General features: G+C 40.5%; 1 protein-coding gene and 2 pseudogenes across 1 annotated transcript; all 3 read right to left on the minus strand.

The window, feature by feature from the left end:
- LOC102283754 (DLA class II histocompatibility antigen, DR-1 beta chain-like) overlaps nt 1–5,372 on the minus strand; it is a 6,234-nt pseudogene extending 862 nt beyond the window's left edge.
- Nucleotides 5,373–19,917: 14,545 nt separating this feature from the next.
- LOC102271676 (DLA class II histocompatibility antigen, DR-1 beta chain-like) lies at nt 19,918–34,599 on the minus strand. The gene is given in 7 exon segments (XM_070360924.1): nt 19,918–21,343; nt 21,655–21,678; nt 22,119–22,229; nt 24,048–24,329; nt 26,371–26,640; nt 34,510–34,581; nt 34,584–34,599. Coding segments are annotated over 7 exon segments (789 nt in total). The 3' UTR covers nt 19,918–21,329.
- Nucleotides 34,600–48,588: 13,989 nt separating this feature from the next.
- On the minus strand, nt 48,589–70,592 carry LOC102271398 (DLA class II histocompatibility antigen, DR-1 beta chain-like; annotated as a pseudogene).
- Between the last annotated feature and the right edge of the window lie 1,497 nt (nt 70,593–72,089).

Below are 72,089 nucleotides of genomic sequence, written 5' to 3' on the forward strand. Positions count from 1 at the left end.
ACAGGTCATAACCTCTTATGTTTCAACTATAAGTAATCAAGGACTATTGATTTCTGGATTTCCAGAAATCCAGAAATCAATAGAGGAAATAAAGGTTTTATACAGTGTCATTGAGACAGAGAACTGAGCAAAGCCATCTTCCTTCTTTTCAAAAAAAAAAAGCCTGTGGGTGGGGCCTCAGCTGCAAACAGGCTCCTTACCTTTCTGATTCCTGAAGTGGGTGAACAGCCCCACCACAAGGAAGAGCAGACCCAGAGCAAAGCCCCAGTTCCACTCATCATCTTACTCTGAGCAGAGTCAGACTGTGCCCCTAAGAAAAGAAGCTAGTTTTAGTGATTTTTATCTGAAATCCAACTTCTCTAGTTGAGACTCTGAGACTGAGAGCTTCAGGAATGAGGGAGGGCAGCTGGAAGAACTAAAATAACTGACCACTGCTAGAGACAAAATTTAAAAATCACACTGAGTAGCTACAAGGTTCAGATACTGACTCACTTCAATATCACAGCCCAGACATAAGGCCCCATGACTTCAATGCCATGATGGATGAGAAGTCAGGGATTGAATGAAGTTAAGTATCTTCTCTTAGATGACAGTAAGGTTGGACTCCTCTCAAGTCAGGAAATGTTCCTACATTAGAGAGGATGTGCCCTTCAAACAACAATGAACTCAGAGCAACAGTATCAGAAGTACAAGCCCAATCTAAGGCAGGGGACGGGTGCCCAGGGCCATGCAGTTACCATGACTTGAGATTTCACAGAGCTTCAGATTGGGAACACCTCTTTTCTCCTTGTCAGGCAGAATTGTCTCCCCTAAGGGTACAGGGATTTGGAGAAACTATCGCAGGATAAACTATTAGAGGATTTCTATCACAGGATATCACACGGCTCCCCCAGTAACCTCAGCTGAAGGACAGGAGCACATGAGCAAATGAACACATGATGTAGGGAGAGAAGACACCTGACACTCAGGGGTAAACAAGCCCCATCCATGGTGGGTGAGGAAACTTACGAGACCAGAAGGCTTCTCACTCCATTCCACTGCGATAGGGCTTCTCCAGCTGGGGTGCTCCAGTTGGCAGGTGTAGACCTCTCCACTCTGAGGAACTGTTTCAAGCATCACCACGGTCTGGAAGGTCCAGTCTCCATTCTGGATCAGGTCTGTGGAGATCACCCCAGCCTCCTCTTCCTGGCCTTTCCAGAACCACCTGACTTCAACATGGCCCAGATAGAAACCATTCACAGAGCAGACCAGGAGGTTGTGGTGCTGCAGGGGCTGGGTCTTTGCAGGATATACAGTCACTGTAGGCTCCACTAGGAGAGAAAAGGCAGAGGGAATAAGTGAGGAAGGCAGAGTAAATCTCCCTGGCTGCCTTTCTGCCCCCAGTCTCTAGTCCCATGCTCCAGTCTTGGCAGACCTTTCTGAAAACTGGCCATGTGACCCAACAGGAATTAGAACCATGAGCCTAGACTTTAATTCTTAACAACACGAGACTGTTAGATTTCAGAGATGTGGAGGAAATTTATTTTGTTTTGTTTTTTCATAGCCCCAAAGAATTATTCATTATTGAACTGATGTGTTTACCAATCTTTGCAAGGTATTTAGGGTTGACTAAAAAATTAGTCACAACCTGTAAGTAGAGAGCTATTTTATTTGGTGGGAATGATAAGGTATCTGAGCCTGGGAGACGGAATCTCAGTGGCCCTGAGAAAACTGTTCCGAGGAGGTGGGAGAGGGAGTCAGGCTATATACAAGTTTGCAACGAAGAGGACAGGCAGTCTAAACACCAAAAATTTAGTGTTATTCTATGTATGGGAAGATGCAAGAATCTGGGATTATTGAAGTCATTCCTTTCATATGCATCTCCACTATCTGAGGCCAGTATCCTGCATATTTACAGAGATAGTTTTGTTTCTTAAATTCCCTTTGAGCCTTCCCACTCACACTGGAGAGCTGAAATCGCTGATGACTGTGACATCCTTAAGTTCCTTGTGTAGAGAGTGGCACTGCTTGTCAGCATGGCTCAGAAATCCACATTTGAAGGGCCTGAATTGCAGATAGCTGTGACATTTCTTGCCCACTCATGTGGCAGGAAATATTTCATTTAACAATAACTTATTACTTAATGCATGATTTCTGGAGCTAGAGTGCCTTAGTTCAAATACTTGCACTGCTTTGCCCAACTATAAATGGGATAATAATACTAATATGTGTATTAGGGCTGTGTGAGGATTAATGCACCTAAAACAATGGCTGGAACTTAGTTTTCAAAATACTTTAGATATTTGCTATCTTCTTTTACTTGGAGAGAAAACGTGATTCAAAGCAGTGTGGATAATTGGGGAACAGCTTGAGGTAGATGGGAAGATGGAGAAAAAAAATTCCTAACAATGCTACACTCATTAGCATTAGAACACTCGAGAAAGTGATCTAACTCTGGGAAACAGGAATAGACAAAGGTGATTCTGAAGCTTTATGAGTTGAGTCCCAAGAAAAGCCTGAGCTCTGAAGGAGAAGGAAAGGAGCAAATAGTCATTTATTTTTTAAAAAAAAGCCACCTGCAATTACACTCAGTTAATCAATTTCTCTCCTTTGCAAAATTAAGTGAAAGTAAAAGTGTTAGTCACTCAGTTGTGTCCAACTCTTTGCAACCCAACGGACAGCAGATCTGTCCATGGAATTCTCCAGACAAGAATACTGGAGAGGGTAGCCATTCCCTTCTCCAGGGGATCTTCCCAACCCAGAGTTTGAACCTGGGTCCCCTGCATTGCAGGCACATTCTTTGCTGTATAAGCCACCAAGGAGGCCCCATTTGCAAAATAAGCAGTCTTTTTACTGAACTTATCATTTTATTAACAGTCTCTCTTTTTTTAAGCTGACATTTGAGCTAAGGGTAGAGTCTGAGATTCATTAATATGTGTGCTTAGTGCCCAAGATGACCCCCACACCACCAGCGACAGTAAATACAATTATTTTTTTTTTAAGGTGAAAACTGTTGGAAAAGCATTTTTATAATAACACAAAATGGCAAATGTAAGACTGACAGCAAATTTTCAATAACAATTTTGCAGTAATTTTATTAAACATAAATGTTTAAATTTCTAACATGGAAAATAACAAACAGAATCAAAATATAAACTACAAACAAGATAAAATACTGAATCGAATACCAGAAAAGTGTTTATTATAATGCACAGAGAATCCATAAAGCCACTGAGAAAAACACAAAGATCTAAGAGATAATAAACTTTAGATAATTCTTAAAGTTGTAATAGATGTTTGCCAATAAATATGTGAAAATATTCAGGAACCTTAAAAATTAAAGACATAAAATAAAAACAAAATGATATAAAATGTCAACTATTTGGCAATACTGAAAAAGATCTAACAAAGGGAAATGTGAGGTAAAATGTTCCCACTATAAAAAGAAGTAACATTAAACTACTTAAATACAACTAGCATTATAAAAATAGTAACATCAGTATGTTAAGTCAGTCAGTTCAGTCACTCAGTTGTGTCTGACTCTTTGTGACTCCATGGACTGCAGCATGCCAGGCCTCCCCAAGAAAAGAAGAAACTGAAGTCGCTCAGTCATTTCCAACTCTTTGCAACCCTGTGGACTGTAGCCTGCCAGGCTCCTCTGTCCATGGGATTCTCTAGGCAAGAATACTGGAGTGGGTTGCCATTTCCTTCTCCAGGGGATCTTCCCAACCCAGGGATACCCAGGTCTCCTGCATTGCAGGCAGATGCTTTATCCTCTGAGCCACCAGGGAAGCATTCCCAAAGCTTGCTCAAACTCATGTCCATCGAGTTGGTGATGCCATCCAACCATCTCATTCTCTGTTGTTCCCTTATCCTCCTGTCTTCAATCTTTCCCAACATCAGGGTCTTTTCAAATGAGTCAGCTCTTCGCATCAGGTGTCCAAAGGATTGGAGTTTCAGCTTCAACATCAGTTCTTCCAATGAATACTCAGGACTGATTTCCTTTAGGATGGACTGATTGGATCTCCTTCCTGTCCAAGGGATGCTCAAGAGTCTTCTCCAACACCACAGTTCAAAAGCATCAATTCTTTGGAGCTCAGTTTTCTTTACAGTCCAACTCTCACATCCATACATGACTACTAGAAAAACCATAGCTTTGATTAGGCAGCCCTTTTTCTGCAAAGTAATGTCTCTGATTTTTAATTTGCTGTCTAGGTTGGTCAGGGCTTTTCTTCCAAGGAGCAAGCATCTTTTAATTTCATGGCTGCAGTCACCATCTGCAGTGATTTTGGAGCCCCCCCCAAAATAACATCTCTCACTGTTTCCATTGTTTCCCCAATTATTCGCCATGAAGTGATGGGACTGGATGCCATGATCTTAGTTTTCTGAATGTTGAGTTTTAAGCCAACTTTTTCACTCTTCTCTTTCACTTTTATCAAGACGCTCTTTACTTCCTCACTTTCTGCCATAAGTAAAAAAAATTATAATTTTGGAAGGTGATTTCAAAATCATTTCAACCATGTAAAAATAATACATCCTAAGAAAACCAAAAAATGAATAAAGTTAGACCTAAAAGACATTTCAGAAAGATTGGCAGGCAATTCTTTACCCCTGAGCAACCAAGGAAGCTCCTACCTTCTAAGAGCATAAAATTTAATGAAAGTGATGGACAAAACCAACCAAAAGAGGATTAATTTTACACGGGAGTCAGAAATGTCAGAAGAAAAGTGTGGAGTTCTAAAACAAAGAATACTTACGTTAGATTGTCAGAAGTTCCTGAAGAATGACATTTAAGATGTGAGCTAAAAGGTTATGTTGATATGAGCTAGAGGAAGAGGAGGTGTGTGTATGTCTGGGGGCAAAGGGAGGCATATTTTAGGTAAAGGTAATAGCATGTGTAGAAGCTTAAAAGAGATGTACTTCTCTTTGAAACCAGAAAAAATAAAAATAAAAGCAGTTCACTGAAGCACAGAGATTGAGGATGGAGACTGAAAGATTCCACTAGAAAAATCACAGGAACCGAGTGCTTAAAAGCTTGTAGGTGATGTTAGAAATTTGAATTTATGCTAAATGTAATGGGAAGCTTCTGAATAGTTTCAAGGAGATTAAAACCATGATCTCAATGCACTTCTACCTTTTCTGCATTTCCAAATTGAGAAAACCATATTTTTTTAAAACAACAAAACAAAAGTACTTTGTGCCAGAACTTGTTTAGCAAATCTGACCTGCTGGGGTGCATACTATGTCACTTTAGTCGTGTCCAATTCTTTGTGACCCTATGGACCATAACCCCCAGGCTCATCTGTCCATGGGATTCTCCAGGCAAGAATACTGGAGTGGGTTGCCATGCCCTCCTCCCGGGGATCGTCCCACCTCAGGGATGGAACCTTCATCTCTTGTGTCTCTTGCATTGGCAGGTGGGTTCTTTATCACTTGCACCACCTGGGAGAAGTCAAATATGTCTCAGAGCTCTTAGAGGTTACATGTGCTTCTGTAGTTTTAATATACACTTGTTAAATATACATATATGTATAAATATATACACATATTTTATGTTTTGTCTTTATGTTTAACTGAATTGTGAAAATGTCAGGAAGAGTTAAACAACTCTTGTTAAAAGTGCTATAACTAAATGAAGCCCTCTGATAGCATCAAAAGAACGAAAAGTAGAATTACTGCAGAAATTTGAGGCATTTTTCTGAAAATGTGACTTGTAAAGTCAAGTTGCTGAAAGTTAAGAAGTTGTGATGATCAAAGACTCATGAAATTTTGAAAAACATTGCATAAGGCAAGAGATGAAAATGAAGATCTTGAACTTGAGCTCATTGAGTGGATTCAACAAGAAAGTGGTGAATTTATGCAGCTGTCTTGCTTCTGTTTTGTTTGGGTAATGAAACCAAACCAAACCATAAATAACTGTATTAAAAGATGAGTATGAGTCTAGAATTTTTAGAAGCAGCATAGTGTAAGTAAAGTGTATTTTCAATCTCTACACCACTCTCATTTGGACCAGATAATTTTTTGTGACTGTGGGAGTGAGGGCTGTTCTGCACACTGTAGGATGTCTACCATTATCCCTGGCTCTACCAACTAGATGTTAGAATAAACCTCTAGTATGACAGCCAAAAATGGACCCAGGTATTGCCAATGGTTCTGATAGGAAGGGGAGGGAAACAGGTGGGGGAAGGGAGGGAGGGGAGGCCACTGACCACAACTGGTGTAAATGAACCCACCAGAAAAAAATCTGTGGTCAAAAAAAAAGCCACTGTTGATTATGGTTCAGCAGAGAATTACATTTAAAAATCTGACAATATTTTATCTGTTGAAAATCTTGACCCTATGTGAAATTTATATTTTTTTAGGAATCCTATCCTGCTGGAAAACTGCTTTTTCCACAAAATAAATTTGTTAAGAACAAAGGTTTAACAATTTCTTTGCCTTGCCAAGCAATTACCAAGTCATGTAATTTATCCTTCACATCATATTCTCTCTTAATTTCTCTGCCACTGTCCACTACTTATCCATAGTGGCAAATTATTATAGCCACAGGCATTTTATTCCTGTTCAATGTTCCAACTAATTCATTTTCTAATTTGGTCTCCTAGTCCCAATAATGAAAGTGCATCAAATTACCAGTCTTGGACAGATGTAGAACTCTTTGTAGTCAAGTCCTCTCAGAAAGGGGGAAACTAAGAAGAAGATGACATTCTTATTTAGACAGTTTACAAAAAAAAAAAAATTCAAGTCCCCAGATTTTAAGACCCTCACTTACAGATGTATAGAACAGTCTTTTGGACTCTGTGGGAGAGGGAGAGGGTGGAATGATTTGGGAGAATGACATTGAACCATGTATAATATAATATATGAAACGAATCGCCAGTCCATGTTCGATGCAGGATACAGGATGCTTAGGGCTGGTGCACTGGGATGACCCAGAGGGATGGTACGGGGAGGGAGGTGGGAGGGGGTTCAGGATGGGGAACACGTGTACACCCGTGGCGGATTCATGTTGATGTATGGCAAAACCAATACAATATTGTAAAGTAATTAGCCTCCAATTAAAATAAATAAATTTTAAAAAAGACCTCACTTAGAAACAATGGCAGAGAGAAGGACACACTGGATCAGAACAGGTACATTTTACCATGCAGAAATTCCCTAAGTACCTTCTTTACAGATAAGAAAGTTAGATTTTCTTTTTAATGGCTGAAGTTGCTGTTCACTGTAGCACTGTTAGTCCAGCTCAGGTGTCCAACTTAAGGTTGCCAGATTTAGCAAATAAAAATACAGAATGTCCAGTGAAATTTGTATTTCAGATGAACTATCATTGTTTAGCTGGAATTCAGATTTAACTGGGCATCCTGTATTTTATTTGTCAACCCTAGCCCAACTTACTAATAAAATCTCAGAAGGACCATATTGAGTGCTTTTCTGTATTCTTCAACACAAACCCAGGACAGTCTGCACATAGTGTGAACCCTGATGGAATTTTTCAAATAAATGCAAAATGATCGTATATATTGGAACTAGCATTCCTTGCATACTCCTCACACACTAGTACATGTGAACCTCAGAAATTTTAACAGTAATTCAGACTTAACTAAGCCACTATTTGCTAATCACAGTTCAGTTCAGTTCAGTTGCTCAGTCGTGTCCAACTCTTTGCAATCCCATGAACCACAGCACACTAGGCCTCCCTTTCCATCACCAACTCCTGGAGTGTATTCAAACTCATGTCCATTGAGTTGAGAAGCCCAAGCTATAGAATTAGGAAGTGTAATTTGAAACACGAGCTCATCCACTTGGGTTTTTAACCTAAGTTAAAATATCCAGCAGCCTAATGGATTTAACAATAGTATGTTCCTCATAGGATATTGTTAAGTGTGAAATTATTAATAAACAGTGGCTCTTCCTAGTGCTGATCAAGTAAATATTCAATAAATATACTGAAATTTTAATTTGATAACCCTTAAGAATGCAGGCTCAGAAGATATTCTTATTTTTTAACTTCCTGAAGTGAATAATATCTTCATCATCATTTGACTTCCTCTCTGACCTCAACTTATTTCACCCCTCAACCTGCTTGCTCTGCTTCAGCCACTCTAACTTTCTTTCTGTCCCTTAAACACAACAAGTATCTTCCCACATTTGGCCTTTCTCATGTTCCCTTTTCTGGAACACTTGTCCCTTAGCTGCTTCACGTGACTGGCTTCTTCTCATTCACATCTCAACAGAATGTCTCTTTATCAGACAGAGCCCCCTAGACACCTGAACTAAAGTTGGATGAATCCCATTTTCTCTGTCCCATAGCACAGACTGTGTTTGTTAGAGCCCCATTGCTCACTGAAATGTTCTTATATTCGCTTTGTGTTGAATACTTATTGGATTGTTGTCTTTCTCTCCTATCATTAGATAAGTTCTACTGATGATAGAGGATTTTCATATCTTATTCAAATAGAATTGTCTGAGCCAAGAACAGAGTCCAGAATAGAGCAGCTGCTCAGAAAAATATTTTTGGTCAAAATGAGTAAACCCAGGATTCTAGGAATGGATCTTTGCAAGAATCCTGGAAAGCAAGAAAAGGCTCAGGGCCAGCACTCTTTTATTCTAATGGACATTACATCCCTTCTACTCCCTGTGAGAAATTCAGACAAATTTCTTCTTTCTCCACCTACTAGTTGGAATAAACATTCACAGGGAGGAAACGGTCATTTAGAAAGAGGGAGAGTTCACTGTTTAAATAGTTCAATGAATCTATAATGGCTGAGGGTCTGTGCCAGCTTTGGGGATTTTCAAATCTGGTGATGGCATGGTTCGAAAAAGAATTGGAAGGAGTTAAAAGTTGATATAAGCAAACATTACTGATTAAGGGAAACAGAGGACATGATGTCCGATCTTATGAAATGTGGGCCTGAGACTCCAAGAGGCTAATGAGTTCCCGCAACTTGCCTATTGGCTTTCAGCCCAATGGGATGGAAACAACCATCACACTCTCTGTATCCGTTCAGGGCACATGGCTTGCCATGTGAAATGGCTGATATTTGACTATCTATGACCTACACAATCAGAATTTCATATAATTTATTCTATACTCCTTGAATTATTGGATACTTGTATGCTCAGGTCAGAGAAAGGGGAGTTGTAGGAGAAACTGATAGCATAAAAAGGCTCAAAATGGATTCATGCTGGTTACTAACCTGTGCTGGGTTTTCAGAAGATGCCTTCAGTTCTTTAAGGCATCAAAAAACACCCCATATTTATTCCTTTTCTACCTGGTCATTCCAAGTACTAATAAACCCTGCTTCAGCTCCAGGGTACTTTACCCAAGATAAATAAAGAGAAAATTAACTCTGTCAAAGAACATCTAGTACAAGGATTCAAATTTTTATAAACATTGGGGTTTGAGGGAAAAGGAAAGAGGATGATGGGGGAGGTCCCTTGATAATCCTCCCACTGGGAGAGATGGCATCATCACAGATCCTGTTGAGGACATAACATGATCTTTTAGAACAAGTCTCCCTGGTAGCTCAGCTGGTAAAGAAATCCGCCTGCAATACAGGAGACCCTGGTTTGATTTCTGGATGAGGAAGATGCCCTGGAGAAGGGATAGGCTACCCACTCCAGTATTCTTGGGCTTCCTGGTGGCTCAGATGGTAAATAATACATTTGAAATGTGGGAGACTTAGGTTCGATCTCTGGGTTGGGAAGATCCCCTGGAGGAGGGCACAGTAACCCACTCCAGTATTCTTGCCTGGAGGATCCCGATGGATGGAGGAGCCTGCTGGGCTACAGTCCATGGGGTCACAAAGAGTCAGACATAACTGAGCAACTAAGCACAGCACAGCACTCCCTAATTCTTTAGATCTGCCATAAAATCTTCAGGGAAACTTTCCCTTTTTCTTGCACAATTCAATATAATAAAGAGAACTATTGAATGAAAAATTATTTTAACACAATTATTTCTGAATTTTCTCAAATACCTAAAGGGATGGGATGCAAGGCTGGAAATGCAAGACTCCTTCATTGGGAAGGAGTTGAGAAGAAATAGAATATAGATATGGTGGCTGTGTATGTCACTGTCATAGAGACGGCAAGTATTCAGGAACTGTTTGTTGTAGGTTGGAGTCACAATCTCTAAGGGACATGGTCTGGACATAGAGACTAAAGGTACTCTTTCTTCTCCCACACTACAATAGCTCACCACCCAAGGTGTGCACTTACATTGGGTCTCCCTGGCCCAAGCCAAGAGAGGGCTCAGCCCCATCATCACTAACAGAGCTGCCATCCAGGAGCCTTTGGAGAAATACAGACATACCATGCTGGCAAACAGGAAAGGAAAGGGAGAGGAGAGCATGTGAGTGTTATTCAGTGAGGACAAGAACCCTCCCCCGACCTGTATCCCAAGTAACACCAATCAAGAAACTCATTTCTTTGTTCCTGGATTGGGTGATCTCAGTGTTGGACCTAATCAGCATCAGTGATCTATGACATCATCAGTTGCTGGTCATAAATTCAGTATGAATGTGCTTCTCTGAAACTTAGACTTTTCTAAACCTGCCCTGTTTTGGTGTCTGCAGGGCAGGAATAGAGATGCAGATGTAAAGAACAGACATCATCAGTCCTCTGTGATGACCTAGATGGATGGGATGGGGGGCATGGTGGTGGGAGGGTGGGCCATGAGAGAGGGGATATATATATATATAGATATAGCTGATTCACTTCATTGTGCAGCAGAAATTAACAAACATTGTAAAGCAATTATACTCCAATAAAAAAAGGTGGGGGGGACTTCCCTTGTGGTCCAGTGGCTAAGACTCCACGTTTCCAATACACGGGGCCCAGGTTTGATCCCTGGTCAGGGAACTAGATCCCATGTGCTGCAACTGAGAGTTCCCACGCTACAAATGAAAGAACTCACAACAAAGATCCAAGATCCCGGGCAGCTCACTAAATACATGTCGTTTTTAAAAGATTGCTCTTAATTTAGTGTTGTAAATGTTTGATCTGGTTGTGTCTGACACATTTTATCTGGGCCTGTATTGAGAGCCAGTGTGCTCCATGTTTGAGCCTAAAAAACATTCATCTCTCTTGCTTAAAGATATAGACATTTCACCAAAAGTAAGTGAGAGTGTGTTTAGGAGCTGAAGTGCTAGAGAGCAGATGATTGCAATTTAGGAGAACTTTGATCCTTTTTACACTTGTTGTAGATTTGGGGAAATTACAACTGACATGAAGGTACTTTTCTCAATACTGAAAAATGCTATGATTCTGTTGACGCTTTAAGGAACACCATCCCCCGGTAACTGGTGATGTTACAGAATTACAGCCACTGATTAGAGTATAGTCTGTACTTCCTGACACGAAGCGATGTCGTTCATAAACTAAAGGAAATGGAAATTTAGTCAGTAACTTAACTCGAGTGAAAAAAATTCCCAGGTTTTTCTCCTGATACTGTCCAAATTTAGTGGCACCCCCAAAATATACATAGAAAAAGAGGTTTAGTGTAGGTGATCTGTGTGGAATGGAGGATCTTGAAGGTATCTTTGTAGCATTTAATCTAAGAATATGCTAAGGCCAACTGTCCTGATCAAAGTTTGCAAGAGGCTGAAAGATCAAGAAAAGTCAAAGTCAGCTGTTGGCGCACTTTTGCTTTAGAAGAATTAATAGAGAATAGAAACACCATGTTAGTCATTCAACCATGTCCTACTCTATGGTCCCACCATATGGACTATAGCCCACCAGGCTCCTCTGTTTATGGAATTCCCCAGGAAAGATTACTGAAGTGAGTAGCCATTCCCTTCTCCAGGGGATCTTCCTGACCCAGGGATCAAACCCATGTCTCCTGCATTGCAGGCAGATTCTTTACCATCTAGGCCACCAGGGAAGCCTGTTAATGTTTTATGTAAAACCAAAAAAAAAAATATGTTCAATTCCTTATTCCTGACTCCCCATTAGGATTTTTCTTATTTTATTGGGAACACATCCTTTTATTATTCACCTTCTCTGGCTTTATATCAAGAAAATATACAAGAATATGTTGCTAATTAGTAAATAGAATCCTATGAAAAAACTATCAGTTATATATCCTTTGATGTAGTCATATAATAATCCATGGGGTTGCAAAGAGTCAGACAAAACCGAGAAACTAACACTTTAACTTTACACAGCAGAAGTTGAACAGGGCTGCTTCTCCCTCAGCTTTTAGAGCGGAAAAGCCCTCGACTCTGGCCTTCCATCCCCCACCCTCTTCCTCCCCTCTCCATAGCAACAGGTCCTGTGACTCAGGAGATCCCCACGCTCCATTCAGAAGTGCCCCCAGGTGACACTGCTAGGGACACTGGCAGCAGCGAGGCACCAGCGACCCAGGAGGTACAGATGGCCAACACTTCTGACAGAGGCAGTGAACTTGCCAAATCTCAGATACAACTGGAGGTAGGGCAGGTAGAAGAAACCAAACAGCTGCGATATAGCGCCACCTACTGGAACACATAGAAAGAACTCTAATTTCTAAAGGGAGAATCATTAGAATTAAGGTTTTAATTTTTTTTCTAAGTTTTACCTAAAGAAGAAAGGTGTTCCTTCAGATGTACCAGTAAAGGAACAACCCATCAATCACCATGAAGCACCACTGTTACATGGTATCACAAAGAGAAAATGACAGTTCTCCAGGAACCAAACGTAAAGTCAGGCACTATTGTGATCTGATAAGAGTATTCAAAATAGCAAGTTACAAGAAAACCCAGAAAGGCAGTTCAGTGAGCTCAGGAATAAAAGTGATGAGCAGAAGCAATATTTACAAAAGAGGTAGAAACTCTAAAAAAAGAGATAAACCGAAATTCTACAGCTGAAGAAATCAATAAATTAGATGAAGAATGCATTAGAAGCATTGGAAATAGAGCGGAGCACATGGAAGAGAGAATTAGTGAGTTTAAAGACAGAAATCTAGAAATGATACAAGTAGAAGAGGAAAGAGAATCAAGATCTAAAAACAAATGAGGAAATTCTATAAGAACTATCTGACTCTTTTGCAAAGGAAAAATTAGGATAATGGGTATTACAGAAAAAGAAAAGAGGGAGAAGAAAGTAGAGAGTTTGCTCAAAGAAATAATAGCTGAGAAATTCTTAAACTTGGGAAAGGAACTGGATATGCAGGTTCACAAATCTAAGAACAAACCTAACTATCTCAATGCAAAATCACCTCTCCAAGACACATTATATTAAGCCTCCAAAAAATTAATGACTAAGAGAATTTTAAAGGAGGCCAAGGAAAAAGGATGGTATATGCCAAAGGAACCCTCATTAGACTCTCAGCAGATTTCTCAGCAGATACTCCACAGAAAGGTGAAATGACAAACTCAAAATTCTGAAAGGTAAAAACTGTCAGTCAAGAATAGTCTAATCAGCAACATTATCATTCAAGTAAGAAGGAGAAATAAAGGCCTTCCCAGGCGAACAAAAGCTGAACAAGGCCATCAACATAATCCTTATAAGAAACGTTAAAAGTGCCCTTCTACCTGAGACAAAAAAGCAAAAGTACACAAAACTTAAGGAAGTGATATATTGACAGACAGAATCGGAAAATTGCAACTCTTTATCACAACAGATTTTTAAACACTTATTTATAGTATGAAGGGGAAATTGAGAAAAAAAGCAGTAAAAACAGCTATAACTGCCTCAATTTGGTAACAAGTTCACAACATGGAAAGGGGTTTTGAGACAACAGAAACAGAAGCGAGGATGAGGAGAAGGATGGAACCTGTCTGGACAAATGGAGATATGATGATGTCAGCAGAAAAAGGACTATTTTATCTGTAAGACATTTTATATAAACCTCATGGTAACCATATGCTGTAAATCTAGAGCAGAGATATGAAACAAAAAAGAGGAAACAGAAAAACATTATGCAAAATCAACAAACTAAAATGGCAGACAGAAGCACAAGGAAAAGGAAGTACAGAGCAGCCAGGAAAGATCGAATGTTGGTACTCTGCTCAGTCGCTCAGTCGTGTCCTACTCCGTGCGACCCCACGGACTGGAGCCCACCGGGCTCCTCTGTCCGAGGGATTCTCCAGGCAAGAATACTGGAGTGGGTTGCCATTTTTCATTTCTCGATAATCACACTAAATGTCAATGATAGGAATTCGCCAAACACACATGATGGTTGGATGGAGTAATGAACAAGACCCAATGATGTGCTGTCTCTAAGAGATGCACCTCAGCTCTGAAGACAAATGTAGGCTCAAAGTGAAGGGACGGAAGGTGAGGCTCCAAGGAAATGTCAGCCAGAAGACAGTGGTGTAGCCTCACTCATATCAGATAAAATAGACTTCAAGCCAGAAAGATGACAAGAGACAAAGATGGACATTTTAGAATGGTAAGGGGAACAATTCACTAAGAAGGCATAACAGTTAATGATACATGTGCACATAACATTGTTGCTGTTTAGTCACTAAGTCGCATCTGACTCTTTTGTGACCCCATGGTTTGTAGCCCACCAGGCTTCTCTGTCCACGGGCTTTCCTAGGCAAGAGTACTGAAGTTGGCTCCATTTCCTCCTCCAGGGAATCTTCCCGACCCAGGGATTGAACCCACATCTTCTGCATTGGCAACTGGATTCTTTACCACTGAGCTACCAGGGAAGCCCACACAATAACACAGAAGTACCCAAATGCATAAACCAAATGTTAACCTGTCTAAAGGAAGGGATTGACAGCAATACAATAATGGTAGGGGACTTTAACACCCCACTTGTATCAGTGGACAGATCATCTAGACAGAAAGTCAACAAAGAAACAGTGGCTTTAAGTAAAATATTAGGCTAGATGTAAAGACATTCCATCCAAATGCAGAAGAATACACATTCTTCTTACGTGCACATGGAAAATTTTCAAGAATAGACCATATGTTGAGACCAAAAAAAAGTCTCAATAAATTTAAGAAGATTCAAATTATAGCAAATATGGGGCTTTCCAGGTGACACTAGTGGTAAAGAACCCACCTGCCAATTCAGAAGAGGTAAGAGACACTGGTTCTATCCCTGGGTAAGGAAGATGCCCTGGAGGAAAGTATGGCAACCCACTCCAGTATTCTTGCCTGGAGAATCCCATGGACAGAGGAGCCTGGAGAGCTATACAGTCCATAGTCGGGCACAGAGTCGGACATGACTGAAGTGACTAACGATGGTATGAAAATAGAAATCAATTACAAGAAGAAATCTAGAGAAGTCATCAATATGCAGAGACTGAACAACATGCTAAGAATAGCAGATAGGTCAATGAAGAAATCAAAGAAGAAATTTTTAAAATACTTAAAGATAAATGAAAATTTTAAAATGAAATACCAAAATCTTTGGATGCAGTTAAAGAAATACTGAGGGACACTTAAAATAATACAGGCCTAACTCAAGAAACAAGAAAAATCTCAACTAAATAATCTAACATTACACTTAAAGGAACTAGAAAAAGGACTTCCCTGGTGGTCCAGCGGCTAAGACTCTGTGCTCCCAATGCAGGAGGCCAAGGTTCTGTTCTTGGTCATGAATCTAGATCCCACATGCCACAACTAAGACCCTGTGCAGTCAAATAAATAAGTAAATTTTTTTTTAAAAAAAAGGAACTAGAAAAAAGAATAAATGAATCCCAAAGACAGTAGGAAGCAAATAGTAAAGATCTGAGTGGAAATAAATGAAATAGAGACTAAAAAGGCAATAGAAAGGATTAATGAAACTGAGAGCTGGTTCACTGAGAAGATAAATAAAATTGACAAATCTTTTTTTTTTTTTTTTTTTGACAAATCTTTAGCTAGACTTACTAAGAAAAAAGAGAAAAGGATTTTATACATAAAATCCAAAATGAAGGAGGAGAAATAACATCAGGTACCACAGAAATACAAAGGATTATAATAGAATACTGTGAAGACTGTACACCAACAAATTGGACAACCTCGAAAATAAATTCCTAGACTCATACGACCTTCCAAGATTGAATCACGGAGAAATAGAAAATCTGATAGACCAACTACTAGTATAGAGATTGAAAGAGTAATTAAAAACATCTCAGAAAACAAATATCTAAGAGCAGATGGCTACAGAGGTGAACTCTACCAAACATTCAATGATTTAATACCTATTCTTCTCAAATTATTCCAAAACATTGAAGAGGAAGGAATGCCTCCAACTCATTATATGACCCAACACTACCCTGAGAGAAAAACCAGGTTTGGTACACACAAAACACACACACACAAAAAAAATTATAGGCCAATTTCTGTGATGAGCATACAAGTAAAAATCCTTCACAAAATATTAACAAACCAAATACAACAATACATTGGAAGGATCATACACCATGACGTGGGATTTATTGCAGGGATGCAAGGATGTTTCAATGTCTGCAGATCAATCAACGCGATACACCACATTAAAAACTGAAGGATAAGAGGGTTCCCTTTTCTCCACTGTTGGTGGGAATGCAAAGTAGTACAGCCACTATGGAGAACAGTGTGGAGATTCCTTAAAAAACTGGAAATAGAACTGCCTTATGACCCAGCAATCCCACTGCTGGGCATACACACTGAGGAAACCAGAAGGGAAAGAGACACGTGTACAATGTTCATCAACTGTTTATAATAGCCAGGACATGGAAGCAACCTAGATGTCCATCAGCAGATGAATGGATAAGAAAGCTGTGGTACATATACACAATGGAGTTTACTCAGCCATTAAAAAGAATACATTTGAATCAGTTCTAATGAGGTGGATGAAACTGGAACCTATTATACAGAGTGAAGTAAGCAGAAGGAAAAACACCAATACAGTATACTAACGCATATATATGGAATTTAGAAAGATGGTAACGATAACCCTGTATACGAGACAAAAAAGAGACACTGGTGTATAGAACAGTCTTATGGACTCTGTGGGAGAGGAGAGGGTGGGAAGATTTGGGAGAATGGCATTGAAACATGTAAAATATCATGTATGAAATGAGATGCAGTCCAGGTTCAATGCGATACTGGATGCTTGGGGCTGGTGCACTGGTACGAAAATGGTATGGGGAGGAGGAGGAGGAGGGTTCAGGATGGGGAACACATGTATACCTGTGGTGGATTCATTTTGATATTTGTAATACAATTATAAAGTTTAAAAATAAAATAAAATTTAAAAAAATAAAAACTGAAGGATAAAACTTACATGGTCATTTAAAGAACTGCATGAAAAGCACTTGACAAGATTCAACACTGATTTATGATGGATCTAGAAGGAACAGAGCTGAGCATAATAAAGGCTATCTATACAGCACATCCACAGTTTACCTCATACTCAACTGGAAATTTTCTAGTAATTTTATAAATATGTGCAAATACCACCAGAATCCAGTTTTAGAACATTTCTAACACCCCCAAAGCTTTCCTGTTTATAGGTAGTTTCTACTCCATTCCAAGCTCTAGAGACCCAATGACTTGCTTTCAGTCTGTAAATTTGCTTTTTATAGATGGTTCATGTATATAGAATCCTATAAAAAGTAGTCTTTCATGTTTGACTTATTTCTCTGATAATAGCTCAGTTGGTATAGAATCCTCCTGCAATATAGCAGACCCTGGTTCGATTCCTGGGTCAGGAAGATCCCCTGGAGAAGGGAAAGTCTACCCACTCCAGTATCCTGTCCTGGAGAATTCCATGGACTATACAGTCCATGGGGTCACAAAGAGTTGGACACAACTGAGCAACGTTCACTTATTTCCCTTAGGCTATTTTTTAAGGTCATCCACTTTGCAGCATGTATCACAAATACTTTTAGATGTTTTTCACTTCTTTTTTTATTGCTAAATAGTTTTCCATTGCATAGATACAATGCATTTTGCTTTTCCATTCGCTAACTGATGGATATTAAAATTATTTCCAGTTTTGTGTTATAACGACTAATATTGCTATGAACATTTTTGTATGTGTGTGTGTGTGTGTGTGTGTGTGAAGTAGCCATTTTGCTTAAAGGAATGAGTTTGGGTTATTCTTGACAAACAACTTGAAACTCTCTGTATTAATCTAAACCTCAAATGTCCAGGGATCTAATTCTGGACTAGCAAATAATAGGGCTTCCAAGGTGGCACAGTGCTAAAGAATCTGCCTGCCAATGCAGGAGATGCAAGAGATGGATGTTCGATCTCTTAATCCTCCTCAAGAAGATCCCCTAGAGTAGGAAATGGCAACCGACTCCAGTACTCTTGCTTGGAAAATTCCATGGACAGAGGAGCCTGGTGGGCTAGAATCCCTGGGGTCGCAAGGAGTCAGACATGACTGAGCAACTGAGCACACACTCATAACAAATAATAAGTCAATACAAAAAAGTGCTTGGTAAAATAGATGTATAATAGATTTTAGCATTTTAAGAAGTGAGTAATTCCTGATTACATGTCCTTTAAAAAAACAATTCCCCGAAAAATATAGTTTTCCTCATAAAATTAAGAGCCAGCATATATTCTAAAATCAAACAAATAATCCTCCTGCTTATTTGCTTTTGAGGTGGAACGAAGTGGCTTATGGCTGGTACTTAAGTCTCAGTGCTAAAAAAAAAATCCCTGAAATGACACTGTTATTTAAATACCTATCATCCTTCATGAGGCAGTTACAAAAATACAATCGAATAGTACCAGACACTGTATTTCCATGCTGTAAAATCATCCTCCTTACCTCATGGACCATTTCTTTCTCTTAAAAGAGAAAGATGATTTTAAACCTCTCCTTCCCTTGTGTATCAGAGGAGGCAGGCCCATGTCACAAAGGGTGAAACGTGATTTATGTGAACTGCCGTCGTCATCCATGATCCTCCTAATGTGTGAGGAAGTGGGTCTGCTGGGAACACTAAGGGAAAAGTTCGGTTGCTTCTCATAAAACCACATGAGAAGCAACAGTTCTCTTTTCCTGCCTTTCAGATCATTGGTGATGCCATTGGCCTGATAAATTGACCAACTCTGGAAATTCCCTACCTTGGTCTATCCGTTATGTGAGATAATAAAGAAAAGTAAAGCTAATTAGATTGGATTCTTCTGTTACTAGTAGCAGAAAGTGTCTTCATAGATATATTCATACTATAGACCTCAGTTCTACCTTGTAATTTCACACCACAGGTCTCAAACAAAATGAAACACTTATTTATTCAAATCAGAGAATAAAATGACAGTAAAGTTGCAACCTTGGGATCAAATACAACTTATCCCAACTGTATGCACATGGCAGACATGATCTGTCAAATCTCTACAGGATGATAACCTGTTTCACATAAATAACACATACTATAATTAACATACGCAAAAACAAACTTTGAATTTGCTTGAAAATAATAGATGTGCAGGACTGTGAAGAATTCAACAATTACTTTGTAATAAACTTCTGAATTCTATTACCTACTGTTTCAATTCAGTTTGCATTTGAAATTGACTCTTCAGATGGATGGGCTTCCCTGATGGCTCAATGAGTAAAGAACCCGCCTGCAAGGCAGGAGACGCAGGAGACGTGGGTTTAATCCCTGGATCGAGAAGATCTGCTGGAGGAGGAAATGGCAACCCGCTCCAGTATTCTTGCCTGGAAAACATGGACAGAGGAGCCTGGCAGGCTACAGTCCATGGGGTCACAAAGAGTTGGACACGAGTGAGCATGCACATTGACTTCATAGGAAATACAATAGCAGAACCCACCAACTTTGTCAGCAATTTAATTGCCTAAGCCTGAGCTAGGAGAAAGGTCTTAATTCCTTCTATCATAGTGGTTTCTTGAGCTAGGAGAAATCACCATGGTTTCTGAGCCTATCCAACTCTTTTATGTTATTAAAGTCTTTGGAACTTAAAACTATATACTTACTTACCATTATAGTTCAACAATCGTTTATGCAAGGGTCAAAAAATTTTTGATTTACTTTTCTAGCTTGTTTTCTATCATGGTCAAATTTGTTTGAATCATTCCAGTTTGCTTTTAGTTTTTAAGCATCACTTTGTTAATCTTTTAATTTAAAATTATTTTTATTACATAGAATATTTGAACGTTCCTCTAGTTAAAACTATTAAATGAAATAAATTCAAAAAAGTCTGACTTTCATATTTGTCCCCTTTAATCTATTCTCTCATTTGCCCAAAAGATAACAATTTTTTAAAAATAGTTCTGCCATTGTTTCTATTTACAAATGTAAGTAGATGATAGATAGATATTCTCCTCCTCTATCTTAGTTTTGAAAATGTTATAGACTGTACAAATCTAAACCTACTGAAAGTACATTTTGGGGATTATTCTAGAGTAGAAAATCTCATTTTTCTTCCAGTTGTAGGATATTTTTTTGTTTGGATGAACATCCCTGTATTCATAAATTTTCCTTTGTTTTTCAGAATTGTTTCTGATTTCTGCTAAGATAAGATCCATACTGGATTTTCCTGTAACAGACAGTAGTTTATCACACACTCTGGGGGGACTCAGAAATGCATATTTTCCACTAGAGTTGTGGCTTTGTCTTAGTGGCCTTCTGAAACCTACTTATGGGGAAGAATACACCCCAGCCACAGCATCAGCCTGTCACTGATGTTTATCTTAGAGACAGAAAAAGATTTAAATATTGAAGCCCACTATTAGTCTAATTAAAGAGGAGTTCAAGGAGTGAACTAACCCAGGATTAGATACTTTGTTTTAAAATCATGGCAAAGGAGAAAAAAAAAAAAAAAAACAGGAATATACATTTTGTAACTTTTAAATAATAGCAGATTACTATAAAGTGTGTTTATCTTTGAGGTTGCAAAGATGTAGGAAACCACCATGATAGAGGGAATTAAGGCCTTTCATCTAGCCCTGGAAAACATGCCTGACGACAGAATGTAGAAAACTCAAGGAAAAAACAGGGAAGGGAGCAAGGAAACCTCCAGATCCACAAATGACCAAATTTAGGAATATATAAGAAATAATAACCATTATTGTTTTATGATGCCACCCTCCACTTCTGTTTTCTTTCTACTTCTTTCCTTGAAACTGTATAAAGCAGATGATTGCCAGTCCATATTTATTTGAGATAAAAAGTTATATAATAATATGGACAGAAGATCCGAGGCACAGGAGGCACTAAAGGTTGAAAACAAAGGGGACCAGGAAAGAATGAAGATAAGGTATGGTGATCAATACTGAGAACGTCCAGGTCAAACATGGGGGCCAAGGAAACCAGCAAGAAGGACATTTTCTGCAGGGTCACTCAACCAGGAGCAATCGAGATCCTGAGAAGCACTCTTGTTGTGGAGGAATAGGAGCCAAGCAGGAGACCTTTTCAGGCCGTGAAGAAGCTGGGACAGAAGGTTCTTCTTTGAGTGTTACCATCTTCACTTCAGCTCAGGGGTCCTTCAGGAAGCAGAGGACAGTGTCATTTCCAGTCTTACTTTACAAGCAGCACTTCCCCTTGTCTCTGCCTCTCAGAGCCTTCTGTTAAAGCATTGCAGTAAGAAGGGGAAATTTTCTTAAGTCTCCTTGGCCCAAAGCCACTTTACAGTTCAAACCTTCTGTTTAGTGGACAGAAGAAGCTTCAGTGTAAACTGCATGATCAGAAGTCAGATCCACAGTCTTTCTCATTATTTCTGTCTCCTGTCTTGTCCCCTCTACCATCTGCTCTAGGAGACTAAATATGATTCTAAAAGAGAGTTAAGAAGCATTACCTATAGGCTGAAGTGCAGGGTGTCCTGGAAAAGAGGAAGAAAGACATATAGTTAAAAGATGGAGGTAAATCCACCCCCAAACACAATGTTCCCAGACCCAGAGCACTCTCCTAAGATTTCTCTCACACCACAGCCCACATCACTGGATGCCAGGATAGAGAGAAACTGAAGCTTCTCTCACACAAACCCATTGTAATTTCATCAGCCTTAGTGTCTCTTCCCGCATTTGCCCCAGGATCTCCACCCCAAATTTCATGTGTGTTAACCATTTCTGATTGTTATAGGCCATCACCTTTCATGTTTCAACCATGGCTAATCATGGACTGTCAGTGTCTGGATTTTCAGGAAATTTGAGGTAACTAGGTAATGACAGACTTTGTACAGGGTCACGAACCACCCGAGCAAAGTCACATTTCTTCTCCCAAAAGCCTGCGAGGAATATCATCTGCCAACTGGTTCCTCACCTTTCTTACTCCTGAGGTGGATGAACAGTCCCACGCCAAGGAAGAGCAGACCCAGAACAAAGCCTCCAATTCCACTCATCAGCTTCCTCTGAGCAGAGTCAGACTGTGCTCCTGAGAAAAGAAGCTAATTTTAGTCATTTTTATCCCAAATACAACTTCTCTATTTCAATCTCTAAGACTGAGAATTTTTTAATGTATTTTTTTTTTTTAGTTGAAGGATAATTGCTTTACAGAATTGTGATGGTTTCTGCCAAATGTCAACATGAATCAGCCAAGGTATACATATGTCCCCTCCCCCTTGAACCTCCGGCCCATCTCCCTCCCCATCCCACCTCTCTAGGTTACAGAGCCCCTGTTTGAGTTCCCTGAGTCATACAGGTATCTGTTTTACATATGGTGATGTAAGTTTCCATGTTACGCTCTCCATACAACTCACTCTCTCCTTCCTTTCCCCGTCCCGTGTGCATATAAGTCTGTTCTCTATGTGTGTATCTCTACTGCTGCCCTGCAGAAACTTTCATCAGTACCATCTGTCTAGATTGCATATATATGTGTTAGTGCATGATATTTATCTTTCTCTTTCTTACCTACTTCACTCTGTATACTAGGTTCTTGGTTCATCCACCTCATTAGAACTGACTCAAATGTGTCCCTTTATATGATTAAGTTTCTGCCAAATGTCAATTTGTATATACGTACATTGTATATAGGTACCATTCATTTTATCCATTCATCTGTTGATGGACATCTAGGTTGTTTCCATGTTCTAGCTATTGTAAATAGTGCTGCAATGAACATTGGGGTACATGTGTCTTTAATTTTGGTTTCTTCAGGGTATATGCCTAGTAGTGGGATTGCTGGGTCATAGGGTGATTTTATTCTTAGTTTTTTAAGGAATCTCCATACCACCTTCCAGAGTGGCTGCATAAGATTGAGAAATTTTTATTAAACTTTTTATTTTGTATTGGAGTATGGCCAATTAACAATATTGTGACAGTTTCAGGCAGACAGCAAAGGAACTAAGCCAGACATATACATGTATCCATTCTCCCCCAAGGGAGAAGGAAATGACTCCCCATTCCAGTATTCTTATCCGGGAAATCCCATGGATGGAGGAGCCTGGTGGGCTACAGTCCATGGGGTCACAAAGAGTTGAACATGACTTAGCGACTAAACAATAACAATTCTCCCCTAAACTCCCCTCCCATCCAGGCTGCTACATAACATTGGGCAGACCTATTATAAGACAGAGAGTTTTGAGAAGAAGGAAAGAAGGCTGCCCTGGAAGAACCAGAATAACTGGCAATTCCTACAAAAATTTGTCTTAAAAATCACACAGAGTAGCTTCAAGATTCAGGCACTGAACTCATTTAAACATTGCAGTCCTGATATAAGGCCACAGGACTTCAATATTTAGTAGGTGAGGAACCTGGGACGGAATGAGGTTAATTAGCTTGTGTGTGGTGACAGAGCCAATAAAGGGCATAGCTGAGGTTGAACTCCACTCACGTCAGGAAGGTTTGTACGCTGTAAAGGATGCACCTTTTCTCAGATCACAGTGAACAACTCAGAGCAACAGTGTCGGAAGTACAAGCCCAGCTGGAGGCAGGGGACTAGTGCCCAGGTCACAGGGTGACCGTGACTTGAGATTTCATGGAGGCTCAGACCAGGGATACCTCTTTTCTCCTTGTCAGGAAGAAATGCCTCCCCAGGGGGTGTAGGTATTTGGAGAAACTATGCCAAGATATCCGTAAAGTATCAGAGGATTTCTATCACAGGATAAAGGACTCCCCAATAACCTCAGCTGAAGGACAGGAGAATAAGGAGCAAATGAACACATGTTGTAGGGAGAGGAGACACCTGAAATTCAGGGGAAAGCAAGCCCCCTCCACGGTGGGTGAGGGACATATGAGATAGAGAGCTTCTCACTCCATTCCACTGTGAGAGGGCTCGTCCAGCTGGGGTGCTCCACTTGGCAGGTGTAGACCTCTCCACTCTGAGGAACTGTTTCAAGCATCACCATGGTCTGGAAGGTCCAGTCTCCATTCTGGATCAGGCCTGTGGAGATCACCCCAGCCTCCTCTTCATGGCCGTTCCGGAACCACCTGACTTCAATGTGGCCTGGGTAGAAACTGTTCACAGAGCAGACCAGGAGGTTGTGGTGCTGCAGGGGCTGGGTCTTTGCAGGATACACAGTCACTGTAGGCTCCACTGGGAGAGAAAAAGTGGAGGGAATCAGTGAGCAAGACAAAGTGAGTCTCCTTGATTGGCTGCCTTTCTAAACCAATCACCAGAGCAGACTGCAGTCTCAGGTAGGCCAGACAGGCCATTTGGCCCAACTTTAGGAGCTAGTACTGTGAGCCTTGACTTTAATTCTTACAGCACTGGCCCATTACATTTAAAAGATGTTGAAAAAATATGTGTATGTGTGTTTCATAGCATGAAAAATAATTCATTGTTGAACTGAAGCATTTACAAATCTTTCAAGGCATACAGTGTACTGATTTCTGAAGCCAGACAGACTGGATTCACATCCAGGCTCTTCCTCTTAGTGACTGGGAGAATTTTTACATTTCCACGTGCCTCAGCTTTCTATCTATAAAAGGGTATTATTATCCTAATTTACCTCTCAGCACTATGTGAGGATTATTCCATGTAAAGTATGTAAAACAATAACTGGAACTTAGTCTTCAATATATGTTAGCTATTGTTATCCTTGTTTAACTGAAGAGAAAATATGAATCAAAGTGTCGATAAATTAGGGAACAGCAGTGGGGTAGGTGTGGATATAGAACATGACATCCTGGGAAAGCTGTCTCCAGGCACTCACACCTTAGAACATCTCAGAATGGTTCCACCCTGGGAAGAAGGAAAGACACGGGTGATTCTCTAAGTCTATGAGTTGAATCCCAAGAAAAACTTGAGTCCTGAAGGAGAGGTAAAGCAGGAAGGAAAGTCACTAATTAAAAAGAAAAAATTCTTTGACTTTCCTGGTGGTCCAGAGGTTAAGAATCCACCTGCCAATCCACCCACTGGTTCAGGGGACGCAAGTTCAGTTCCTGATCTGGGAAGATCTCACATGCTCCAAGGAAACTAAACCCGTGCCACAACTACTGAGCCCACATGCTGCAACTGCTGAAGCTCCCACACCCTAGAGCCCATGCTCTGCAACAAGAGAACCCACTGCAGTGAGAAGCCCATGCACTGCAACCAGAAAGCAGTCTTTGCTCGCTGCAACTAGAGAAAGCCTGCACGCAGAAAGGAAAACCCAGCACAGTCAAAAATTAATTAATCTTAAAAGAGTACAAAACTTAAAATTTCTTATAATTGTATAACCCCAGAACCAGCTCCAATCTGGCCCTATTCTGTTTCAAGCAAGATACTGAGTTGCTTTTCAGAGACGAAAGAACAAAACCATGAGTCGTGCAGCTGAAGCACGAGCAAAGGTGAAAATCTGGACCCAGAACCAGTTTCTCCCTGACCACAGAAGCAAAAGATGCAGATGTGAAGCAAAGGGTCCATCATCCAGGAAGATGTGCTGAAGCTCCTGTACCACAGCTGACCATGAATGTCCAAGTTCCACAGCCCTTTGTTGGGTAGCACAATCACAGACACCTCAATGCCCTCTTCTCCTCTCTAACCACCTAGAGGGTTAGTCACTCAGTCACGTTCAACTTTTTGCGACCCCATGGACTGTAGCCCGCCAGGCTTCTCTGTCCATGGAATTCTACAGGCAAGAATACTTGAGTGGGTAGCCATTCTCTTCTCCAGGGGATCTTCCCCAGCCAGGGATCAAACTCAGGTCTCCTGCACTGTGGGCAGATTCTTTATGTCTGAGCGGCCAGGAAAGCCTAACCGCCCCTCCCAGTCAGTATTCCTCCATATCCCCTTCCCCTTTCTGCCACCTCACCTCTCCCACAGTCTGCCACCATCTTTCCTTCCTGCATCCGTCCTCCATACCTCTTACCCTCTCCGGTCCTCTCAGACCCCCAGCCCCTTCCCCCGCCACATGCTCTCTCCCCTCTCACAATCACACACTGTCTCCCCGACAGCATGTGAGACTCCCAGTCTCATCTTCTCACAGCAACTTTCCTAACTTGAACTTGCTCACAATCCAACACTCACCTGGACGTAGCCTCTGTCTCTGTCCTCCTGTCCTCTGTCTCTCTGTCTCTCTCTCACACACACATTCCTGCACACGTGCACGCACACACACACAACCTCCCCGAGGCCACCCACTGGCCTCGCTCACCTCGGCGCTGCCTCAGGAAGCTACCAATGCCCTGGTAGTTGGATCTGCACAACGTGTCCACCTTGGCCCGCATCTGCTCCATGAAGTCCTTTTGCTGGTTCCAGTACTCGGCGTCCAGCCTCCCCAGCTCCGTCAGGGCCGTGAACTCCCCCACATCGCTGTCAAAATGCACATCCTCCTGCGTGTTGTAGATGTATCTGGCAAAGAACCGCATCCGCTCCAACCCGTTGGAGAAACGACACTCACCCTTAAACTGATGGATGAAATGAGCTGTGAAGACGTGAAAGATCTGATCACTGGGCGGGCTCCTGGAAATGACTGACTGCAACGCCCACCAATGGGAGAGGGAGAAGGGGGTCGCTAGGAGAGAAGGGAGCACTAGGAACTCCTTCATTGGCTCCACTGGCACCCCAAATTACCAGCACTCATGGTTCATCTTTCATCTGCAGGATCAATCCAGACCATGGTGGTCGGGGAAGGCCCCTCTGATTCTAAGCCATGTGGGATGCAGTCAGCTCTGCACTTGGCTGGAGACCTCCAAGCCTGAGCTGGGCCAGGATTTACCCCATCGCTTCCACCTCCTGAATGCTTTCACCAGAAAAACACTCACTGCTCCTTCCTCTCATCCCACAGCCCTTCATCAGTTCCTGAAACACTTCCTTACCTGGTGCTGACCTTGTGCCAGGCCTGTGCTGCTGCCCCTGGGAATCCAAAGAAGGAAAAACAGACCTCTCCCCTACCTTATCTAGGAGTATAACATTTAGTGAGACTGATGGACGAAACCCAACCACGCAAGAGTTAATTACACAAGAGTCAGAAATATCAGAAGAAAAGTTAGGAGTTCAGAAGAGAGAATAATTACATTAGGGTGGCAGAGAAGTTGTCTCAAATGATATTTAAGACGTGACATGACACAAATTTGTAAATCAACTATGAAAGTGAAAGTCACTCAGTCGTGTCCAACTCTTTGCAACCCCAAGGACTGTAGCCTAACCTCTTTCGGAATATAAAAACAAACATTTGATACAATGTGTGTGAGCTCAGTCATTTCAGTCCTATCCTGTTCTTTGTGATTCTATGGACTGTAGCCCACCAGGCTCCTCTGTCCATGGAATTCTCTAGGCAAGAATATTGGAATGGGTAGTCGTTCCCTTCTCCAGGAGATCTTCCCAACCTAGGGATCGAACCCAGGTCTCCCACATTACAGACAGATTCTTCACCAGCTGAACCACCGGGGAAGTTCATAATCAACTATACTTCAGTTTTTTGTTTTTTGTTTTTTAAAGATGTGACATGAAAGGTTAGCTTTAGATGGCTGAAGACAAGAAGTGTGTGTATGTCTGGGAGAAAAAGGAGGCATGTTTCAGGTAAAGGTAGTAGCATGTGTAAAGGCTTGAAAGAGATGATGAATTTCTGCAGGAATCCAGAGGAAAACTTCTCACTTGCACAGAGAGTGAGGAAGCAGGGTGAAATTTTTCACTAGAAAAATCACAGAAGCCAGTTCTTAAAAGTCTTATAGTTGATGTTAGGGTTTTGAATTTATGATAAATGGGAAACTTTTGAAGAGTTTTAAGGAAATTAAAACCATGATCCCAGTATACTTCTACCTTTCCTTTTTGGAATTTCCAAATCCGGATAGCTCGAAAAACCAATTTATTTTTTAAATTTGGTGACAGAACTCTTTTCAAATTTGACCTGATTAGGTAAGAGATCAAATATGTCTCTTAGGTGAGGGTGGCTATTCTAAACATTGTAGGCTGTCTACCAGCATCTCTGGCCTCTACTCACTTGATGTCAGAAGAAACCCTCAGTGTAATAACCAAAAATGGCTCTCAGTTCAGTTCAGTCACTAGTCAGGTCCGACTCTTTGTGATGCCATGGACTGCCCCACACCAGGCCTTCCTGTCCATCACCAACTCCTGGAACTTGCTCAAACTCATGTCCATCAAGTCAGTGATGCCATCCAACCATCTCATCCTTTGTCATCCCCTTCTTCTCCTGCCTTCGATCTTTCCCAGCATCAGGGTGTTTTCAAATGAGTCAGTTCTTCCCATTAGGTGGCCAAAGGATTGGAGTTTCAGCTTCAGGATCAGCCCTTCCAATGAATATTCAGGACTGATATCCATTAGGATGGACTGGTTGGACCTCCGTGCAGTCCAAGGGACTCTCAAGAGTCTTCTCCAACATCAATTCTTAGGCATCAATTCTTAGGCACTCAGCTTTCTTTATAGTCCAACTCTCACATCCATACATGACTACTGGAAAAACCATAGCTTTGACTAGATGGACCTTTGTCAGCACAGTAATGTCTCTGCTATTTAATATACTGTCTATGTTGGTTGGAACTTTTCTTCCAAGGAGCAAGCATCTTGTAATTTCATGGCTGCAGTCACCATCTGCAGTGATTTTGGAGCCCCCAAAAATAAAGTCTGCCACTGTTTCCCCATCTATTTGCCATGAAGTGATGGGACCAAATGCCATGATCTTCATTTTATGAATGTTGCTGCTCCTGCTGCTAAGTCGTTTCAGTCATGTCTGACTCTACAGGACCCCATAGATGGCACCTACCAGGCTCCCCCATCCCTGGGATTCTCCAGGCAAGAACACTGGAGTGAGTTGCCATTTCCTTCTCTGAATGTTGAATTTTAAGCTAACTTTTTCACTCTCCTCTTTCACTTTCATCAAAAGGCTCTTTCTTTACTTTTTCTTCACTTTCTGCCATAAAGGGTGGTGTCATCTGCATATCTGAGGTTATTGATATTTCTCCCAGCAATCTTGATTCCAGACTGTGCTTCATCCAGCCCAGCATTTCACATGATGTACTCTGCATATAACTTAAATAAGTAGGGTGACAATATACAGCCTTGATGTACTCCTTTCCTGATTTGGAACCAGTCTGTTGTTCCACGTCCAGTTCTAACTGTGGCTTCTTGACCTGTATACAGGTTTCTCAGGAGGCAGGTCAGGTGGTCTGATATTCCCATCTCTTTCAGAATTTTCCACAGTTTGTTGTGATTCACACTGTCAAAGGCTTTGGCATAGTCAATAAAGCAGATGTTTTTCTGGAACTCTCTTGCTTTTTTGATGATCCAACGAATGTTGACAATTTGATCTCTGGTTCCTCTGCCTTTTCTAAACCCAGCTTAAACATCTGGAACTACACAGTTCATGTACTGTTGAAGCCTGGCTTGGAGAATTGTGAGCATTACTTTGCTGGTATGTGAGATGAGTGCAGTTGTGCAGTAGTTTGAACATTCTTTGGCATTAGCTTTCTTTGGGATTGGAATGAAAACTGACCTTTTCCAGTCCTATGGCCACTGCTGAGTTTTCCCAATATGCTGGCATATTGAGTGCAGCACTTTCATAGCATCATCTTTTAGGATTTGAAATAGCTCAACTGGAATTCCATCACCTCCACTAGCTTTGTTTGTAGTGATGCTTCCTAAGGCCCACTTGACTTCACATTCCAGGATGTCGGGATCTAGGTGAGTGATCATTACCATCATGGTTATCTGGGTCATGAAGATCTTTTTTGTATAGTTCTGTGTATTCTTGCCACCTCTTCTTAATATCTCCTGCTTCTGCTTCTGGCTCTAGATATTGCCAAATACTCGGGGTCAAGGAGTTGGGGGAATGTTGGTGATCTGTCACTGGATGAGTTCAACTAGTATAAATCATCTGAAAATATGTGGTCAATAGCCACGGTTAATTTTGGAGTACTGAGAATTACATTAAAAGTTTTGCCAATATTTTATCTGTTGAAAATCTTGTTCCTATATGAAATTTCTGTTTTTAAAGAATCCACTCCCAATGAAGAGATATTTTTCCAGCAAAATAAATTTGAGTATGACTTACTTATTTCTTTGCCTCACCAGCCAATTAAAAAGACATGTAATTTATGCTTCACATCATCTTCCTTCTTAATTTCCCTGCCACTTGTCCACTACTTATCTATATTAGTAAACTACAACTACAGATATTTCAGTCCTATTCAAAGCCCCAGATAACTCATTTCTAACTTTGCCTGCTACACCCAATAATACCAGTATTATTGGTATTAATAATATTGAATTACTAGCCTTGGCCAGATGTACACTCTCAATAATACCCTCAGTATCATCTCACATGCTAGCAAGGTGCTTAAAATTAATAGGCTTCTGTATTGAACTTAACTTTCAGATGTTCTGGATTTATCAAAAAGAGAAGAGAGTTCAAGAGAGTTCAGAAAAACATCTATTTCTGCTTTATTGACTATGCCAAAGCCTTTGACTGTGTGGATCACAACAAACTGTGGAAAATTCTGAAAGAGATGGGAATACCAGACCACCTGACCTGCCTCTTGAGAAACATCTATGCAGGTCAAGAAGCCACAGTTAGAACTGGACATGGAACAACAGACTGGTTCCAAATAGGAAAAGGAGTACGTCAAGGCTGTATATTGTCACCCTGCTTATTTAACTTATATGCAGAGTACATCTTGAGAAACCCTGGACTGGAAGAAGCACAAGCTGGAATCAACATTGCCAGGAGAAATATCAATAACCTCAGATATGCAGGTGACACCACCCTTATGGCAGAAAGTGAAGAGGAACTAAAAAGCCTCTTGATGAAAGTGAAAGTGGAGAGTGAAAAAGTTGGCTTAAAGCTCAACATTCAGAAAACGAAGATCATGGCATCTGGTCCCATCAGTTCATGGCAAATAGATGGGGAAACAGTGGAAACAATGGCTGACTTTATTTTTCTGGGCTCCAAAATCACTGCAGATGGTGATTGCAGCCATGAAATTAAAAGACAGCTACTCCTTGGAAGGAAAGTTATGACCAACCTAGACAGCATATTAAAAAGCAGAGACATTAATTTTTCAACAAAGGTTTGTCTAGCCAAGGCTATGGTTTTTCCAGTGGTCATGTATGGATGTGAGAGTGGGACTGTGAAGAAAGCTGAGCACCGAAGAATTGATGCTTTTGAACTGTGTTGTTGGAGAAGACTCTTGAGAGTCCTTTGGACTGCAAGGAGATCCAAGCAGTCCATCCTAAAGGAGATCAATCCTGGGTGTTCATTGGAAGGACTGATGTTGAAGATGAAACTCCAATACTTTGGCCACCTCATGCGAAGAGTTGACTCATTTGAAAAGACCCTGATGCTGGGAAAGATTGAGGGCAGGAGGAGAAGTGGATGACAGAGGATGAGATGGTTGGATGGCATCACCAACTCAATGGACATGGGTTTAGGTAGACTCCAGGAGTTGGTGATAGACAGGGAGGCCTGGCATGCTACGGTTCATGGGGTTCGCAAAGAGTCGGACACGACTGAGCGACTGACCTGAACTGAACCCTTAGAAAAGGAGAAGGTTAGAAAAAATAACATTCTCATATAGACAGCTTATAGAAAAAGAACAGGACCCCAGACTTTGAATACAGGCCTTCACTTAGAAATGATGGCAGAGAGGAGTGTTCTCTGGGTCAGACTAGGTCCACTTACTATTCAGGAATTCTCTAATACCTTCTTGTCACATGACAAAGTTTGAAAAGAGCAAGTCACACAACAATCTCCCCAAATCTGTTCACTTTATCTTTACTATGTCTTTGTCACCACCACTCTAAATGAAGCCACAGTATACCTGCCCTGTAGAATTCTGCCATGTTCTTAAATGGTGTCCTCCACTCCACTTGTGAACCTCTGGAGTCCAGTCTCCACGTGGTAGCTAGATTATTTTTTAAAATAAACAAACTGACTCTCCTTATAATCTATCAGTAGTTTCACATATCTCCATAAATAAAAGTCAAAGTTTGGACCATGGGGGCTTTTCTGGTGGCTCAGTGGTGAAGAATTTGCCTGTCAATGCAGGAGACATGGGTTCAATCCCTGATCAGGGGATCCCACGTGTTGTGGAGCAATGAAGCCCGTGCGCCACAACTATTGAGCCTGTCCTCCAGAGCCCAGAAGCCACAACTACTGAAACCCGTTTGCCCTAGAGCCTGCGCTCGGCAACAGGAAAACCCACAGCAATGAGCAGCCTGTGCACCACAGCTGGAGAAAAGCGTGCTCGGCAACAAAGACCCAGCATAGCCAAAGATAAATACATGAATAAATTTTTTTAAAGTTCTCATCACAACCACCAGAGCCTAATATGATTTGGCTCCTAGTTTCCTCTCCAATCTCATCTTATTTCACTGTCCAACCAGCTTGCTTTGCTTCAGCCGCTCTAATCTTCATTCTGTCCCTTAAACACAGCAAACACCTTCTCACATTTCAGCCTCTCCTCTGCTCCATCTCCCTGGGGCACTTGTCCCTTAAGATCCCTCACGTGTCTGGCTTCTTCTCATCGTTTATGTCTCAGTTGACTGTCACCTTCTCAGGGAGAGCTTCCTAGACACTTGAACTGAAGTCAGGTGAATACAGTTCTCTCTGTTCTACAACCCTGAAGTGTTCTTTCAGCACATTTATTGCTCTCTGAAATGATTTTCCCTGTTAAGTGTTTACTGAGTTGTCTTCCTCTCCCACCATTAGGTAAGCTGATGACTGCAAGGGACTTTCCTAAGTTACTGAAATAGAATTCTCTGAGCCAAGAACAGAACCCAGTATATAATAGTTGCTCAGAAAAAGACATTTGAGTTCAAAATGAATACACCCAGTGTTCTGGAAATGGGTCTTTGTGTGACTCCTGGAAGGCAAGAAAGAGCTCAGCTCTAAAACTCTTTTATTCTGTAGGCATATGATATCCTTTCCATTTCCTGTGAGGAATTCAGGCAAACTTCCTTTTGCTCCTCCTACTAGTTGGAAGAAACATTCACAAGAGAGGAAAAGGTGATTTTAAGATTCAGGGAAACTTTCATTAAGTTTCATCTCATCCAATTGATCTGTTATAGTGCTGAGGGTTTGTGCAAACTTTTTCTCTAATGGGGATTTTTTCTAATGGTCATGGCATAGCTTGAGGAAAGAATAGGGAAGAACCAGAAAGGAGAGGACACCAAACATGACTAATTAAGGAAATTAAATGGCATTATTAGTGAACCTATGAAGTTTGGGGCCAATATCTGATAGGCCAATGAGTTCCCTTGACTTACTTCTTGACTTTCAACCCAGTAGGATGGAAACAACCTCACATTCTCAGGACTCTTCTCAGAGTTTATGGTTTGCCATATGAAAATGCTGATATTTGACTACTTGTAACTTACAAAAACAGAATTTCCTGTAATTTATCCTTTACTAGCTGAATCCCTTTGCATGTGCTCAGACCAGAGAATGGGGAGATAGAGGAGAAACTAATCATGTAGAAAGATTCAAAATAGATTTATAAAGAACACTAACCTGTATCAGGTTTTCAGAAGATGCCATAAATTCTTTAAGGCACTAAAGAACACCCTATGGATGCTCCTTATCTACAGAGTCATTCCAAGTAGTTAAAGATCCCTGGTTTAGCTCCAGGATGCTTTACCCAGGAGAAAGAGAGAAAATTAACGCCAACTTCTGTCAGAGAAGCTCCAGGGCAGGGATATAGGCATTTTAAACATTGTGGTTCAGGGAGATAGGAAAAGATATAGTGAGGGGTGTCCTTTGATACATTCTCACATATTGGGGAGAGACAGCAACATCATAGACTCTGTTAAGGACAAACATAGCATCTTCCTAGGAGAGACTGTTCTAATTCCACGAGAGTCCCTGTAAATTTTCAGAGAAAGTTTTCTTTTTTCTGATATGTGTGTTGAGTGTGTGCTCTTTCGTGTCCAACTCTTTGTGATACCATGGACTGTAGCTCACCAGGGTCCTCTGTCCGTGGAATTCTCCAGGCAAGAATACTGGAGTGGATTGCCATTTCCTCCTCCAGGGTATCTTTGCGACTCAATCCTCTTAAGATCCTTAGAGGAATGGGTTGTAAGACTAGAGAGGTTTTATTGGAGGAGAATTGAGAAGACTTATCCCATGTATATGGAGTTACCTTAAGCAGCATTCAGAAGGCAGGCATCCAAGGCCCTTTTCTTGTGGAAGGAACGAAGGCTCCATGTGATAAGGACTGGTGATGACTGAAGAGAATGTCACAGTTTTTTAAGAGATGTAGTCTGGACATAGAGACAATGGTAACTCCCTTTCTTCTCCCACCCATAATAGCTCACCCTCCCCTCAAAGGTGTGCACTTACGTTGGGTTTCCCTGGCCCAAGAGAAGGGAAGGCTGAGCACCATCAGTAGCACTGCCAAAGCTGCCATCCAGTGAACCACAGACACATCATACAGGAGAACACAGAGCGTGAGGGAGCAGCTGAGAGTTACTCAGTGAGGACTAGGACCCTCTTCAACCCACGTGGCCAAACAATACTAACCAATGAACTCTTTCTTCCTGGATTGGGTGATCTCAGTGTTAGAAAAACCAATCAGCATCAGAGGTGGATAGCATCATCATTTGCTGGTCAGAGATTCAGTAGGAAGGTCCTCTTCTGAAACTTAGAATTCTCTCCATTAAAAAGATTATTTTAACTTAGTACTTTAAAGGTTTGGTCCAGTTGTATCTGAGATATTTTAATTGGGCCCCTCTTGGGCACCAGTCTGTGCTGGTCACTGATGTGTCACTCGTTTGAGCCTTTTAGGAAATCTTTCCTCTTACTTGAGATACTTTCACAAATGTAGGTGTGAGTGTATGAGGAATTGAGGAAGTGGAGAGAAAATTGTTGCATTTTAAGAGTCCTATGATCTCATCCTTTGTGCATCATAACTTAGTGTTGTAGATTTGGGGAAATTACTGAACTTGTTGAAAACAAAGCACTTTGATTTTTCAAGTATTTCAATTCTGAAAAATGCTGTAATTCTGTGGACAACTGAAAGAACAGTGTCCCTAGTAACAGAATTATAACTGTTGTATGGAGAGTATAGACTGTACCTCCTTACAGATAAGATTGTCTCCGATAAACTACAGGAAATTAAATATTAGTCAATAATTTAATGTAAATGAAAATGTCTTCAGGTTTGTCCCTGATAATATGATTGACTTTAGTGGCACCTCCAGAAAACACAGAGAGAAAGGGGGACTTATATGATGTGACCTATGTGGAATGGAGGGTCTTAAAGGTATTTTTTATAGCATGTTATCTAACAAGGTAATAAAACCAACTGCCCACATCATAGTATGCAAGAGACTGAGAGATGGATAAAGGACTTCAAGTCAGCCATTGGCACAATAACTCAGCTTTAAAATGTAATATCTTACCTAAAAAAGTGTTGAGTTCCTTATTCCTGTTTCCCATTAGGATTTGCTCATTTTACTGGGGATATGTCCCTATTTAAACTTCCCTTGCTTTATCCTAAGAAAAGAAGACTTTGCTAATGAAAACATTACAGAGTGTTTAGGAAAGAGAACACTATGGGAAAACTATGAATTATATCTTCTGATATAATCACATAATTTTAAACATATAAATCTATATTAGATAATTCTTGCACATTATTTTAGAATAAATGTAATATCTCAGATTTAGAATGGACTTTAGAGGCCAACTATCTGTCTAAAGTTCAGCATTAATTTACACTCCAACCCAGTTCTGATAAGCATTTATCCTTTATGTGCATTAATAGTTCTAGTGATAGTACTCACCATTTGGCAATAAAAATGACTATAATTAATTGAGCAATTTTTGCTCTCTTTACCTTGTACCCAGAATTATACAAGGACCTTTTTATACATCTTTTTGAAATATAATTCTCACATCATTTCAGTTATTTTAGTACTCTTTCTAATCCTACAAAAGAGTAAAATTATGGTTGGAGGTTAAATAACCTTTGCAAGGATACAGGAGTAGAAAATGGCACATTTCAGACTGAACCAAGATATATGTGACTCCAAATAACACAAGCTCAAATATTGGATCGTGAGTGAAGTGAAGTGAAAGTCACTCAGTTGTGTCTGACTCTTTGTGACCTCATGGACTATAACCTGCTAGGCTCCTCTGTCCACAGAATTCTCCAGGCCAGAATGCTGGAGTGGGTAACCATTCCCTTCTCCAAGGGATCTTCCCAACCCAGGGATCGAACCCAGGTCTCCCACATTGCAAGTGGATTCTTTACTGTCTGAGCCACCAGGGAAGCTGTAGAACCAAAACATTTTCTATTAAGTAGTCACAGAGATTTCAGCTAGAATTCTCATAGACTTGTCCATTAATATCATATGTAGAAAGAGGTTTTTTTTTTTCTCTTTGGTCTAGATCTTGTGTTCATTGTGCTAGAGCAAAATATACACCTCTTTATCCATTATAATTACTGGCCACATAATTTTTCAAAACTCCACCTTGGTTTTCCACTAGCAACTGCCCAGTGATCCCAGGTGTGCATCTGAAATGTTGTCTATTTCAAAATAAATAATGAATTATTTTAGCAGTTCTTTTGCCATTAGTTCGTTACCATAGACAAACAAGTTTATACCTTCAAATCACAAATTTACTAGTCATTCTCACCAGGTAGGAAAAGGAGCTACTCCCCTTGTCTTGACATCTCTTTCTAATGTTGTCAAACAAACCTATAGGAATTGCATTAAACCTAAAGATCATTGGGGAAGGGGGAGAATTAGTGTGTTTACTATGTTGAATCTACCAATACAAGAACATAGTATGTCTCTCCAAATACTTACAACTTTTGATTATTTAAGCAAGTGTTTAAAACACTTTAAGCATACAAGTTCTATACATGTTTGTTAGGTTTTTATGTATTTATCCCATTTTTGAATGATTGGTCATAATATTTTACTGTTAAATTTGACTCCATGTATTCACTGCAAGTATATAGAAATAGAATTGATGTGTGTAGGTTTATTTTGCATCCCGAGACCCTGCTAAACTCAGTTGTTATTTTAGAAATATTTTTAAGTCTTTAAACATTTTATAGAACTATCCATTTTATGAAACCACCTGGCTCTGGAGATTTCTTTTTCTTGAGTTTAAATATAAAGAATTAAAATTTAAAATAGTTGTAGAGGTGTTCAGATTATCCAGTTCATCTTGTGAGAATTTTTATATTTATACTTCTTGAGGAGTTGGCTCATTTTGCAGAAGTTATCAAATTTGTGTGTATAAAGTTGTTTATAGTATCACTTTATTATTTTTTGGTATCTGTAGGGTCTGTGGGTATCTCTTGTTTTCTTCCTGATACTTGCAAATACTATTTTCTTTATCAGTCTTGCTAAAAGCTTGTCATTTTTACTGATCTTTTCAAAAGGTCAATTTTCATTTTATTGATATTTTATATTGTTCTGTTTTCAATATCACTAATTTCTGCGCATGTCTGAATCTCAATCCTTCCTTCTGCCTGCCTTGAATTTTTTGCTTTTCTTATTTTAGTTCTTTTAGGTGGGAACTTACTTTATTAATACCGAGATTTCTCAGCTTCTCTACAGTCAACATTTAGTGCTGTAAATTTCTTGCTAAGCACTGTTTTAGCTGTATCTCACAAATTTTGGTATGTTGTTTTTACATTTTTATTGGAAATATAAAACCTCCACTTAGATCTTTGGATTATTTATAAACATTGGTCTGTAAATATTGTTCTCTAAATACTGATTAGATCCTATTTGTTTATAGTGTTCAGTTCTTTTCCATCCTTCTTGAGTTTCTGTTTAGTTGTTTTGAGAGGAATAGTGAAATCTCCAGCTATAATTGTGAATATGTTTTTTTCTCACTTTAGTTTGATCAGTTTTTTCTTCACCTATTTTTCAGCTACGTTGTTGGGTGCAACACATTCAGGATTGCATTGTTTACGTGATGGAGAATATTTTTATCTTTATGTAATGTTCCTCCTCTGTTCCTGGTAATTTTATTTGTTCTAAAATCTACTTTATCTTATATTAATACAGACTCTTTTGCTCTGTTTTGATAATATTTGCACATTGTACCCTTGTCTTTTTTTTTTTTTTTTTTTTGCATTGCTACTGCTAAGTCACTTCAGTCGTGTCCGACTCTGTGTGACCCCATAGACGGCAGCCTACCAGGCTCCCCAGTCCCTGGGATTCTCCAAGCCAAGAAACTGGAGTGGGTTGCCATTTCCATCTCCAATGCATGAAAGTGAAAAGTGAAAGTGAAGTTGCTCAGTCGTGTCCGACCCTTAGCGACCCCATGGACTGCAGCCCACCAGGCTCCTCCATCCATGGGATTTTCCAGGCAAGAGTACTGGAGTGGGTTGCCATTGCCCTCTCATTCAACATACTTATATTGCTGTAATTGAAGTGAACTTCTCATAGACATTAATTAGTGGGTCATTATCTTATCCACCTAGCAGTTTGATTACAGATTTTCCTCTATTTATGATAGTGTTATTTACTGATTAGTTGAAAATATCAAAACACCAAAAACAAAAACAATTTTAAAAAAGTTGAAAATGTCAAAAATGTGTTTAATACACCTAACCGACTAAACATCATAGCTTACCCTAAACTAACTTAAATGTTAAATGTTAAGCTGAAGCTGAAACTCTAATACTTTGGCCACCTGATGAGAAGAACTGACTCATTGGAAAAGACCCTGATGCTGGGAAAGATTGAAGGCAGGAGAAGGGGACGACAGATGATATGGTTGGATGGCATCACCAGCTCAATGGACATGAGTTTGAGCAAGCTCTGGGAGTTGGTGATGGACAGGGAGGCCTGGCGTGCTACAGTCCATGGGGTAGCAAAGAGTTGGACACGACCGAACAACTGAACTGAACTTAAATGTGACAGTTATATTGGCCCCCAGTTGTGTATAATCATCTAACATACAACCTGTTTTATAACAGTTGTTTAATACCTCTTGTAATATATTGAGCCCTGTACTGAATGTGGAAACCGAATGGTTTTATGGGTGTAGAATGGTTGTAAATGTGTTGATTGTTTATCCTCAAGATAGTGTGGCTGACTGGGAGCTGGAGCTCACTGCCACTGCCCAGCATTTTGAGAGAGTATCATACTGCATATTGATAACCCAGAAAAAGATCAAAATTCAATCCACAATTTCTATGAATGTATATCACTTTTGCACCATTGTAAAAGTCAGAAAATCATAAGCTGAACCATCATTAAGTGGTAGGGGACTATCTCTATTGTGGTAAACATTTACATTTATTGTAGTTGTTAGTTGAGGTTGAAATCTGCCATTTTATCATTGTTTTCTATTTGTTCCTTCTATATTTTATATGTATTTTTTCTTTTCTCTGCCTCCTATGAGTTACTAGAATGTTTTTTAGAATACATTGATTTATTTATAGTGCTCTTGGGTGTCTCTCTTTGTATAATTTTTTAAATGGCCTGTTCTTCAGTAAATTTTTTTAAATATTTAAGAAAGAAACCATGCTAATTTAATGCAAACGTCTAAAGAAAAGACACTTCAAATACTTTTATGAAACCTGTATAGTCTTTATGTCAAAAACTGGCAAGGACCTAAACAAAAAGAAATTTACAGATTCATCATTCTTATAACCATAGATGTCAAACTTTAAGAGGATATTAGCAAATTAAATCAGGTGCTTTATTAAAAGCAAAATGCATCAATGTCATATGGAGCCTATTCCAGGAATGAAGGTTCCTTTAACAATTGAAAATTAATGTAATTCACTATATTAACTGAAAGAAGGAGAAAAGACATATGACCATTTTGATTAAATTATAAAATATCAATTGGCAGAATTCAACACTTGCATTTAATTTTTTACTCCATTAAAAACTAGAACAAAGAGTGATTTTTTTCAGTCTAAGAAAGGATAGCTACCCCATTGCACATATCAGACTCAATGGGGAAATATTTTAAAATTTCCCCATGATATCCAAAGTACTTGAGATGTTAGAAAGTGAAGTCGCTCAGTCGTGTCCAACTCTTTGTTACCCCATGGACTGTAGCCCACTAAGCTCCCCATCCACGGAATTTTCTAGGCAAGAGTACTGGAGTGGGTTGCCATTTCCTTCTCCAGGGGATCTTCCCTACCCAGGGATCGAATCCAGGTATCCTGCATTGCAGGTAGATGCTTTACCGTGTGAGCCACCAGGGAATCATTTGACAATAAAAAATGTCAAAAAAAAAAAAAAAAAAAGATACAAGGATGTGGCAAAGGAATTAAAGTTACCATTATCTTGATTATAAAAATAATAGGTAATTTTATAGATTAATAACTACCAATATATCTGGATACATAAAACCAATTATATTCTGCTTTACCAGAAACAAATCAAAATCAAAGTCAAGATAATGGTACCATTCACAATAATAACCAAGAATAACGGGTATCTAGTAATGAATACACCAAAAAGATAAATAAGGCTTCTATACTGAAAACTGGAACACATTATTGGGAAAAATCAAGGGTCTTATATAAATGATGAGACTACACATTTGGAGATTGTAATAGTAAATATTTAAAGCCTTATTTAAAACCTCCCTCATCTGACTTCTCTGCCTATAAATTTAACCTTTTTCTAGATGCTTCATGTAAATGGAATTATGTGACATATAGATTTTTGTGCCTGGCTTATTTCACTTAGTACAGTATTCTCTAAGCTCATTCATTTTGTAACATGTATCATCATTTCTTCTAAATATTGTCATTTCACATAATTTATTCTCCTTCATGGCTGAATTATTCCATCGAATGAATGTGGCATATTTTGTTTATCCACTCACTAACTGATGGATATTTGGATTGTTTCCAGTTTTGATGATTATGAGTAATATGGCTATGAATTTTTGCACACATCTATCTGTGAGGACATATATTTTCATATCTCTTGAGGATATTCCAAGGAGAAGAACTGCTCAATCATATGGTAAATATAACTTTTAACTTTTCAAGAAACTGTCAAAGTGTCTTTCAAAGTAGTTGCAATATTATACATTCTCAGCAGCTACCCATCAGGAATTATAAAGACTTAGATGCTTCAAACAGAATTATGACAATGAAAGTAATGGAAATAATAATAACCATTATTTTATTAATTTTTTCTTTCTCATTTTTCTTTGCTTTCTCAATTTTAATTTATCAGGGAACAATTTTGTTGAAAGGAATGAGCTTGGGATATATATTACCAACAACTTGAAGCTCTCTGTACTAAACTAAACCTCAGTTGGTCAGCAGTATAATCTGGACTCTGTATTACTGGTGTATATAATGAAATAATGAATCAATGCAAAAGAAAATACATCTTACTATAGATATATAGTAAGTTTTAGCATCTCATAAAGCTAATCATGCTTCCCAGGTGGCTCTGTGGTAAAGAATCCACCTGCCAATGCAGAAGATATGGACTTGATCACTGGGTAGGGAAGAACTCTGGAGGAGGAAATGGCAACCCACTCCAGTATTCTTACCTGGGAGATCTCATGGACAGAGGAGCCTGGCAGGCTACCATCCATGAGGTCACAGAAGAGTCAGACACGACTTAGCAGCTAAACAACAAAAAAAAAGCTAGTCACTTCTCATTATGTATCTTTTTTCAAAAATTTCTCTGGGAAATACATCTTTCCTCATAAAGATTCAGTTCAGTTCAGTTAAGTCGCTCAGTCGTGTCTGACACTTTGTGATCCCATGGACTGCAGCATGCCAGGCCTCCCTGTCCATCACCAACTCGCAGAATTTACCCAAACTCATGTCCATTAAATCAGTGATAATATCCAACCATCTCATCCTCTGTTGTCCCCTTCTCCTCCTGCCTTCAATCTTTCTCAGCATCAGCACCTTTTTAAATGAGTCAGTTCTTTGCATCAGGTAGCCAGAGTATTGGAGTTTCAGCTTCAACATCAGTCCTTCCAATGAACACTCAGGACTGATCTCCTTTAGGATGGACTGGTTGGATCTCCTCACAGTCCAGGGGACTCTCAAGAGTCTTCTCCAACAACACAGTTCAAAAGCATCAATTCTTCAGCACTCAGCTTTCTTTACAGTCCCACTCTCACATCCATACATGACAACTGGAAAAACCATAGCCTGGACTAGACGGATCTTTGTTGGCAAAGTACTGTCTCTACTTTTTAATATGCTGTCTAGGTTGGTCATAACTTTCCTTCCAAGGAGCAAGGGTCTTTCAATTTCATGGCTGCAGTGATTTTCAGTTCAGTTCAGTTCAGTCGCTCAGTCGTGTCCGACTCTTTGCGACCCCATGAATCACAGCACGCCAGGCCTCCCTGTCCATCACCAACTCCTGGAGTTCACTCAGACTCACGTCCATCGAGTCAGTGATGCCATCAAGCCATCTCATCCTCTGTCGTCCCCTTCTCCTCCTGCCCCCAATCCCTCCCAGCATTCCAATGAGTCAACTCTTCGCATGACGTGGCCTACTGGAGTTTCAGCTTTAGCATCATTCCTTCAAAGAACACCCAGGACCGATCTTCTTTAGAATGGACTGGTTGGATCTCCTTGCAGTCCAAGGGACTCTCAAGAGTCTTCTCCAACACCACAGCTCAAAAGCACACACAGCTTAAGCTCAAAAGCTCAAAAGCACCACAGCTTAAGCGTCGTTTAATTTCATGGCTGCAATCACCATCTGCACTGATTTTGGAGCCCCCAAAAATAAAGTCAGCCACTGTTTCCACTGTTTCGCCATCTATTTCCCATGAAGTGATGGGACTGGATGTCATGATCTTTATTTTCTGAATGTTGACCTTTAAGCCAACTTTTTCACTCTCCTCTCACTTTCATCAAGAGGCTCTTTAGTTCTTCTTCATTTTCTGCCATAAGGGTGGTGTCATCTGCATATTTGAGGTAATTGATGTTTCTCCCGGCAATCTTGATTCCAGCTTGTGCTTCATCCAGCTCAGTATTTCTCATGATGTACTCTGCATATAAGTTAAATAAGCAGGGTTAGGGTTAGGGTTAGGGTTATGGTCAGTATATTAAGTTCTAAAACAAACAAATAATAACCCTTTTGCTTTTGGAGTTGGGGGTTTGAGTATGGCTGGAATTTAATACTGAGTGTTTAAAAAAAAAAAACTTTGAATTGATGTGGTCTATCAAGAATCTATCATCTTAAATAAATTAAAATGAAAATTAGAAAAAAGAATCTATCATCTTTCATGAGGAAATAATTAAAAATACACTCTAAAAGGACCAGATACTATAGTTTTCTTACCCTAAAATCATTTTTCCCTACCCCATCTACCATTCTTTTCTTTCTAACACAAATGGCTTTGCTCCTGCTCTTCCCATGTGTATCAGGGGAGACAGGGTCACATGACAAATGGTAAATCACAGCTTGTCTGAGCTGCCATTGTGATCCAGGGTCCTCCCAGTATATGGGGAAGTGGGTCTACTGGGAACACTCTAGTAAAAGCCCAGTTGCTCCCTTTAAAAGCACAGGAGAAGATGCAATTCTCTTTCCCAGCTTTATTTAACATTGTTGGTGATAACCATCTCTGGAGATTCCTTACCTCAAATCTGTTATGTGAGACAATAAAGAAAAGTAAAGTAGATTGGATTTTCTTTTACTAGTGGCAAAAATCATCTTCAGTGATATGTTCATACCATATACTTTAATTCTACCTTATAATTTCATAGCAAAGGTATTAAATAAAATAGCACCTCATTTCTTCTCAGAGAACAATGTGAAAATAAAGTTGTAACCTCAGGGTTGAATAGAGTTTATCTTCAGTTCAGTTCAGTTGCTCAGTCGTGTCCGACTCTTTGCAACCCCATGAATCGCAGCACGCCAGGCCTCCCTGTCCATCACCATCTCCCGGAGTTCACTCAGACTCACATCGAGTCAGTGATGCCATCCAGCCATCTCATCCTCTGTCATCCCCTTCTTCTCCTGCCCCCAATCCCTCCCAGCATCAGAGTCTTTTCCAATGAGTCAACTCTTCACATGAGGTGGCCAAAGTACTGGAGTTTCAGCTCTAGCATCATTCCTTCCAAAGAAATCCCAGGGCTGATCTCCTTCAGAATGGACTGGTTGGATCTCCTTGCAGTCCAAGGGACTCTCAAGAGTCTTCTCCAACACCACAGTTCAAAAGCATCAACTCTTTGGTGTTCAGCTTTCTTCACAGTCCAACTCTCACATCCATACATGACCACTGGAAAAACCATAGCCTTGACTAGACGGACTTTTGTTGGCAAAGTAATGTCTCTGCTTTTGAATATGCTGTCTAGGTTGGTCATAACTTTCCTTCCAAGGAGTAAGCATCTTTTAATTTCATGGCTGCAGTCACCATCTGCAGTGATTTTAACTGAATGTATATTGGAGATGTTATTATCAGCTTATCAAACTCCTACAGAATGATATAGTTTCCTGTAAAAACTGTATAATTAATATGTGCATAAAATAACCTTTGAATTTTATTGAAAATAGAATAATAGTTATCCCTGACTGTGGAGAAATTGCTTTAAATGTCTACAACTTTGTAATGAACTACTCAATCTATTATCTAGTATATAGATTTCATTTACATTTGGAAATGACTCCTTAGATGGAATACAATAGCAGAATTTATCCATCTTCTCTGTTCATTTCCAAGGCAAACCATTCAACATCACAGTAATCCAAGTTTATGCCTTGACCAGTAATGCTGAAGAAGCTGAAGCTGAATGATCCTATGAAGACGTACAAGACCTTCTAGAATTAACACCCTAAAAAGATGTCCTTTTCATTATAGGGGACTGGAATGCAAAAGTAAGAAGTCAAGAAATATCTGGAGTAATAGGCAAATTTGACCTTTGAGTACAGAATGAAGCAGAGCAAAGGGTAATAGGGTTTTGCTGAGAGAACACACTGTCATAGCAAACACTCTTTTCAACAACAAAAAGAAGACTCTACATATGGACATCACTAGATAGTCAATGCCAAAATCAGATTGATTATATTCTTTGCAGCCAAAGATGGAGAAGTTCCATACAGTCAGCAAAAACAAGATCAGGAGCTGACTATGGCTCAGACCATGAACTCCTTATTGACAAATTCAGACTTAAATTGAAGACAGTAGGGAAAACCACTAGACTATTCAGGTATGACTTAAATCAAACCCCATATGATTATAAAGTGGAAGTGAGAAATAGATTCAAGGGACTAGATCTGATAGAGTGCCTGAAGAACTATGGACAGAAGTTCATGACATTGTACAAGAGGCAGTGATCAAGACCATCCCCAAGAAAAAGAAATGCAGAAAGGCAAAATGGTTGTCTGAGGAGGCCTTACAAATAGCTGTGAATAGGAGAGAAGTGAAAGGCAAAGGAGAAAAGGAAAGATATACCCATTTGAATGCAGAGTTCCAAAGAATAGCAAGGAGAGATAAGAAAGCCTTCCTCAGCAGTCAGTGCAAAGAAATAGGGGAAAACAATAGAATGGGAAAGACTAGAGATCTCTTCAAGAAAATTAGAGATACAAAGGGAACATTTCATGCAAAGATGGGCTCAAAAAAGGACAGAAATGGTATGGACCTAACAGAAGCAGAAGATATTAAGAAGAGGTGGCAAGAATACACAGATGAACTATACAAAAAAGATTTTTATAACCCAGATAATCACAATGGTGTAATCACTCAGCTAGAGCCAGACATTCTTGAATGCGAATTCAAGTAGGCTTTAGGAAGCATCACTAAGAACAAAGCCAGTGGAGGTGATGGAATTCCAGTTGAGCTATTTCAAATCCTAAAAGATGATGCTGTGAAAGTGTTGCATTTAATATGCCAGCAAATATGGAAAACTCAGCAGTGGCCATAGGACTGGAAAAAGGTCAGTTTTCATTCCAATCCCAAAGAAAGGCAATGCCAAAAATGTTCAAACTACTGCACAATTGCACTCATCTCACACACTTGTAAAGTAATGTTCAAAATTCTCCATTTTAGGCTTCAACAGTACTTCAACCAACATCCACTGGATCACTGAAAAAACAAGAGAATTCCAGAAAAACATCTATTTCTGCTTTATTGACTATGCCAAAGCCTTTGACTGTGTGGATCACAATAAACTGTGGGAAAATTCTTGAAGAAATGGGAATACCAGACCACCTGAACTGCCTTCTCAGAAATCTGTATGTAGGTCAAGAAGCAACAGTTAGAACTGGACATGGAACAACAGACTGGTTCCAAATCAGGAAAGGAGTATGTCAAGGCTGTATATTGTCACCCTGCTTATTTAACTTATATGCAGAGTACATCATGAGAAACACTGGGCTGGATGAAGCACAAACTGGAATCAAGATTACCAGGAGAAATATCAATAACCACAGATATGCAGATGACACCACCCTTATGGCAGAAAGCAAAGAAGAACCAAAGAGCCTCTTGATAAAAGTTAATTTAAAGCTCAACATTCAGAAAACTAAGATCATGGCATCTGGTCCCATTACTTCATGGCATATAGATGGGGAAAACAGTGAGAGACTTTATTTTCTTGGGCTCCAAAATCACTGCAGATGGTGACTGCAACCATGAAATTAAAAGATGCTTGCTCCTTGGAAGAAAAGCTATGACCAACCTACACAGCATATTAAAAAGCAGAGACATTGCTTTGCCAACAAAGGTCTGTCTAGTCAAAGCTATGGTTTTTCCAGTTGTCATGTATGGATGTGAGAGTTGGACTATAAAGAAAGCTGAGCGCTGAAGTTTGATGCTTTTGAACTGTGTTGTTGGAGATGACTCTTGAGAGTTCCTTGGACTGTGAGGAGATCCAACCAATCTATGCTAATGGAAATCAGTCCTGAATATTTACTGGAAGGACTGATGTTGAAGCTGAAATTCCAATACTTTGGCCACCTGATGGGAAGAACTGACTCATCGGAAAAGACCCTGATGCTGGGAAAGATTGAAGGACAGAGGAGAAGGGGACAACAGAGGATGAGACGGCTGGATGGCATCACCGACTCAATGAACAAGAGTTTGAGTAAACTCTGCAAGTTGGTGATGGACAGAGAAGCCTGGCATGCTGCAGTCCATGGGGTCCCAAAGTGTCAGACATGACTGAGCTACTTAAGATTCAGTTCATAACTGAACTGAATCATCTTCTCAAACAATTCCTTGGTAGCTCAGACAATAAAGAATCTGCCTACAATACAGGAGACCCGGGTGTGATCCCTAGGTCAGGAAGATCCACTGGAAAAGGGAAAGGCAACCCACTCCAGTATTCTTGCCTGGATATTTCCGGGGACAGACCATGGGGTCACAAAGAGTTGGATACAATGAGTGACTAACACTTTCACTTTAACCAATTAAGTTATCTTTCTCTGAAATCTATCCAACTCCTTAATATTATTAAAATATATGGAATTTAGAACTATATACTGACTTACAATTATATTTTCACAATGATTTATGTGGTAAAGAATCAGCCTGCAAGACAGGAGGCGTGGGTTCTATCCCTAGGTCGGGAAGATCCCCTAGAGAAGGAAATGGCAACCCACTCCAGTATTCTTGCCTGGAGAATTCCATGGACAGAGAAGCCTGGCAGGCTACAGTCCATGGGATTGCAAAGAGTCAGACACGACACTTTCTGTTTTCCATGGTGTAAAGGAATGTCTGTGTTTGTCTTTGAGAACCCAAAGATGTAGGAGACCACAATGAAATGGGTTCATTAAGGACTTTCTCTTAGCTCAGGAAAACATACCTAATGACAAAATGTAGAAAACTCAAGTTAAAATGGGATCTAAAGCAAAGAACCTTTCAAATGTGACCAAACTACAGGAAAATAAATAAAAACATCATTAGATTGCAATGGACTCTTTCTTTACATTTTTCCTTTTACATTTTACTCGCTGACACTATGTGAAGCAGAAGATTTTCACTCCATATTTATTTGATAAAGACATTATAAAGCAATGTTGGCAGAAGAAGAGTTCAGATACACAGAAGGCAGTAAAAGCTGAAAACAAAAAGGAGCTAGGAAAAATGAAGATATGGTGTTGCCTTCAATTTAAGAACTTCCAGGTTAAGACTGGGGACTGAAGAAGCCATCAAAGAGAACATTTTCAACAGGGTCACTGGACTAAGAGCAAACCAGATCCTAAGAAAGCACTCTCTGAAGAAGAGTAAGAGCTAATCAAGAAACCTTTTCATGATGCAAAGAAGCTGGTAGAGGGTTTTTGCTTGAACATTACCATCTTCACTTCAGCTTAGGAGTTCTGCAAAAGACAGTGGAGAGGGTTGTTTTCAGATCTAACTCAGCAAGCAGGCTTTGTCTGTGTGTGTGTGTGTGCACGTGCTCTTTCAGGGCATCATGTTAAAGCATTATATTATGAAGGAAAGCAAATTCTTACGTCTTCCTGAGCCAAAGCTACCTTAGAGCACAGTCCTTCCTGTTTAGTGGAGAGAAGAAGCTTTAATATCAACTGCCTGATCAAAGTCTGATTCAAAATCTTTTCTATTATTTCTCTTTCCAGTCTTGTTACCCCTACCATCTGTTATGGAGAGAGTAAATACTAGTTTAAAAGAGAATTAAAGAGCATTACCTGTTGGCTGAAGTCCAGAGTGTTTGGGGAAAGAGAAAGGAAGAAATATAATAAATGGAGGAAAGTCAGTCTCTAAAACACAATGTTCCCAGGCCCAGATGAGTCTTCTAAGATTTCTCTAATACCACAGCCCACATCACATGAGGCCAACCTGCAAGGCCAAACAGGAGAGCAGACATCAAGAGCATGAAGCTTTCCTCTCACAAATGGAATGTAATTTCATCAGCCTTAGTGTCCATCTGTCCCAGGGTCTCCACCCTAAATCACCATGCATGCTAACCTTTTTCCTAGCTCTAAATGCCATAATCTCTTATGTTTCAAACATAAGTTTCTAAGTTTCCAAGGCCTATTGAATCCTAGACTTTCAGGAAATTGAGGTCAATAGGGGCTTCCCAGGTAGATCTAGTGGTAAAGAACCTGCCTGTCAATGCAGGAGACATAAGAGAAGTGGGTTCGATCCTTGGGTGGGGAAAATCCCCTAGAGGAGGGCATGGCAACCCACTCCAGTATTTTTGCCTGGAGAATCCTATGAACAGAGGAGCCTGGCAGGCTACAGTTCATGGGATCACAGGGTCAAATATGACTGAAGTGATTTAGCAGGCATCCACGCAAGGGACGGAAAGGCTTTAGATGAGTTCTTTGATATACAGAGAACTAACTGAGCAAAGCCATATTTCTTCACTCAAAAGTGGGTGTCAGCTGCCAACAGGTTCCTTACCTTTCTGATTCCTAAACTAGATGAACAACCTGATCCCAAGGAAGAGCAGACCCAGAACAAAGCCCCTGACTCCACTCATCATCCTGCTCTGAGCAGAGTCAGATCATGCCCCTAGAAAAGAAGTCAGTTTCAGTGATCTTTATCCCAATCCAACTTCCCTAAGCTTTGAGGATGGGAGAAGAAGGTTGCCTGGAAGAATTAGAATACTTGGTCATTACAAAAAAGAGATTAAAAATCACACAGAGTAGCTATGAGGTTAAGGCATCGAACTCATTTAAACATCACAACCCTGACATAAAGCCATGACTTCTCCATCTCATGGTTGTGGAGCCTGGGACTCAAAGATGTTAAGTAGCTTGTCTAGTATGACAGAGCTAATAAAAGGCAGCGCTGAGACTGGACTCCTCTCATATCAAGAAGGTCCCTACATTGTAGAGGATGTGCTGCTTCTCAAATAACAGTGAACCCAGAGCAACAGCATTAGATGTACAAGTCCAGCCCAACAAAGGGGGCTGATGAACTGTGATATCACGGAGACTCAGAGCAGGGACACCTCTTCTCTGCCTGCCAGGAAGAACTGTCTCACCAGCAGGTATAGGTATTGATAGAAACTATCAAAGCATATCTGTAAACTATCAGAGGATTTCTAACACAGGATATCATAGAGCTATTCCCCAACAATTTGTGCTAAGAAAGAAAGAGCATGAAGCAAATAAAAAATATGGTGTGGAGAGAGGAGAAACCTGACACTCAGAGGTGAGCAAGCCCCCTTCTTGGTGGGTGAGGAACTTACGAGATCAGAAAGCTTGTCACTCCATTCCACTGTGAGAGGGCTCGTCTGGCTGGGGTGCTCCACTTGGCAGGTGTAGACCTCTCCACTCTGAGGAACTGTTTCAAGCATCACCACGGTCTGGAAGGTCCAGTCTCCATTCTGGATCAGGCCTGTGGAGATCACTCCAGCCTCTTCATGGCCGTTCTGGAACCACCTGACTTCAACGTGTCCTGGATAGAAACCATTCACAGAGCAGACCAGGAGGTTGTGGTGCTGCAGAGGCTGGGTCTTTGCAGGATACACAGTCACTGTAGGCTCCACTAGGAGGAAAACAGCAGAGGGACTAAGTGAAGGAGACAGTAAGTCTCCCTGACTGGCTGCCTTTCTTCATTTAGTCTGCTGTTCCAGACTGCAGGCTTGGACAAGCCCCGCTAGAGCTGGCCATGTGGCTAAATAGCAGTGCCATGAGCCTTGTCTTTAATCTGTAACGTGAACACATTAGATTTGAGAGATGTGGAGGAAATTTGTGGGTTTCTTTATCCAATGAACCATTTATTCATTATTCAATTAAAGTGTTTACAATTTTTTGCAAAGCAATTGTGTATCATTAATAGTACAACTTCTGTAACCATGCTGCCTGGGTTCAGTTCCAAGCTCTCTCTTTTACTGATGGATCCTAGTGTAATATTTGCATTCTCTGTGCCTCAGCTTTATGACCTACCAAGGAGGATAATAATATAAAGTGATCTCTGAAGGTTATCTGAGGATGACTGCACCTAAAGTATGTTAAGCCACAACTGGAATTTAGCCTTCAATATGTGTTAGCTACATATTATTTTTGTTTCATTAGAGAGAAAATATGGTTCAAAGTAATGTGGATAACTTAGGAAAGAGTAGTAGGGTAAGTGTAGAGATAGAATATGAAATCCTGGGAAAGCTGTGTCCAGGCACTCACACTTTAGAGCACCTCAGTTTGGGACAGGGTTTGGAATTCACTGATACATGGTCTTAGTGCCTCATTCTTAACTCCACCAGCCACAATAAACACAGTTAAAACAAACAAACAAACAAACAAAAACAAGAAGGAGAAACCTGGGGGAAACATTTTTACAATTTCACCAAATAAGATTTAAGATCGATGGTAAACCATTACTAACATTTTCTCAGTCTATTACATTAAATTAAAATATTTAAATTTCTAAAATGGAAAATAATGAACTGAATCAAAATATAAACCCCAAACTGGAGAAAATCATCAATGTGTTCATCTTAACACATAAAGAACCCATAAAATCACAGAGGAAAATACTAGGACCAGAGAGATAAGAGACAATATGTAATTCTTAAGGCAGTAATAACAATTAGCCAATAAATATGTGAGAAATGTTCAATAATTTTGGAAATAAAAAAATTTTAATTAAAAATTTTAAAAAGTAAAGTTTAAATTAAGTATTTGACTATCAGATCACATCAGATCAGTCGCTCAGTCGTGTCCGATTCATTGCGACCCCATGAATTGCAACACACCAGGCCTCCCTGTCCATCACCAACTCCTGGAGTTCACTCAGACTCATGTCCATCGAGTCAGTGATGCCATCCAGCCATCTCATCCTCTGTCGTCCCCTTCTCCTCTTGCCCCAATCCTCCCAGCATCAGAGTCTTTTCCAATGAGTCAACTCTTCACATGAGGTGGCCAAAGTACTGGAGTTTCAGCTTTAGCATCATTCCTTCCAAAGAAATCCCAGGGCTGATCTCCTTCAGAATGGACTGGTTGGATCTCCTTGCAGCCCAAGGAACTCTCAAGAGTCTTCTCCAACACCACAGTTCAAAAGCATCAATTCTTCAGTGCTCAGCCTTCTTCACAGTCCAACTCTCACATCCATACATGACCACAGGAAAACCATAGCCTTGACTAGACGACCTTTGTTGGTAAAGTAATGTCTCTGCTTTTGAATATGCTATCTAGGTTGGTCATAACTTTCCTTCCAAGGAGTAAGCGTCTTTTAATTTCATGGCTGCAGTCACCATCTGCAGTGATTTTGGAGCCCAGAAAAATAAAGTCTGACACTGTTTCCACTCTTTCCCCATCTATATCCCACGAAGTGATGGGACCGGATGCCATGATCTTCGTTTTCTGAATGTTGAGCTTTAAGCCAACTTTTTCACTCTCCACTTTCACCTTCATCAAGAGGTTTTTAGTTCCTCTTCACTTTCTGCCATAAGGGTGGTGTCATCTGCATATCTGAGGTTATTGGCATTTCTCCCAGCAATCTTGATTCCAGCTTGTGTTTCTTCCAGTCCAGCGTTTCTCATGATGTACTCTGCATAGAAGTTAAATAAACAGGGTGACAATACACAGCCTTGATGTACTCCTTTTCCTATTTGGAACCAGTCTGTTGTTCCACGTCCAGTTCTAACTGTTGCTTCCTGACCTGCATACAAATTTCTCAAAAGAGGCAGGTCAGGTGGTCTGGTATTCCCATCTCTTTCAGAATTTTCCACAGTTTATTGTAATCCACACAGTCAAAGGCTTTGGCATAGTCAATAAAGCAGAAATAGATGTTTTTCTGGAACTCTCTTGCTTTTTCCATGATCCAGCGGATGTTGGCAATTTGATCTCTGGTTCTTCTACCTTTTCTAAAACCAGCTTGAACATCAGGAAGTTCACGGTTCACATATTGCTGAAGCCTGGCTTGGAGAATTTTGAGCATTACTTTACTAGCGTGTGAGATGAGTGCAATTGTGTGGTAGTTTGAGCATTCTTTGGCATTGCCTTTCTTTGGGATTGGAATGAAAACTGACCTTTTCCAGTCCTGTGGCCACTGTTGAGTGTTCCAAATTTGCTAGCATATTGAGTGCAGCACTTTCACAGCATCATCTTTCAGGATTTGGAATAGCTCAACTGGAATTCCATCACCTCCAGTAGCTTTGTTCATACTGATGCTTTCTAAGGCCCACTTGACTTCACATTCCAGGATGTCTGGCTCTAGGTGAGTGATCACACCATCATGATTATCTGGGTTGTGAAGATCTTTTTTGTACAGTTCTTCTGTGTATTCTTGCCATCTCTTCTTAATATCTTCTGCTTGTTAGGTCCATACCATTTCTGTGCTTTATCGAGCCCATCTTTGCATGAAATGTTCCTTTGGTATCTCTGATTTTCTTGAAGAGATCCCTAGTCTTTCCCATTCTGTTGTTTTCCTCTATTTCTTTGCATCAATCGCTGAAGAAGGCTTTCTTATCTCTTCTTGCTATTCTTTGGAACTCTGCATTCAGATGTTTATATCTTTCCTTTTCTCCTTTACTTTTCGCTTCTCTTCTTTTCACAGCTATTTGTAAGGCCTCCCCAGACAGCCATTTTGCTTTTTTGCATTTCTTTTCCATGGGGATGGTCTTGATCCCTGTCTCCTGTACAATGTCACGAACCTCATTCCATAGTTCATCAGGCACTCTATCTATCAGATCTAGTCCCTTAAATCTATTTCTCACTTCCACTGTATAATCATAAGGGATTTGATTTAGGTCATACCTGAATGGTCTAGTGGTTTTCCCTACTTTCTTCAATTTAAGTCTGAATTTGGAAATAAGGAGTTCATGGTCTGAGCCACAGTCAGCTCCTAGTCTTGTTTTTGCTGACTGTATAGAGCTTCTCCATCTTTGGCTGCAAAGAATATAATCAATCTGATTTTGGTGTTGACCATCTGGTGATGTCCATGTATAGAGTCTTCTCTTGTGTTGTTGGAAGAGGGTGTTTGTTATGACCAGTGCATTTTCTTGGCAAAACTCTATTAGTCTTTGCCCTGCTTCATTCTGTATTCCAAGGCCAAATTTGCCTGTTACTCCAGGTGTGTCTTGACTTCCTACTTTTGCATTCCAGTCCCCTATAATGAAAAGGACATCTTTTTGGGTGTTAGTTCTAAAAGGTCTTGTAGGTCTTCATAGAACCGTTCAACTTCAGCTTCTTCAGCGTTACTGGTTGGGGCATAGACTTGGATTACTGTGATATTGAATGGTTTGCTTTGGAAACGAACAAAGATAATTCTGTCGTTTTTGAGATTGCATCCAAGTACTGCATTTCGGACTCTTCTGTTGACCATGATGGCTACTCCATTTCTTCTGAGGGATTCCTGCCCACAGTAGTAGATATAATGGCCGCCATGGCTACGCGGGCACAGGAGGGCCTATCCCACGTTGAAGGTCAGGAAGGGCGGTGGTGAGGAGATACCCCTTGTCCAAGGTAAGGAGCATTGGCTGCCCTTTGCTGGAGCAGCCGTGAAGAGATACCCCACGTCCAAGGTAAGAGAAACCCAAGTAAGATGGTAGGTGTTGCAAGAGGGCATCAGAGGGCAGACACACTGAAACCATACTCACAGAAAACTAGTCAATCTAATCACACTAGGACCACAGCCTTGTCTAACTCAGTGAAACTAAGCCATGCCCATGGGGCAACCCAAGATGGGCGGGTCATGGTGGAAAGATCTGACAGAATGTGGTCCACTGGAGAAGGGAATGGCAAACCACTTCAGTATTCTTGCCTTGAGAACCCCATGAACAGTAGTATAAAAGGCAAAATGATAGGATACTGAAAGAGAAACTCCCAGGTCAGTAGGTGCCTAATATGCTACTGGAGATCAGTGGAGGAATAATGCCAGAAAGAATGATGGGATGGAGCCAAAGCAAAAACAATACCCAGCTGTGGATGTGACTGGTGATAGAAGCAAGGTCCAATGCTGTAAAGAGCAATATTGCATAGGAACCTGGAATGTCAGGTCCATGAATCAAGGCGAATTGGAAGTGGTCAAACGAGATGGCAAGAGTGAAGGTCGACATTCTAGGAATCAGCGAACTGAAATGGACTGGAATGAGTGAATTTAACTCAGATTTGGCTATAATGAAAGAAATATCTAACAAAAGGGAATGTAATATATATTTTATAATTATAAAAATAAATATTAACCACACAAATACTATTAGCATTCATTATAAAAAAGTAACAGTGTGTTAAGTGGCAAAGCTATCAATATAATTCAGAAAGCTGGTTTCACAAGCATTTCAACTATGTAAAAGTACATATAAAGAAAACCAAAAAAGCAAGAAATTTAGACATAAACAAAGCCTTAGAGTAATCAGAAGTGCCTCAGAAGTTCCCCATCTCTCAAGAATTAGTCTGCTCTTTGTCAATGAAATGCTTTTGCATGCAGACACCTGCACACTTATTTCTGGGGGGTCAGTATTAAGAGGGTGTGTACCTAGAGCAGGTGTGACTCTCCTCACATGCTGCCAATCCTTGAACATTCCTCACCTCTCCTTCCCAAACCCTCCCCCCAACCTCAGACACCTTGAAGTCCCCTCCTCCTCTCTAACCACCCGCCCACCAGTGGTGACTCCCCTGCCCCACCTCTTTTCTCCCACAAGGACCATCAAGGATGCCTGGAGTCTTCCTTCTGCACCCCTCCCCCCTCCCCCCACACACCCTCCCTCCTGGTCCTCCCAGATTCCAGGGTACTCCCCCCACCACACACACTGTCTCTTTCCTTTCACAATAACTGACAAAGTCATACAGGCAGATGAAAGAAGAACCCGTGGTAGTTGAGGGGTGCCTGTGGAGCCAATGAGGGAGCACTAGTGGCCCTCCTGTGCTTGGGCAGCCCTCATTGGTGGCCGTCACATCAGTTCCTTCCTGGGAGCCCACCAGGGTGACCGAATCCTGCTGTTCCCACAGCACATTTCATGGTGCAGGGCAAGTCCAAGTGTCATTTCTCCAGGCAACATGCTCTCACAGGAACTCTCCTTAAGCATACTTGCTCATAATACAACACATTCACCGGACTCAGTCTCTCTATCTCTTTGTCTCTCTCTCTCTCTGACACACACACACACACACACACACACACACACACACACACTGTCCCCAGTCCCCTGGCCGCCCACCCCTGTGCTCACCTTGCTGCTGCACCATGAAGCTCTCACCAATCCAGTAGTTGTATCTGCAGAACGTGTCCACCACAGCCTGCGTTCACTCCACAAAGTCCTTCTGATGATTCCAACTCTCAGCGAAGAGCCTGCCCCGCTCAGTCACTGCCCTGAACTCACCCACATCGTCGCTGACAAAATGCACCAACTCCTTCTGGTTATAGAAGTATCTGGCCAAGAACCGTACCTGCTCAGTCCGGATGGAGAAATGACACTCGGACTTGCCCTGCACCATCAAATGTGCTGTGGGAACACCAGGATTCGGTCACCCTGGTGGGCTCCCAGGAAGGAACTGATTTGACGGCCACCAATGAGGGCTGCCCAAGCACAGGAGGGCCACTAGGGCTCCCTCATTGGCTCCACAGGCACCCCTGAACTACCACGGGCCCTTCTTTCATCTGCCTACAGTGGAGGGAGGCGAAGGTGGGCAGAGGAGACCCCTCAGGTCTCCAAGTGGCTTCAGTGGTCGACTGGAGCCCTTCAAGCCTGAGCTGGACCAGGATTTTCCCCATCACCAGTCTTCCCTGAAGCCCCAACCAGAAAGACACTCATGACTCCCTCCTCTCACCCCCCCCCACAAGTTCTTTAGCTCTTCCTCCAGAGCACTTACTTCTTTACTGGTGAGCTTCAGGCCTGTGCTGTCCCCTAGGAATCCAAAGAAGCTTAATATTTAGTAAAAGTGATGGACAAAATTCACCATACAAGAATTTATATGAGAGTGAGAAATGTCAAAAGAGAAATGTGCAAAATCTATAACAGAAAATTACAGGATGATCTAAATTACATTAGGGTGCCAAAGAAGTCATTTCTAAAGGAAGATGGTGATGATGTGATATGAAAGGTTAAGTGAATATGAGCTAGAGGAAAAGTGGGTATGAATCTCAGTTTGGGGGAAGTGGAGTCACATTTTAGATAAAATAATACAATGGGCCAAAATATGAAAGAATTGATGAATTTCCTCATCAGTTCAAGAAATGACAAGAAAACGATTCACTGGAGCACTGAGAATGAGAGGAAGGAGAGTAAAGATGAGAAATCACAGGGAGCTGGGTGTGTTAGCATTTTGGCTTTACAGTATTGATAAATACTGAAGATAAATATCAATAGTAGTAAAGAGAAACTACTGAAGAGTTTTGAGGATATTAAAAGCAACATCAGAATACAGGTCCACAATCCCACATCAGCATTTCTAAATCCAAAAAACTCAGAAAACCAGTTTAAAAAAAAAAATGGTGCAAAAATCCATTTGGAAGATCTTACCTGAGAAAGTTAGATGTGTCTCAGTTCTTATCATCATATGTGCGTTTATATTTTCAATATTTTAAACATCATACATATATGTATGCATATATTCAGGATTTCCCTGATGGCTCAGATGGTAAAGAATCTGCCTGCAATACAGGAGACATGGGTTCAACCCCTGGGTTGCAAAGATCCCCTGGAGAAGTAAAAAGCTACCCACTCCAGCATTCCTCCCTGGATAATTCCATGGACAGAGGAGCCTGGCAGGCTGCAGTCCACAGGGTCACAAAGAGTTGGACCCAACTGAGTGAAAATGTCAAAACAGAGTTAAAGAATAATCCTGCAATTAAGATGAATAAATGAAAGCATTTAACAATTTCAACATGTGGATTAGCCACTAAGTCGTGTCTGACTCTTTCGTGACCCCATGGACTGTAGCCTGCAAAGGTTTCTGTCCATGAGATTTCCCAGGTGAGAATACTGGAGTGGGTTGCTATTTTATTCTCCAGGGGATCTTCCTCACAGAGGGATCAAACTTGTGTCTCCTGCATGACAGATTCTTTATCACTGAGCCACCTGGGAAGCCCTTTCAATAACATAGAATATACAATTACTACAGAAGATTGAAGCATTTTACTGAAAAATTTGTGCAGTCACTACTACTTATGACTTACAAAAGCAAGTTGTTGAAAGTTAACAGATGATGAAGAACTCATGCAATATTGAAAAACATTGCATAAAGTAAAAAATAAAAATGCAGAGAGTTCCAGAAAAACATCTACTTCTGCTTTATAGACTATGCCAAAGTCTTTGACTGTGTTGATCACAACAAACTGTGGAAATTTCTTCAAGAGATGGGAATACCAGACCACTTGACCAGCCTCCTGAGAAATCTGTATGCAGGTCAAGAAGTGACAGTTAGAACTGGACATGGAACAACAGACTAGTTCCAAATTGGGAAAAGAATATGTCAAGGCTGTATATTGTCACCCTGCTTATTTAACTTATATGCAGAATACATCATGAGAAATGCTGGGCTGGAAGAAGAACAAGCTGGAATCAAGATTGCCGGGAGAAATACCAATAACCTCAGATATGCGAAGAATTGATGCTTTTGAACTGTTGTGTTGGAGAAGACTCTTGAGAGTCCCTTGCACTGCAAGGAGATCCAACCAGTCCATTCTGAAGGAGATCAGCCCTGGGATTTCTTTGGAAGGAATAATGCTAAAGCTGAAACTCCAGTACTTTGGCCACCTCATGCGAAGAGTTGACTCATTGGAAAAGACTCTGATGCTGGGAGGGATTGGGGGCAGGAGGAGAAGGGGACGACAGAGGATGAGATGGCTGGATGGCATCACTGACTCGATGGACGTGAGTCTCAGTGAACTCCGGGACTTGGTGATGGACAGGGAGGCCTGGCGTGCTGCGATTCATGGGGTCGCAGAGAGTCAGACATGACTGAGCAACTGATCTGATCTGATCTGATGCAGATAATACCACCCTTATGGCAGAAAGCAAAGAAGAACTAAAGAGCCTCTTGATTAAAGTGAAAGAGGAGAGTGAAAAAGCTGGCTTAAAACTCAGTATTCAGAAAACTAAGATCATGGCATCTGCTCCCATTACTTCAAGGCAAATAGATGGAGAAACAGTGACAGACTTTATTTTCTTGAGCTCCAAAATCACTGCAGGTGGTGAATGCATCCATGAAATTAAAAGATGCTCCTTGGAAGAAAGCTATGACCAACCCAGACAGCTTATTAAAAAGCAAAGGCATTACTTTGCCAATAAAGTCTGTCTAGTCAAAGCTATGGTTTTTCCAGTAGTCATATATGGATGTGAGAGTTGGACCATAAAGAAAGCTGAGTGCCAAAGAATTGATGTTTTTGAACTATGATGCTGGATAAGACTCTTGAGAGTCCCCTGGACTGTGAGGAGATCCAGCCAGTCCGTCCTAAAGGAAATCAGTCCTGAATATTCATTGGAAGGACTGATGCTGAAGCTGAAGCTCAATACTTCGACCTAGCTTTTTGGTAAAACATGGTAAACCACAAGGAACTTTGGTAAACTTTGGTAAACCACAGGGAACTGAATTGAAAGGTGAGTAAAAGTATGGGTCTAGACTTTTTAGATATAACACAGTGCAATCCAATGTTTTTAACTTCAACACTGTTGACATTTTTGGATCAGGTAATTTTTTTGCTGTGAATGTGCTGTTTTGTACATTTTAATCTGTTTTCCTGCATCTCTGGCTTCTACACTCTAGATATCACAACAATCCCCCAGTTGTGACAATAAAAAATAGCTCCAGATATTGCCTAAAGTTGCTTGGCAAAGGAAGATGAAAGGGATATACAGTCTCTGGATAAGAATCATGGGGTAAACCATCTGAAAAATCTGTGATTAAAAAAGAAAAACATTGTTAATCATGGTGTGCTGAGAATTGGATTGTAAATGAAGTATTATATCTTTTAAAAACATTGATGTTATATGAAATATGTTTTTTTTTTTTAATCTGGACCCAGTGCAAAGCTATTTTTCCAGCACATTTGTTACTGAATTTGTTTGAGAGGAAGGTTTACTGATTTCTTTGCCTTGTCAACAGTTGCTTCAGCTGTGTCCGTCTCTTTGCTACACCTCAGACTGTTAGCTTGCCAGGTTCCTCTGTCCATGGGATTCTCCAGGTAAGAATACCGAGGTGGGTTGCCATGCCTTCCTCCAGGGGATCTTCCCCATCCAGGGGTCGATCCCGCACCTCTCAAGTCTCCTGACCACTAGTGCCACCTGGAAGCCCCAGTCAGTCACTAAGCCATGTTAATTTATTCATCCTTCTTGATTTTCATTCCACTGAGCCATTACTTATATTTAGTAGTAAATTTCAGCCACAGCCATTTCATCCAGTACAATGGCCCAAACTGACTCATTTTCTAACTTTTGATTCCCTACTCTCAATAATACTAGTAGATATCAAATCGCCAGCCTTGGTCAGATACAGAACTCTCACTTCTGTAATCAAGTTCCCTCAGAAGGGGGAAACTAAGAAAAGATGACATTCTCAATTAGACAGATTAGCAAAACTGAACAGACCTTCCTAAATCTCTCTGGCCCTTTAGGTATGATTGTAGGGAGGAGAGGAACCTGGATCAGACCATCCATGTCTTGCTGCTAAGTAGCTTCAGTCGTGTCCGACTCTGTGCGACCCCATGGACGGCAGCCCACCAGGCTCCTCTGTCCCTGGGATTCTCCAGGCAAGAACACTGGAGTGGGTTGCCATTTCCTCCTCCAATGCATCAAAGTGAAAAGTCAAAGTGAAGTCGCTCAGTCGTGTCCGACTCTAGAGACCCCATGGACTGCAGCCTACCAGGCTCCTCCATCCATGGGATTTTCCGGGCAAGAATACTGGAGTGGGGTACCATTGCCTTCTCACTATTCACAAATCCTCTGAGGTCCTACTTAACAGACAAGAAAGTTAAAAAATAAAGTGTGAAGTTGCTGTTTACTGTAGCTTGTATATATCAACCTACATGGTTGGGTGAGCAATGTTAGTCCACAGTCATGTTCTGTCTATATAGTAACAGAACTATATGTATGGCCATACATATAGTTGGCCATCCCTTGGCCATGTGCCATTTAGCAAATAAAAATACACTGTGCCCAATTAAAGATTCTGGATAAATTATTTGCTGTTTATTTGAAATTCAAATTTAAATTTAACTGACTGTCCTATATTTTATTTGGCAACCAAAGCTCAACTTGATAATAAAGTTGATAATAAACTCCAGAGAAGAATTCATGTTCCTCAACACATAGCCATGATCTCTAGTACATAGTGTAAATCTTTATAGAAATTTTCAAATAATAAATGTGAAATGAATTAAAATTTCCCCTATATATTGAAATATACCATAAGGCACACTGATGTTACATATGAACATCAGAAATGTTACCAATTATTCAGACTCAGCTTAGCCACTATATATAGTATGAAGAATATGTCACAATTTTAAGGGACATGGCCTGAATACAGTGACAAAGCTAGCTCCCTTCCTTCCCCCATCCCATGATAGCTCACCCCCCTCACCCCCGCTGGAAAGGTAGGCACTTATGTGGGGGTGTCCCTGGCCCAAGCCAGGGGAGGGTTCATCACCATCAGTATCACTGTCAGAGCTGCCATCCAGGAGCCTCTGGGGAAACAGTCACACCATGCTGGAGAACAGGAAAAGACAAGGTGTGGGGGAGCAGGGAAGTCTCACTCAGTAAAGACATGAGCCCTCCTCCACCCACATTCCAAGTGATACCAACAAAGGGCTCATATCTTTGTTCCTGGATTGGGTGAGCTCAGTATTGGAGAACCAATCAGCACCAGAGATGAGAAGCATCATCAGTTGCTGATCAGAGATTTAGTATGAGAGTCCTCTTCTGAAACTTTAGAATTTCTTCCCTTAAAAGGTTTTCATTTATTGCTTCAAAGGTTTGTCCAGTCACATATGAAACATTTTAATTGAGCCCTTGTTGTGAGCCATCTGTATGCTGGCCAGTGAATTATTAATATACTCAAGTTTGACTTTTAGGATTGCTTCTTTCCTCTGCATTTGGAGAAAGAGCTATTTTGACAAATGTATGTGTGGATGTGTTTAGAAGTTGAGGTGGTGGATAAAAATGATTGCAAGTTAGGAGACCTTTAATCAGTCCCTTGTTGCACTGCAACTTAGTCTTACAGATTTGGGGAAATTACTTACCTTCTACAGTTGACCTTTCAGTTGCTTCAGTACTGAAAAGTGCTGTGATTCTGTGGACTCCTCAAGGAACAGTATCTCCTGGTAACTGATGATATGACAGAATTATCGCTGTTGATTAGACAGCAGCCTGTCCCTCCTAACAGCTTGAGACGTCTCAATAAACTAAAGAAAATTTAAAGCTAGACAATAATTTAACCCAAGTAAAAAGGTTTTTCAAATATGACTCCTGATACTGTCACTGACCTTAGTGACACCTCCAGAAAACACATTAAGAAGCTTCCGTGGACTAGAAGGTATTAAAGATACCTTTGTAGAGTACACAATCTAACAGTGTGAAAACGCCAACTGTCCAAATCAAAGTATGCAGGGAACTGAAGAATTGATAAAGGACTCAAAGTCAGTCTTTGGCCCAATGACTCAGTTTTAGCATAATTAGTGTTTCTATGAAAATGTGTTCAATTTTTTACTCCCAGTGCTTATTATGATTTCCTCATTTTATTGGAAATATGTCCCCTGAATACATCTCCTCTTGTGCTTTATCCTAAAGAAAGATATGGAAAGACCTTGCTCTTAAATTTATTATGATGTGTTCAAGAAATAGAACACTATGAAAAGGAGACAAAAATATACAATGGAGAAAAGACAGTCTCTTCAATAATTAGTGCTGGGAAAACAGGGCTGCTCCATGTAAAAAAAATGAAATCAGAACATTCTCTAACACCATATACAAAAATAAACTCAAAATGGATTAAGGCTTAAATGTAAGACCAGAAACCACGTAAGTTCTAGACAAAAACATAGGCAGAACATTCCTTGAGATAGATCATAGCAGAATTTTATGGACCTGACTCCTAAAGCAAAGGGAATAAAAGCAAAAATAAACAAATGGGACCTAATTAAACCTAAAAGTTTTTGCATAGTAAAGGAAACCATTCACAAAATGAAAAGACTGAATGGTAGATAATATTTGCTAATAGCATAAATGATAAGGAATTAATATCAAAAATATATAAACAGCTCATATAACTCAAAATTAAATTAAAAAACCAAACAACCCAATTTAAAAATGAGCAAAATACCTGAATATGTATTTTTCTAAAGAAGACATACAGATGGCCACTGCTGCTGCTGCTGCTACTAAGTCGCTTCAGTCGTGTCCAACTCTGTGCAACCCCATAGACGGCAGCCCACCAGGCTCCTCTGTCCATGGGATTCTCCAGGCAAGAACACTGGAGTGGGTTGCCATTTCCTTCTCCAGTGCAGGAAAGTGAAAAGTGAAAGTGAAGTCACTCAGTCATGTCTGACTCAGCAACCCCATGGACTGCGGCCCACATACCCAACATCATTGATCAACAAAGAAATACAAATTAAGACCACAATGAGATATAATCTCACACCTGTAGGAATGGTTATCATCAAAAAGAACACAAGTAACACATGTTGGAGAGGATGTAGAGAAAAGGGAACACTCATACACTGTTGGTGGGAATGTGAATTGATGCAGCCACTGTGGAAGATTTCATGGAGGTTTTTCAAGAAACTAAAAATAGAACCCAGCAATTCCATTCCTGGGTATATATCTAAAAAGAAAAAGGAAAGAAAACACTAATTCAAAATGATTGATGCAGCATTAATTATAATGGCCAAGGTATGGAGACAAGTTTAGTGTCAATCAACAGATGAATGGGTAAAGAAGATGTGGTATATATAGCCAACAAAAAATAATGAAATTTTGCCATTTGTAGCAACATAGACAGAATTGGAGCGGTGTTATACTAAGTGAAGTCAGGGAGAGCAAGACAGATATTGTACGATAGCTCTTATATGTGGAAATCTAAAAACTAAAATAAACTAGCATGTGCTTGTATGCTACATCGCTTCAGTCGTGTCCAACTCTGTGCGATCCTATGGACTACAACCTTCCAGGCTCCTCTATCCATGGGATTCTCCAGGCAAGAATACTGAAGTGGGTTGCCATGCCCTCCTCATGAAATCTTCCCAACCCAGGGATCGAACCCGTGTCTCTTATGTCTACCTGCATTGACAGGTGGGTTCTTTACCACTAGTGCCACCTGGGAAGCCCAAAACAAATTAGGATTTATAGCGAAAAGAATCAGATTCAAAGATATAGAAAACAAGCTAGTGGTTACCAGTGGGAAGAGGGAAATGAGGAGGGGCAAAAAAGGGAAGGGGGTTAAGAGATACAAACTATTATGTATAAAATAAAAAATGAGCTACAAGGATATATTGTACAACAGAAGGAATGGAGCTAATATTTTATAATGTCTATAAATGGAGTTTAACCTTTTAAAATTGTAAATTACTATGTTGCATACCTGTATCATATAATATGCTCCCCCCAACTCCAGTATTCTGGCCTGGAGAATTCCTAGAAGCCTCTTGATGAAAGTGAAAGTGGAGAGTGAAAAAGTTGGCTTAAATCTCAACATTCAAAAAAAGAAGATCATGGCATCTGGTCCCATCACTTCATGGGAAATAGATGGGGAAACAGTGGAAACAGTGTCAGACTTTATTTTTCTGGGCTCCAAAATCACTGCAGATGGTGATTGCAGCCATGAAATTAAAAGACGCTTACTCCTTGGAAGGAAAGTTATGACCAACCTAGATAGCATATTCAAAAGCAGAGACATTACTTTGCTACCACAGGTTCATCTAGTCAAGGCTATGGTTTTTCCTGTGGTCATGTATGGATGTGAGAGTTGGACTGTGAAGAAGGTTGAGTGCCGAAAAATTGATGCTTTTGAACTGTGGTGTTGGAGAAGACTCCTGAGAGTCCCTTGGATTGCAAGGAGATCCAACCAGTCCATTGTGAAGGAGATCAGCCCTGGGATTTCTTTGGAAGGAATGATGCTAAAGCTGAAACTTCAGTACTTTGGCCACCTCATGTGAAGAGTTGACTCACTGGAAAAGAGTCTGATGCTGGGAGGGATTGGGGGCAGGAAGAGAAGGGGACGACAGAGGATGAGATGGCTGGATGGCATCTCTGACTCGATGGACGTGAGTCTGGGTGAACTCCGGGAGTTGGTGATGGGCAGGGAGGCCTGGCGTGCTGTGATTCATGGGGTTGCAAAGAGTCAGACACGACCAAGAGACTGAACTGAACTGAACTGATAGTCCATAGGGTCACAAAGAGATAGGTGACTCCAAACCCCATAAGCTCAGCCATTACCTCATACAACCTCACTTTGAATTTCTGAGGAAAATAGTGCCCCTAGATCAAAACCATTCTCCTCACTTTAATTCATGGATATACATATCAATCAGACTACATTTTTTAACAAATGGCAACATTTTATATGAATTGAGAGAACTGATGTGGTACAATTACAATTTATTCAGAATATTCCCATGACCAGCATTGTTAGTCACCTCTGGAAATGAAAAAAAGTTGCATTTCTCTTACGTGATGATACTCATAGCTCCCTACTAATCTCCTTCTAATTGAAGATAAGTTCAGTTCAGTTCAGTCTCTCAGTCGTGTCCGACTCTTTGCGACCCCATGAATAGCAGCACGCCAGGCCTCCCTTCCATCACCATCTCCCAGAGTTCACTCAGACTCATGTCCATCGAGTCAGTGATGCCATCCAGCCATCTCATCCTCTGTTGTCCCCTTCTCCTCCTGCCCCCAATCCCTCCCAGCATCAGAGTCTTTTCCAATGAGTTAACTCTTTACATGAGGTGGCCAAAGTACTGGAGTTTCAGCTTTAGCATCATTCCTTCCAAAGAACACCCAGGGCTGATCTCCTTCAGAATGGACCGGTTGTATCTCCTTGCAGTCCAAGGGACTCTCAAGAGTCTTCTCCAACACCACAGTTCAAAAGCATCAATTCTTCGGCACTCAGCTTTTTTCACAGTCCAACTCTCACATCCATACATGACCACAGGAAAAACCATAGCCTTGACTAGACAAACCTTTGTTGGCAAAGTAATATCTCTGCTTTTGAATATGCTGTCTAGGTTGGTCACAACTTTTCTTCCAAGGAGTAAGCGTCTTTTAATTTCATGGCTGCAGTCACCATCTGTAGTGATTTTGGAGCCCAGAAAAATAAAGTCTGACACTGTTTCCCCATCTATTTCCCATGAAGTAATGGGACCAGATGCCATGATCTTCATTTTCTGAATATTGAGTTTTAAGCCAACTTTTTCACTGTCCTCTTTCACTCTCATCAAAAAGCTTTTTCGTTCCTCTTCACTTTCTGCCATAAGGGTGGTGTCATCTGCATAGCTGAAGTTATTGATATTTCTCCTGGCAATCTTGATTCCAGGTTGTGCTTCTTCCAGCCCAGTGTTTCTCATGATGTACTCTGCATATAAGTTAAATAAGCAGGGTGACAAAATACAGCCTTGACGTACTCCTTTTCCTATTTGGAACCAGTCTGTTGTTCCATGTCCAGTTCTAACTGTTGCTTCCTGATCTGCATATAGAGCACTCCAAATTCCTATATCGAATTTTGTTTTCAACTCTTAGTTAGGACTTATCAGTATAATGTAGTGTGAGTATGAACATTTTGGAATAAAACAGAAATGGTATCTCACTTACTTTGGAAACATAAATTTCTAGTAATGTGGAAAGTTCAAAACTTTTTGAAGAGGTTAGGTGAACATCATTATTGACCCTGAATTTAAGGAAAACCTATGTTCCCAAGCCCAGTGAGAGTTCAGTACAATTGGAAGTTGTGTCGTTGCAACCAGGAGAATATTACATTCAATATCGTAAAGCAATTTTGAGAATGTTGGAGGAGTATATAGCCCTCACTAATAACTGCTACAATGCATAATTTGGTCATTTGTTTATTCCATAACTTACACCAGGAAGATAAGTGTATAAAAACTGATGTTATTAAACATCCACCTAGAGATCTAAAGATGAGCTGAGTGAGAAAGACACCCTGCCAGAATTTATAGTTCAGAATTTGGGACCTGACCTTAAAGAAAAGTCTTTCAGAGGAGTCTAGTCAATTGTTAAAACGAGAACCAATGGCTCAGTTAACTTAAAAAATGACCTTGCTATATTGTTAACCAGAGCAGGGGAAAATGTTTTCTAATAACTACAGCAGAGACATTACTTTGCCAACAAAGGTCCATCTAGTCAAGGCTATGGTTTTTCCAGTAGTCATGTATGGATGTGAGAGTTGGACTGTGAAGAAAGCTGAGCGCCAAAGAATTGATGCTTTTGAACTGTGGTGTTGGAGAAGACTCTTGAGAGTCCCTTGGACTGCTAGGAGATCCAACCAGTCCATTCTGAAGGAGATCAGCCCTGTGTGTTCTTTGGAAGGAATGATGCTAAAGCTGAAACTCCAGTACTTTGGCCACCTCATGCGAAGAGTTGACTCATTGGAAAAGACTCTGATGCTGGGAGGGATTGGGGGCAGGAGGAGAAGGGGACGACAGAGGATGAGATGGCTGGATGGCATCACTGATTCGATGGACATGGGTCTGTGTGAACTCTGGGAGTTGGTGATGGACAGGGAGGCCTGGCGTGCTGCGATTCATGGGGTCGCAAAGAGTCAGACACAACTGAGCGACTGAACTGAACTGAATAACTACAGCAAAAGATAACATAATAACTATTAGAAGCATTAACCTTCTCCAAAAGTGAGGAAAAGTTACTACTCCTAAAAATTGTAAACTATGAAAAACACAAAAGGATAAAAAGAATCAGTCCTATAGTAATTAATTCTGCCATCTGGGCAAAATACATAGCAGTCAGTTTATGTCCTTCTGGAACAGGAGTTAAACACTAACTTCTTTTAGCTGTCATCATCTCTTTTGGTGCTACTACTGTTATTAACTGCAATAATTGCAATATCTCCAGTCTGACCATGATCCTTTCCCCACCCTAGAGTTCTATAGGCATGTGTTTTCAAGCTCGGCAAAACAAACTCCTTGTTATGCTCCTATATGGACAAATCACTGGAATGTTAACCCAGATGGGAATCTAAGAGTGCCTCTAGTTGTCCCCCTTTGTTAGTTAAAGATACAGTCACTATAAGAAGATTCACACTGCCAAAAGTTTGGCTATTTTCTCAGTGTTATTAATTATAATTTAAAAAGATTGTTGTCAGGGAATATATTCTATATGATTTTATTCCTGTGACCCTTTGTGCAACTTGTTTTATGGCCATAGCATATGGTTTATTTTGTAGATATTCTTTGTAACAATTAAGGAAATACATACCCTGTAGTTATTGGAGGTAGTCAAATTCATGTCAACTATAAATTAAAAATTTTAGCTTCTTACATCTTTGAATTCTTTACTTATATTTGTTTGCATGAATCTACAGAGATGTTTTTCTGCCTTCTATCTACTTTCTCTGAAGAAGGGAATGACAATCCACTCCAGTATTCTTGCCTGGAGAATTCCATGGACAGAGGAGCCTGGTGGGCTATAGCCCATGGGGTCGCAAAGAGTAGGTCTCAATCGAGCGACTAATACTTCATTTCATCTACTTTCCAATTTCCCATGCCACCACAATGAACGTTACCAAACTCAGGTTTGGCTGTTCACTGCTCCAGAGTTAACCAATACTTCGAATGCCGGCAGCCCACCACCTTCTTGGGCTGTTGGTTTTCTAAATAAGGTCCCTATTCCTTGTCCTAACACATTGTCTCTCAGTTGACTGGCCTGTTGCATTGGCAAGCCATAGGAGCTTAGACTCAGTAAGTGTTGAAGCCCATCATTAGCCTAATAAAAGAGTTCAAGAAATACCCACGATTGGATATTTGATTCATTTTGATATATGGCAAAACCAATACAATATTGTAAAGTTTAAAAATAAAAATAAAACGCAAAAAAAAAAAAGAAAAAAAAAACAAGGAAAAGAGAAAAAAGAACAGGATTACAGAAATTATCAGGGCATCAAGCCCTGACAAGTCACCTATATTTCTTAGATTTTTTTTGCCCCTTTCTGTAGCCCATGGTGTGAAGAAACTTGTGTTTTTGTCTTTGAAAACACAAAATGTAGGAGACTGCCATGAAATGGGTTCAACAAGGGTTTGTTCTAGTTTAGGCAAATATTCCTAATCAGAGAATACAGAAAATCCAAGAAAAAACAAGAAAGGAAACAGGAAAATCTTTGGAGTGACAAAACTTCAGTAATGTAAATAAAACCATTATTGTTTTATGATGCATTTCTATTCTTTCTACTTCCTTCCTTGAAACTGTATAAAGCAGAAGTTGTTCACTCCATATTTATTTGAGAAAGACTTTATGAAGAATATGGACAGAAGATGAGTTCAGATGCACAGGAGACAGTAAAGGTTAAAAACAGAAAGCACCAGAAAAAAATGAACATAAGGTATTGCAATCAATATTGAGGACTTCCAGGTCAAGAATAGGGGCTGAGGAAGCCATCAAGAAGCACATCTTCTGCAGGGTCACTCAACCAAGAGGAAACTAGACCCTAAGAAGTACTATTGTGGAAAAATTGAGTGAATTAGGAAACTTTTTCATGCTTCTGGGACAGAAGGTTTTTGCTTGAGTGTCACCACCTTCACTTCAGCTCAGGAGTCCTGCAAAAGATAGAAGAGAGAGTTGTTTCCAGATCTAATTCTGCAAGCAGTTTTTTGCTCCTCTTTCAAGGGCCTCATGTTAAAGCATTGTAGTAAGAAGGAACACAAAATAAGTCTCCCTGAGCCAAAAGCTACTTTAGAGCATAGGCCTTCTGTTTTGTGGAGAGAAGAAGCTTTAGTGGAAACACCCAATCATATGTCAGATCCAGTCCTTCCCATTATTTCAGTCTCTGTCTTGTAGCTTCTACCACCTGTTCTAGGGAGACTACACATGTTTCTAAAAGAGAGTTAAAGAGCATTACCTGTTGGCTGAAGTGCAGGGTGTCCCAGGAAAGAGAAGGGAAGATACATGCTAAAAATATATGGAGGCAAGTTAGTCCCCAGATACAATATTCCCAGCCTCTGACCTCAGATTTCCCTAATATGAAATCCATATCACATGATGCCAGGGCAAGTAGAGCAGACACTGAGAGCTTGTGACCTAAGAAGCTTCTGTCACATAAATTCAGTGTAACTTCTTCAGTCTTAGTGTCTCTTCCTGCATTTGCCCCAGGATCTCTACCACAAATCTCCATGCATGTTAACATTTTCCTTATATCTGCAAGCCATCACCTCATATTTAACCATAGTTAACCATGGACTGTCAATTTCCGGATTTCAGGAAATTTGAGGTCAACTAGGAAAAGAAAGATTTTATAAAGGGTTGTTGAGAGACCCTTTATAGAGAATTAACTGAGCAAAGTCATATTTCTTCCCCCCAAAGTCTGTAAGGAGTGTCAGCTGCCAACAGGCTCTTTACCCTTCTGATTCCTGAAGTGGGTGAACAGCCCCACCACAAGGAAGAGCAGACCCAGAGCAAAGCCCCCGACTCCACTCATCATCTTGCTCTGAGCAGAGTCAGACTGTGCCCCTGAGAAAAGAAGCTAGTTTTAGTGATTTTTAGCCCAATTCTAACTTCTCTGAGACTTTGAGACTCAAAACTGTGAGATTAGGGGGAAAAAAGTTTACCCTGGAAAAATAATTCACCATTTCTGGAAAAGAGATTTAAGAATCACACCGAGCAGATACAAGCCGAGCATTAAACTCATTTAAATATCACATAAGGCTGCTACTTCAACATCTTAAGGGTGAGGTGCCAGGAACTCAATGATGTTAAGTAATTTGTCTAGCATGACAGAGCTAATAAAAGGCAGAGCTAAGACTGGACTCACTTCATAACAAGAAGGGCCTTACATTGTAGAGGATGTATCCCTTGTCAAATAACAATGAACTCAGAGCAACAGGGTCAGAAGTGCAAGCCCAGCCTGACAAAGGGAACTGGTGTCCTGGGCCATGGGGTGACCCTGAACTGTGATATCACTGGGACATTCAAACTAGGAACAACTCTATTCTGCTGTCAGGTATAACTGCCTTCCTGGAGGGTATAGGTATTAGTCGAAACTATCACAGGATATCTATAAATATCAAAGGATTTCTATCACAGGATAGTCACAAGACTATTCTAATAACCTAAGCTGAAGGATAGAAGAAAATAGAGCAAATGAAAATAGGCTGCAGGGAGAGGAGACACCTGACACTCAAGAGTAAGCAAGCCCCCTCCTTGGTGAGTGAGAAATTTATGAGATCAGAGAGCTTCTCACTCCATTCCACTGGGAGAGGGCTTGTCTAGCTGGGGTGCTCCACTTGGCAGGTGAAGACCTCTGAGGAACTCTTTCAAGCATCACCACGCTCTGGAAGGTCCAGTCTCCATTCTGGATCAGGCCTGGGGAGATCACTATAGCCTCCTCTTCATGGCTGTTCCGGAACCACCTGACTTCAATGTGGCCTGGGTAAAAACCATTCACAGAGCAGACCAGGAGGTCGTGGTGCTGCAGAGGCTGGGTCTTTGCAGAATACACAGTCGCTGTAGGCTCCCCTAGGAGAGAAAAGATGGAGGGAATCAGTGAGGAAGACAGAGTAAGTCTCCCCAGTTGGCTGCCTTTCTGAATCCACTGTTTCCAGACTGCGGCCTCAGGCAGGCCTCACTCAAAACCAGCCAACTGGCCAACTTTAGAAGTTAGTGCCACGACCCTGAATTTAACCTTTACAGCACTGGCACATTAGTTTGAGAGATGTTGAGGATACTTACATGTCTTTTTTTTTTTTCCCCATTTCAGGAAACATTTATTGCTGAATTTTTACAAATCTGCGTAAAGCATATAGTATTTAATTAAAAGTGTCATTTCTGAATCCATGTTCTTGGACTCGAATCCAGACTCTGCCTCTTACTGATTGATCCTGGGAGATTTTTACATTGCTCTGTGCCCATCTTTCTCACCTACAGAAAGGAATAATAATACTAGTTCACCTCCTAGGGTTATGTGAAGATTAAAGCACCC

Source organism: Bos mutus, chromosome 23 (genome assembly GCF_027580195.1).
Source record: "Bos mutus isolate GX-2022 chromosome 23, NWIPB_WYAK_1.1, whole genome shotgun sequence".
In the NCBI taxonomy this organism is placed as follows: Eukaryota; Metazoa; Chordata; class Mammalia; order Artiodactyla; family Bovidae; genus Bos; species Bos mutus.